General features: G+C 34.8%; 2 pseudogenes across 1 annotated transcript; both read right to left on the reverse strand.

Annotated features, from left to right (window-relative positions):
- Positions 1-508: 508 nt before the first annotated feature.
- Positions 509-3352, reverse strand: LOC107648149 (uncharacterized; annotated as a pseudogene). Its single transcript, XR_015885677.1, has 3 exons — positions 2508-3352; positions 2300-2466; positions 509-1572 (listed from the first exon to the last, which is right to left on the reverse strand). The product of XR_015885677.1 is annotated as an uncharacterized LOC107648149 (transcript).
- Positions 3353-18641: 15289 nt separating this feature from the next.
- LOC107646786 (hydroxycinnamoyl-CoA:piscidic acid hydroxycinnamoyltransferase-like) lies at positions 18642-20037 on the reverse strand (annotated as a pseudogene).
- Positions 20038-55434: the final 35397 nt, after the last annotated feature.

The following is a 55434-nucleotide window of genomic DNA, read 5'->3' on the forward strand; positions in this document are numbered from 1 at the left end:
TACCCCTAAAAAATGTACAGAGAATACTTAGCTTTAACTTATTGATAACATTACCTCTCAATACAGTCATGCTGAACGAGATGTTGCTCTTCATATTGCCTCGGTTCATCCAAATCACTAGCACCAAATATTACCCTATAAGAAAATTAAAAAAAAAAAAAAAAAAAAAGATTGGACTGAACACATTAAGCATAGAGCCATCAGAAAGCCTGACGTTACTTCATTAAGATCATGTAACGTAAGATCAATGAATCTAATAAGATTGATTTCTCATAGATTGATGGTTGTGCTAGGCTTCCCTCACTTCAAGCTAAAGTCACTTCTATTAAAATTAGACCAAGCATCACTTTTCTAGTCATGGTATATTAACGATGGTTCTATTTGTTAGCTGTTTTTTTTTTTTTTTTTTTTTTGGGAAAACTATGCAGTTTCCAAACAGCAATCTAAATATACTACTATGTACTATCCAATCCTAAAATTTTGGCAGTGATCTTGAAACGTCCTGTTATAATAGGAACTCAATATTCCTGGTATGTCAACTTTATCATAATGTTTGTATTCTGGGAAATTTGTCCTTAACAATTTCCCTCCTTCAGACTGGAAATGCAAGAGTTGTTAAGGAACATTATTTGAAGCAGTGTTCAAGTACCAGTACGCCCTAGTTGTAACATCCACATTATCATCATCATTTTCATTCCCATGGGCTGTAACAATGTCAATGTTTTCGTGCTCAACATAACTATGCCGCTTGACTCTCAACTTACAATCCACTAACTTCATTCTGAGATCATTTTGATTCTTTGAAAGTTAACCGGGAAAACACAGACCCTCTTTTTCAGGTTGTCAGAATACAAACCCTTGGCTGGCTGTGGTTCACAATGATTACTTCCAGGTTTGGACTGAAAGCCAGTTGCATCTGACAAGGTAATAGCAGCCAAGGACGACTTATCTAATCCAGAGCATGGACTTCCATCTGAAGAAGTGACTGAATCCTCCATTTTCTTCTGGTTACATCCTTCATCACTCAGATTAGACACAAGTGGTAATTGAGGCACAGGGATAGTAGACAATTTGTTGTCAACAAATATACCTATCTCTGTCTGTTCTGTACATTCACCAACAGCAAACCCCTCTTCTTCAGGCTCAGCAGAATCTGGTAAACACAAGGGTATATATTCTTCAGTGTCTTCTGCAGAAAAATTGAAGTTTTGTTTCTTTGATTGCATGGCAACCAGCTCATGTGATTCGCTACAAGCAGCAGTGAAATCCTTAGGTTGCAACTGAATGATGGAAACCAGGATTTTCAGGATCATAGGCATCATCAGAATGGGTGATTTCAGATTTTCCACAAGCAATAGATGCCAAAAATGTTTCCACTTGTAGCTCTAAAATATCTGAACTGCCATGATTTTTGTCAAGCTTCCTTCTGAAGATTTCAACCTCCGCAAACTTCCCTTTCTTCCCCACATCTTTTATAGACTTGTAACCCTGTTTTTATTCTTCCTTTTTTTTACATGAAGTTCTTGGGACTTCAAGCTTTCTTGAACTGAACAACTGCAGAAGGCTCTCAATCTAACATCAAAATAATAAGAATCATAAAACTATACATCATCTGGACACAAACAATCAACAAGAAATGGATACAAAGGCACCAAATCCTTAAACGTTGTAAGAAACAAATATGGCACACGAGTGTAAATTTCAAGATCTATAATATCTTTAGATATTCATAAATGTTAAATCATCAATTTTCACTACTTTGGACATTCTTTATATGTCATATGTCAATGCTTATCATTCTAAGCTCCATCATAAAAAAATTGCAGGCCCCCTACCAATACATAACATAATTAGTGACATCCTTTCATTTTATTGATGTGTAGTTAGAGGGACCATTTGAATATTAACTTCATTCCCTTCTCCACCATAGTTGTTATCCCATTTATAATAAAAAAAGAAGACTAGAAATAGATCAAGTAGGTTATTGGAGAGGATTTTCCAATTAGTTTGCCCATCAGAATAGAAAAATTTGTCCAAGTTGAGTAACCCACTTGCTCTTGTGTAGTTGTGTGAGCCATGTCCAAAGTGTGTCCAAGCATAATAAATAAATAGTTGAACATATACATATGCATGCCCTATGTGTGTCAAACACATGGACGCCACTATGGCACTACCATTCTTGTCACAATGCTTTGTAGCAGGCTATCCTACACAGATGGATAAACACAATAACTTCTCACTCTAGTATATCAAGGAACATGAAGCATAAATGTCAACCAAAACCTGTAAACAAGCACACCTGCTCCTTAGTGAGACCGAAGTTGAATTTGTGGGAACCAAAGTAGTTATCTTGAATGGCACCATAAAACTCATCTTCAGATAAAGGATCACAGTGCCATATTATTTTGAATTTAACTGCTTAATATAAAGAATAGAATCTCGAATTAAACAGATCAGCATAAGAATTTTCTTAAAGTGATCACTGATCTTTAAATCAACAGAAACAACAAAAGAACATCTGAACTGGAAAAAAAACAAATGAAATAGGAATATATAAATTGGCACCTGCACAGGGAATGACCTTCCTGTTGAAACATATGCCTGTGGAAAAATGTTCATGCCACCATCTGATGTTGCTTCAAAAATCTCATAAAGTTTTCTTTCTTCAAATTCAAAAAGAAACAAAGGCATTCCTTCCTTTACGTTTCAAACAAAATCAGAGTAACCAACAGGTAGCCCAAACAATCTCTTCTCAAAACATTCTTGCAAAGTACTTCTATTAGACATGAAGATTGCACCAAACTCAGGAAAACCTCCCAGCACCTTGTTTCTTTTGTTCAATTTCCTCGACCTCATGTCTGCCCATACATAAAAAACCGCTAAAGGTGATTCAAACCACAACAAAAATCCACAAGCCTTACTACCTAGCATTCCATACTAACAGAAAACAAATTCCAAAATACGCATATTACATGCTTCTTTTGATATTTCTAAACTAGACTCAAATAAATTAATCTTGAACCTAGTAATTAGTAAATCACATTCATAATCACATTACAGCTAAATTTATAAACACACGAGTCATGAACCATTAAGTAAACAAGTGGCTCTTGTAATTCTAAACTAATAACACACACTTCATTCCCTAAAAGAAAAGAAAAATGCTGCACAATGCTATGTCTATCAAAAACGAAATCAGTGCCCAATTCTCAGCAACGAATCAACATTTCTCGCAGAGACTTGCCTCTTTAGAATCACTTTCTAACAAAAAGAAAATAAAAAACCTAGATCAATCTCCTTTCATACATTTCATCCGATTCTGAAGTCGCAAATGATAAATGGAACCTTTCGCTGCGAAGAGTATATACCTTTAACTTTTAACTTTTAAGTCGCTAATTGGAAGATCCTATGGCATCTTTTGATTTTAAAATTAATTAAAATGGATATAAATGGTTTATTTAGGCGATTTTTTATTTTAATAAATAAAATAAATATAATAATTACTGAAATAAATAATTATAAAATTTATTATCGAAATTTGTCACCCTCTCTTATAAGATATATGGACGTGACACGTGTATATCTCATTTACATTATAAACGAGATATGTGGAAGCTTATCTTATTTACACTGTAAACAAGATAAGAGAGGACGACGGTTATATATACAACTCGTTCACACGTTTGACTAGGTACCAGTTTAAACTTTACAACCACTTTCTCCTCTCTTTTACCCCTTTCTCACCATATAATCGATAAATACGACGATGGTGTGCGCAGCTGGAAACGACAGAGATATCAACAGGCTGAACGAGACTTCGCATTACACCGGGGCAGCCAACTTTGCAGTTAGTTGTGTTTTGTTGAATTTTATGCAATCCCATATAGATATATGTGTGTATGTAGTCATGGTTAGGGTAATCGTCAAGAACTAGAATATTGTTTGTATATAGGAATAGATCACAGGTAAAAATTCAGAACTCTCTTTTATTTCACTTGTATTAAGTTGTTACAACATAATTATTAGTTTGGAACTCTATTTTATTTCTTTTAGTTTCGTCAAATTCATAATTAGATTTTTTACATTTTTTTAATTTAATTATTATACTCTTTTTAATTTTATAATTTGATTTTTTTTATGTCAAATATATTAAAACTAACAAAATGATACTTTTCTGAAAATATATAACTAAATTATGTTCTTAATTATAAAATCTATAATTTATAAAAAGGTATTTATTTAATATTAATATTTTTTATATTGAAAAGATCTAATTACAAAACTTAAAATAGTGTAGGAATCTAATAAAAATAATATAGAAAACTATTTAAAAATTTAGTGATATCATAAGGACCGTTAAACTTAAAAGAACCAATAAAAGTTTTAAAATTACTTATTGATAATTGTGAATATATATTTTTTTTTCAAAGGCCTCGGCGCCTCGCTTTCTACTGCCCCAGCGAGTGAGTCATACCCTTCCTCCATCCGACGCCATCGTCCCGAATTTGAAGGAGGCTGGATTCGGCGACATAATGCCTCTCAAGAATTTTACATTCGACAATGTCCTAATTACGGCATTCGTAGAGCAATGGCGTCAGGAAACCCACACGTTTCATCTCCCGTGGGGTGAGGTCACTATCACCCTGTAGGATGTGGTGTACCACCTAGGTCTACGCGCCCACAGGGACCTGTTAGGGGTGCTTTCGTGACTTCGGTAGATGGTACCAGACGGAGACGTGGTAGTTGGTGGAGCAGCTGCTGGGTGCCAGGCCTCCGGTGGCTCCACAGCAGGCGGCGTAAAGGAAGGAGTCGTTTACGCTGAAACTCGTATGGCTGCAGAATCGTGTCCAGTAGATGTCCCCTATGGATGACCCAGAGACCCTCTGATAGTACACTAGATGCTACATCATGTTAATGATCGAAGGACATCTAATGACGGACAAGTCCAACAACTTGGTCCACCTGCGTTAACTCCCACTTCTTGAGGATTTTGGGCGGTGTCGGACGTTGTCTTGGAGCTCGGCCGTACTGGCCTTGACGTACCAGTCACTGTGCTCGACAGCAGACCGAGACGTCATGGACATTGCTGGCTGCACTCTGCTGTTGATGTCCTAGATATACCTGAGATTTTCTTAGTGGTGTCCACCGGAGTGAGCCATCTACATGTATCCTATGGCTACGAGGTAACAACTGTTTATTAATTTATTTAGTAATCAATTTGTAACTTCTTACGACCTTCTGCATAATGAACTACTTTTATTCTTTTGATTGGTATCAGGTTGGTTGGACTGCATCAGTAGAGCAGAGATCAGCATGAGGCCAGGATCCTCCGATGGAGAGTATCGATCGACAGGTTGCGATTCGATGAGGTTAGTACCATGTTTGACACCACCACATTTTCATTTTAGTCCTTTATGTTGCATTCGTTTATAAGTGCTAACTATTATTTATATCACGGTTCTCTACAGGTAGGGATGGAATTAGCCAGGTCAGGCCAGGCTTTGCTCTTAACAAGCATGACCTGTCATGTAGTTGATTGGCCTGAGCCTGACCTGCAGCCTGCTATAGGCTTTTTTCAAAGTACTAAGTCTGACCTGTTATTCAGCATGGCCTGGTCTAAAGCCTGTTAAAAGGTCTGCTAATTTTTTTTATAAAAATAAAAATATTATTTTTTAATAAACATATTTATATGTAAAATGTCATATTTAATATTTATAAGAATTTTTAAACTTTAAAGTATTTAAAATATACAAAACTATTTATAATTAAATATAATAAATTTAAAATATCTCATAATTTTGCTAATAATAAAAAAACTATTTATATATGTAATTATGTATTAAAAGGCCCAGGCAGGCCTAACAGGCCAATAAGGCTAATTAGTGAGCCTGGGCTTGACCTATTAATATAATAAGGCTTTTATAAGAGCCTGAGCCTGTGCCTATTTTATAACAGGCCAGGCCAGGCTGTAGGCCCCTGGTAGGCCGTTTGGCCTTTTTCCACCCCTATCTACAGGCTTTGTGCCTTCCTTGGTTCGTTGAGGAGGAAAAGTGGGGGACATGGATGGCAGTCGTCCTACTACAATAAAAGGATAAAACCATCATAAAAGGACTATCTACACTAAGCATCGTCTGTGGGTTGATTAGGACAACCCCTTCTAGTAATAGGCAGGATATTACTGTTGCCGTCTTGTGCCACTGTTATAAGCAACATCCCACCGTATCTGCCATATAGATGCGTGTCATCGACAGAAACAAACGGCTTACAATGCTTGAAAGTCTCAATACAGGATGGAAAAGTCCAAAATACTTTATCGAACATGCTACAGTCACGTACCAGAAGGTGCCCATCGTAGTACGGTGCTGCCCATAGCTCAAAATAGTTCCCGGAAAACAACTCTGCAGCGCCTGAAGTAGTGTTCGACACTTTATTGTATGACTCCTCTCAACCCCCGTAGATCTAAGCAATTGCCTTCTACTTTGCCATCCAGACCTTTCTGTAGGAGAGTTTGAAGTAATAGCTCTGTTGGACCGCACCTTGCAATACAGGGATGCTGTCGGAGGGGTTGGACTGTATCAACGGCAAGATGACCTTACAGACGAGACTGCTACCTAACTGTCGATGGTCCTAGGACATGGTGGGTGCTAAATAAGTGTGCGCTCCACCAACCCTTCGGACCTCCCTGACGAAATAAAACAGCCATGTTTAGGCATCATGGTTCAAAAGTACTTAATATATGACAACCATAAATGAGTAAGTACGCCTCAATTAAACTTGAACTTACCAGTATCCGAGGTTCTGTCGAAGGGCAACATAGAGACTCCATGGACAGCCAGTTGCAGATTAACGACATTGCACATGATACTTTAATCGGTCCAATTTGATCACCTGGTACTTTGCACTCCAGCGAATACTGTAGTTCTTCACACCCTGCATCACTGCATCTCGGCATTTGAATCTGTCACCGACCCGAAACTCTACCCCACTGTCTAGGTTATAATCCTCCTCTCCCATGTTGGAAAACGAAGTTTTCTCATGCATGGCGTCCATATCCAACGTATGATAGTGACTTGGTACATCTGATAGCGCTAGAATTGGGTGGGGGGAGGCAAAACATAGCACACAGCTGTCTCGGCAGGCGTCTCCAGTACAACTCCTCGTCATCACTCCCATCAGAAGAATCACTGTCACCACTATCGACAACGTACTCTTCATTAGAGTCTTCCTCACCTATTTCCATGTCCGCCATTGGAATGGCGACATGAATGGTGGTGGTACAAGAGGCCGGTCGTCCTATACATAGGTCGAGTGTACAGAACCACCACCACCAACATCTCCAACCTCGATAGAAAGCTCCATCACTTGCTCCACCATGATTCTCCCATGGATGTCGAACATGAGTCACACATACTCGTCCCTTAGAAGCCGAAATATTCGAAACCCGAAAACTCTGTTACCCAACAGTGCTAGCAACCTATACCCTACCCTTCCGACCTCCCTCGTTTCTGTGCCACCAAGGTTGCTCAAAATCAAACTCTTCAACTCGGACAACAAATTCACGCATTGAATGCACAACAGAATCGAGTTCTCACACTCAAATATCACCCAATTGTCTCAATTTCTCATACGATAATTGGGATAAACAAACACAACTATGTATATGCTATTACTAGCCATTGTTGCCTTCTTTTTGTGAGAAAAACGGGACAGAAGAATATATGAAAAGAATGTGGAAAATGTCAAGAGTTAGACATCATTTTATAGCTGTTAGAAATTTGTCTCATTGTATCTCGTTAACATTGTGAACGAGATAATTTTACACGTATCTCGTTTACAATATGCGAAAAATTATCTCATTTACAGTGTAAACAAGATAAGAGAGGGCGACGGATTTCGGTAATAAATTTTAAAATTATTTATTTCAGTAATTATTACATTTATTTTATTTATTAAAATAAAAAATTCTTTATTTAGATGAGTTTCTAAAAAAAGATATATTATTTAAATTTTATAAAAAATATAAATAATTTGATATTTAATGTTTTTATATAATTTTTTATTTATTTATTATATTTAAATATAATAATATAAAAAAGATTTTATTATATAAAAAATATTTGTTTTTTGAAAAAAAGATCTTATAAAAAAATATCAATTATATCTTTTTTAAAAAATATTTTTTTATTTTTAATACTTTGTTTTTATTTTAAAAATTTATTAAATATTCTAAAAAATAAAAAAATTATTAAAAAATTTTTTTATTACAGTCTAACTACACATTCAAACATTTTCGTATCTAAGTCCAACTAAACAAGTCCAAACTCAACAAAAACCACTTTTATTATACCTGCGTGTACACACACACGTTTCAATAACGCTTCTGCTTCTTAGTCTTTGTCTTCGTGCTCTTCGCCTTCCTCCTTCTTCTTTTTCGCGTTCCTTCTTTTTTTGTGTGTATTTTTTCTCAATCGTCATTTTTTATTGTTGCTGCATTTTTTCTTTTCCTCCTTTTAATTGAGGTTCATTTAGATCCAGAAATGAATCGAAGTTAGTTCAGATTTGGTGAATACTTAACAGTAGTATCAAGTGAACCTAACTCAATTCACAAATGAACCGAATTCGATTTAGATTTGAACAAAAAGTGATAAACATAAAACATTCAATCAGCAAGAAAAGCACATTTCAATTCATTTCTCCATGCAAATGAACTCGATTAAACTAAGAGATAATCCGAATTTCTTAAGGAATAACAGATTTGGTGAATACTTAGAAGTAGTATCAAGTGAACCTAACTCAATTCACAAATGAACCGAATTCAATTCAAATTTGAACAAACAGTTAAAAAATTACTTAAAGAATAAAAAATTTGGTCAATACTTATCAGGAGTATCAAGTGAACCTCAATTAACACACAAATGAACTGAAATAAACTAAGAAATGAATCGAAATTATTTAATGATGGCATCAGAAAAAATCAGAACTAATAAAGATATTAGCAAAATGTTGGTATTGTTGGTGATGACGATAACAAAAAAGAAAAAAAAAAAAGAAGAACACGTAACATTGGAAAGGAGGAGGAAGAGGGAAGAAGAACCTGCGTGAATTTAGAAGGAGGAGGAGGAGAAGGAGGAGGAGGAGGAAGCGCGTGATTTAAAAAATTGTTATAACAACTTGATTAGATTTGGTTAAGTATATTTTGCTTGAATATAAGGCTTTTTTTTTTTCTTAACTTAATAACACTAAAAGAACACAAAATATTTAATACCGAAATTTATCAATAATTCTTCCATAACGTAGCTCGAGAAAACCTAAAAAAAATTTCCAAAAAAAAAATAATGAAGGGAGAGTAGAGAAGATAAGAACAAATAATAAAAAATGAATCTTTTCGATATTTTTTAATAATTAAAATTTAAAAGAATAAAGTGTGATGTCTAATTTTTATTTTTTTTATTTTTTTTATTATACTTATAAAATTAAAAATAAAAAATTATATTTTATCTTTTTAATTATTAAAAAAATTAAGAAAATTTATTTTCCAAACAATCAGATATTTTGAAGGCAGAATTGGAGAGGCTAAATTTTCTTTTATTATTATTATTTTTTTTCTTGTGGATTTCGGCGGGAACCATACCACGATTAGCAAGATTGTAAACAATCATAGAAAGTGGCAATGTGCAATCCGCCAATCCCACATTTGCTCCCAACCCCGGTGCCTTACTCCAGCTGTCCAGCATTTCCTTAGGTGGCTACGTACTGCTGCTCGTTTTTTTTTAAGGTGGTATTGTAACCAAAATATTCAGAAAAAAAGTAGAGTGTATTTTTGTTGTTTTAAGTTTATTAAAAATTTTAAAAATATTTTTAAATTTTATTTTATTTTAAAATTTTTTAATTTATATTAAATATATGTTTGATAACTGAATTTTTTAAAATTTTAAGATTAATTCAATAATAATGTACAATGACAATTATCTTTAATTTATTAGTATTAGTAGTTATTCTTATAAAATTGTTATTTAATTGGTTCTAATTTTTTTGAAAAATTAATTTTTATGAGTATATTTAATGTAAATCGAAAATTTTTATAATAAAATTAAAATAAAATAAAATTTAAAAATATTTTTAAAATTTTTAATAAAATTTAAAAACAAAAAATATACTTTATCTTTAAAAAATTATTATTTAATAGATAGATTTAAGAACCGAACAAAAGGTTGAAAATAAAAATAATTGCAATAAAACTGTTAAAATAATTTATTAAATAAGATTTGTATTCTTGCTCTGAATAAATATTATCCAATTAAAAACCGTATTATAAAATTTTTAGTTTGATAAAATTTTTATTTTTAAAAGTAGTTTATAAAAATTAATTTTTAAAAATTAATTTTTTAAAAATTGTAATATTTATATTTAGTAAATTAAATTAAAAATAATTTTTAATAAATACAAATAACAATAAATATATTTGATAAAATAACTTTTAAAATTTAAAAATATTATAATAAATATTAATGTAAGAATTTAATTTAAAGATTAATTGATATATAAAGTTATATTAGATTTTTTAATTTTGATAAAAAAATTTATTTTTTAAAAATACACCCATATTTTAAAAATTATATGTACAAATATATGATTTTTTTATTTATCAAATATAAAACAAAAAATGTATACTTTTAAAAGCACAAATACAAACACATCTTTAAAAAATTTTACTAATTAAACCAAATTTTAATGAACGTCTGAGTTAGAGTTTATTATTAATTACTAATGTGGTTATAACAAACAAAAATAATTTTGACATTCAAAAATGTTATCTGTAATAAAAATTAATATAAAAATATATGTATTATTTAATTTATTTTTAATATATATTTAGTATTCAATATATATATGATGTTATATGACATCCAATGATAAATATTTTTTAAACAAATAAACAAGAGCCACCACTCACATAAACATCACAAAAACAACTTTTTCTAAAGATGCCTACGTGACAAAATCTAAATCATACATTCTAAAACCACACTTTTCACTATAAAACACTTAAAACTGTAGCTTTTTATAAGAAAAAGCGTTACCTAATGGAAAAAAATAAATTAAAAGATTTAAGAGAATAAATTATTAAATTATCAAATTTAATAGATCAAAAACTAATGATTTTAACTAATGTTAATTGTAATGACACCGAATTCCTAAAATCAATACAAAATGATTTTTCTCAAAATCTTTATTTTACTATAAGTTTTATTGAAGGACTTCAAAAACCTGAAAAAACTTATATTTCACACGGAATTTCTAAAAAATGCTACCATGGAAATGATTCCCCACATCTTTATCATACTTTTAACCCACAATTAAATTCTATAGTAGATATGCTCGAAGAAGTTTTAGTATCCATAAAATTTCAAAGAAATAAGGAAAAAGAGGAACCTAATAAAAACGAAATCAAACAGATATTAAATAAATACTTTCAGAAAGAGAATCCCAAAGAAGAAAATTTTCAAAATATAATCAACATAACAGAATTAAAAGTAAAACCACCATTGAAATTATGAATATCGAAGAAAAATTAGAAGAAGTTACAATGCTTTTTAAACAATTAAAAATGGCTCAAGAAAATAATATTATGGAACAGGGATTTCAAATAGAAGAAGAATTAGTAAATTCTGAAAATATAGAAAATGAAGAACACATCCTAGATTATTCAAGTGACGAAGAACTAGCAATTCCAATACAAGTAAAAAACGAAGCTGGAACATCTAAAGATAGTCAATCTCAATTTAAATGGGAAACAGGTTTTGAAAATTTTGCTTTTAAAAAGGGATTTATAAATAAAGATTCAAAATATACAAAAATACCATCAAAATACGTTCCTAAAATCCAGGAAATGGAAGAAGAAAGAATGCTCGATTTAGATTGTAAAAAGAATGAAAAATAAATTTTCGAGAACTGGTTGAATTCCTTCTTATTAGAAGCCTTTACTAATCCAAAACTTAGTGAATTGTCTGGAAGAGATATTTGGAATTACATAGGGTTTCATACTAAAAGAACTGTAAGAGATTATATGACATCAATAGAAAACCAAATAATATAAGAATTAGCAACAAAAACAACAGCTTATGATAAGATATTACATATAATGATGATTCTATATAAAGAATTTTTTGGAAAAAATATTATAGATCATAGACAAGAAGTCTATAATAAAGAATATCAAGAAGCAAAAAACCATTTAGCTAATATTCAGATATATGATTTATGTAATCTTATATATGTGAATATAGAATACATTATTATAAATTAAAAGAAGAAGATAAAGACCATTATCTTAGTATGTATATAACAAAACTTCCATATCCTGCTAATGAATTTATAATGGGAAGATTTATAAGAGAAATAAATAGAGGGACAATTGAAAATAATTTTGGTGGGGCAACCTCTGCAATAAGAGAGGAAATAAAAGAACGTTGTATGCAAGAAGCGACTCAAAAAAGATTTGCAAATATAATTAGAATTTGCTGTCAGGATAATGAAGAGATACCTCAAAAATATGGTCTTAATAAAAATTTTCAAAGAAAAAGAAAATATCAATTTAGAAAAAGAAAATACTATCCAAACTGGAGAAAAAAGAGATATTTTAGAAAAAGAATTAACAATAAAAACAAAAGACAAAAAAAATGACTATTGCCCAAATAAAAAAGAAAATTGTAAATGTTGGTATTGCTAAGAAGAAGGACACTATGCAAATGAATGTCCAAAAAAGAAGGATAAAAAGGACCTTACCAAACAATTAGAAATTGCTAAGTCTTGTTTTATGGAACCATTAGAGGAATCAGATGATAACTTAGACTATATTTTTGAATATGTCTCGGAAATAGACTCAGAGACTGAGTAATAATGCTACATTTATTACTATAAAAATAACAGAAAAGTTTTTAAATGCTTTCATAGATACGGGAGCGACACAATGCTTTGCTAGTACAAATATAAAACTTGATTGGAAAAAATTAAAGAAACCATTAAGAGTTAGAATAGCTGACAAATCAATACATAAAATTGACCAAAAAGCTGAAATGGCTGAAATATTTATTCAAAATTATAGATTCATTGTTCCATCCATATATATACTAGATTCTGGAATGGATTTTATCATAGGAAATAACTTCTTAAAATTATATCACCCATTCATTCAAGAATTAACATATATAGTTTTAAAAGCTCCACACGATTCTTCAATAAATCAAAAATCAAAATGTATAAAAATACCAACTACTACTATAGATAAGATCTTAAAATTCAAAATATTTTCTATATTAGAAACATGTTATTTAAATTTATATTTTCAGATAAATATTCAAAAAACAATCTTGAAATAAAGATAGAAGAACTTTTGGATGAAATTTGTGCTGAAAATCCTTTAAATATTAAAAATACAAATAAAGAATTAGTAAGCATTAAATTAAAAGATCCTACAAAAGAAATAAATGTTCCAAATAAAATTCCTTATTCCGCAAGAGATAGAGAAGAGTTCTCATTAGAATGTAAAGATCTTTTGGAAAAAGGAATTATAAGATTAAGTAAAAGTCCTCATGCGGCTCCGGCCTTTTATGTCGAAAACAATAATGAAATTAAAAGGGGAAAACGAAGAATGGTAATTAATTATAAGAAGATGAATGAAGCAACTATTGGTGATGCTCATAAACTTCCAAGAAAAGATTCTATTTTAGAAAAAATCAAAGGAGCAACTTGGTTTTCATCTCTTGATGCAAAATCAGGATATTGGCAACTTCGTTTAGACGAAGAAACAAAGAAATTAACTGCTTTTACTTGCCCAACAAAAGAATCAACAAGTGTGTTGCTCTATGAATGGAATGTATTACCATTCGGATTAAAACAAGCCCCAAGTATTTATCAAAGATTTATGGAAGAAAATCTAAAAGAATTAAATGAATTTGTTTTAGTATACATTGATGATATACTAATTTTTACAAAACAAGATAAAGAAGATCATCTTCAAAAATTACTAATAGTTTTAGAAAGATGTAAAGAAAAAGGATTAGTTCTTAGCAAAAAGAAAGCAAGAATAGCAAAACAAGAAATAGAGTTTCTTGGATTAATTTTATCCACCCAAGGAAAACTAAAACTTCAACCAAATGTTTTAGAAAAGGTAAATTTATTCCTAATAAAATAGAAGATAAAAAACAGTTACAAAGATTTTTAGGGTGTATAAATTATATTTCTGATCAAGGATTTTTAAAGAATATAACAGAATACACTAAAAGCTTATTTCCAAAAATAAGTACTAAAAAAGAATGGAAATGGGAAGAAAAAGATAGTATGCAAATTCAAAGAGTTAAAGAGTTATGTGAAAAACTTCCAGAACTTTATATTCCAGAAGAAAACGACTATTTAATAGTGGAAACAGATGCTTCAGACATAACCTGGTCAGGATGTCTGAAGGCTAAGAAAGCTATACAAGGTTTGGAACAAGAAAAAGAATCACTAGATTCTAAATATTTCCCAAAAGAATTACTTTGCAAGTATATTTTAGGGACTTTTACTCCAACAGAACAGAGATATACCACTCATGAAAAGGAAACTCTAGCAGCAATTAAATCTCTTAAGAAATGGAAAATTGATTTACTACCCAGAGAATTTACATTAAGGACAGATTCAAGTTACCTAACAGGTTTCATACGATATAATTTAAAAGTTGATTATAATCATGGACGATTGGTAAGATGGCAATTATTTTTGTTACAATATCCAATAAAAATTGAATATATTAAGGATAATAAAAATGTTATTGCAGATACATTAACAAGAGAATGGAGTTCGTTTACAACGCATTAGATCAAAAAATTCAAAAATATGAGCAAGAGCTCGAAAAATGCAAGCATTGTCAGCAAATAAGGACACAAATCCAATCTCTCAAGAAGGCCATTGAAGCAATGAAATCAACACAACAAGCGAAATCATCAGAGTTCAGCCAGCTAAGCGTGGTGGACAAATTAGGTGAAGAAAAAATTTCAGAAAATAAAACAATTGCTGAAATTATTAAAAAAATCCACCCAAGATAAAAAATATTATGTAATTTATAATGGCCCCATGAAAGGAATATATGATGCCTAGGAAAAAGCAGCACCATTCACACATCAATCAATGATAATTCATAAAGGAGGATTTTTAACACTAGAAGAGGCAAAGGAATCCTTCAGGGAATATGAAACTCTTCATCCAGAGCAAACCCTAAAAAGAGCAGATAAAGCTCCAATTCAAGCCCAGAGAACAGGAATAATAAGAAACATTCCTACAAGGGCAGAAATCAAAGAAAAAAAAGGGTCTGTAGATCAAATCTCAGAGAAACTCTTAATATAGTTCTGAATTGGACTGAAGAAAAAAGGGCAATTTTGGGATATTATCCTGTTGCCAAAGAATAGCTAACAAAGTTGGTTATCTTTCCAAATGCTTCTCCATCTGACACTTATCAGTTTTTCCAGTATGGATTAATTGATACAATTTTAATTTTTAATGATCTAAAAATTATTAGTGAGTTTCCTGCAGGATTCGTTGATGCAGTAAAGAGATTTAAAAATATGATTGACAATGTAAATCCAAGGGATGTATCCCTAAAATTTACAAACAGTCAACCTATTTTTAATGAAGAAGAAGAATGCTTAGTTCCAGCACACCAAGTAATATTCATGTCCGTCTTCCCAGGAAATTTTTAACCAATTGATCAAATTCAAGATTTAACAATTTACAGTCATGAAGGAAGACTAGCCAGCACATTAGCAAGGGTCTTTGAAAGAACTCAAAAAATAACGAAGGAATCTCACACAAGGATTAATTATAAAAGTAGAAATACTCTGCTTGTGTCCAGTAAGAGAAATGAATTTGAAGAAAGAAAGATGAGACTCTTGGTGGAATTTGAATCAGCATTCTACAACTTATCTGGACTTTTAGAAAATCTCCCTGAAGGGATAAAGAAGAATCTCTGCTATTTGATAAAAGACAGAGAAGACCACAAATGCCAGCTATGTGCCTCAGAAATATCTGAAGAAAGTAATAATGAAACGGAATCAACCCACATGATAAAGGAAGAAGACAATGCATCTGAAGGACACATGATAAAAGAGGAAGACAGTGCATCTAAAGCATCTCTCAACATTATTGCATAATGACGTAAGCGCTTAGGTCATAAAGCACCAATAATGTAGCTGGTGCAAGATAACAAACAATGACGTAAGCAATGACATCATAAGAAGGGTAAGGATGGGAATTGTCCATCAGACCCAACTATTATAAATAGGTTGCTTAGGCAATTGAAGAAGGCATCAGAAAACAGAAAGTAGAAGGCTAAGAGTACTCATATGCTAGGAGAGTAAGGAGGAAGCTGCCGAGGCGATTTTGTAGTCTAACAAAGAATCTCTTTAGGGAAAAATAGTTCTAAACTCCCCTCTGTAGTTAGTATCTACAATCTCCCCTCTGGAGATAAAAACACCTTATGTAAAATATACTAAATAAAGGAAGTTTTTCTCCAGAAAAGGAACATCTTCATCCTAGTCTTTTAGTTATGAATTATTTAGAAAGTTTAGAATTAACGGAAGAATCTGATTATTATAGATTAACTGCTTTATTAGATAATGAAAAACAGGCTGTTCTAAAAACAGAATTAAATCTCAAATCAAATGAAAATTTTAATAAACAAAATCTTTTAAAAGAAGTCTTTAATAGAAGAAATATAATATACTATGAAAAAATTCAACTTGAAGCCCCTATAAACATAAAATCTGCTAATGAAGAACTTGAAATAGCTTTAATAAATGATGAAGAATTGAGTAAACAGATTGAGAAAATTAAGGATCAACAAAAAAGATCTAAAATTGGATGGATTCATATTAGTACTATCCAAGTTTTAATCAAATCTACATACATGAAAGGAATTAATTCACCAATAAGTTTAGCAATCTGTGACAAAAGAATTACTGATGACCCAATAGATCAAATAATTGGAATTGTTCATGGAAATTTGGCAAACGTAAATATTAAATTCAATGCCCATCTTGGATATGCTATACCTTTATCAACTGAAAATCTTGGAAGATCTATAAGTTTGGCTTATAAATTTCACAGAAAGAATCTAATGGAACAAGATGATGAACCATTTTCAATTACATATGCAATAAATTATGCTTTAACAAATAGTCATCATAGTATAATATTTAAAAACAGAGAAAGAATTTATGTCGATGAGTTATTTCAGGAAATTGTAAAAACAGAAATACCAAAATACAAAGCTATTGAAAACCCAGTTCTATTATTAAAAGAACCATCAGGAAAATTGGTTTCATCAAATTTTCAAATAAGAGAATCTAAAATTAATAGCCCTTTAAGCTTATCTAAGTTAAAAATTAAAGAAGAAAATTCTGAAATAAAAGAATTAACAAAAAAGGTCGAAAAATTAAATGAAACCCTAAATACTAAATTATGACAATAAATAAAGAAGAAATATATGTAACTTATCAAGACAAGAAACAAGAGCTCTTTGAAAGAGAAAATCGTTTGAATTATTTACAGTTTTCTGGAATAAATCAAAGAGCATTTGAAGCTCTAAAAATAATCTATGACAAGTTGAAAAGAGAAATTGAAGAGCTAGAAAAATTAATAGAATCTCTAGAAAATAGTGATGAATCCATGATAGAGTTTGCAGAAATTCTAAAATAAATAATGAAGCATAAAAAGATTGAAAAACCAGAAAATAAAATAAAAAGGAAAAGGGCGAAAAAATTAAAAAGTAAAATAGAGGAGTATAAAAGGGAATTAAACAATCTTCAGATCGAAATTGATAATCTTATAATAAAAAGGATAGAAATAAGAATAAATATAAACAAATTGGAATTAAACTTAAAAAATTTATAAATGCCTGGAAAACCATATTATGACTTAAAAGAATTAAAGCTGTTGAAGGAAAAAATGGAGAATGAAGTTGAAAAATTAGAAAGATATTTAGAAATAAGAGAAAGTGTAGAAATAAAAGAAGTTTTTGAGGATTTGAGAAATTATATTAAAGAAAAAGACAAACAGATAAAAATTTTATATACAATAATCCATGCAAAAAAAAATATTATAATTATGATAGAAATTAAGCCAGAGTTAAAAAACTATAAATATGAAATCAGAATTATAAATATACATCAAGGATTAGTAATAAATGATCATATAACAAATACAAGAGAAATAGTGGAAATGGTCAATACTTTAGATTATGAAGTTACAAATTATTTTTATCAAAATCCCTTAAATAAAGCACCACCAATTGAATCTATACAAATTATAAACTTATTCGAAGCAAAATATGAAGAGTTAGTAGAAATTTCGAAAAAGAAATTAAAAGAAAAGTCGAAATTGAAAAATTGGTATCAGAGCCCAGTTAACGATTAAGGGTAACACTTTCTCTTTAAAGCAACACTTTTAGTGACACGCTTTTAAATCAATAATAACCGCACAATAAAAAAACATCTTTAATAAAAGTTGAAATTGGCAACTTTATAGTGGCCACCATAAACAAGTGCTTAAGTTACACTTACACGGCCTGCAATGATAAATAAAAAGGAAGACCGTCTTTAATGATTTCTTTAAATATTGGCTTCTATTGTCCTGCAACTAGCATTTCCTATATCTTCCCAGAACATGATGATGAAATCTTGAATATGTGCCACCTGAAAATGCATGAACACATCAACATCGTCATCGCCATGCCTTGGAGAAATAACCCCCCTGTCATAAGGACACACACCACCCGGACCAAAATGAAAGGGCTTTCCCCACCCAAAATCAGCTTCATACACTGACAATCCCATCCAGCTTCCAAGTATAACGTTAGGGTTCTCAAAGAAAGGCACGTCTGCCATACACTCTCCTCTCTCCAAATAAGGTGTCCTAATCAAATCCCACCTCTCTTGCTTTGCTATGAAATCTATCTGTGATCTTATGTATTCGTTAGTGTTCACTCTTTCCACTGCTTCCCTTCTCTTCTGCGTCGTGTAACTCAACGGCTGAGATATGATTAATGATTTCTCCCACGTAGCATGTTGGGATCACTGTTGGAGCCAATGCATTCCCAAAATAATTCTGAGGAAGAGGCGGGTTCAACCTGTTTTGAATATTGACATCAAACTTAGCAACAGTTGGTTGATTTTCTTTAAGTTCACGACGAGTTTTAGAAGCATGCATGTCTTCATACATGGACATCAATAACTTCAAATCTACTGTATTTTCTCTGAGATTGATGAGAATCACCATTATCAGCACTGCCATTGACATTCTTCGTCAATTTCTGGATCTGCATTGATGTGAGATTCAACTATGCAAAGGTCGTTTTATTCTTTTGCTCTTCAATGTTGTCGATTCTTCTGAGGATAAGTGGAAAAGGCTTCAACTTTGGGTGATCAAAGTGTCGCGATGACGGCAGATGTGAGGATGGTTTGAGGACCATGCGGTTAAAAAACGGCAATTCACTTACATCCATTGTGCATCCTTTGGTGAGCTTTGCCCATGAGTTGACGAAATGAAAGGCTGCAGACCCATCACCCAATGGATGAGACCAAGCGATTCCTATGGCGATGGCCTCACCACCATGTATCTTTGTCACTTGTGCTAGTAACAGAGGCAGCTCCTCTATGAGACGAGTGTAATCAACAGTTGGGATGAGTTCTTTGACGGACTGATCATTAAGTGAGAAGTCTCCAAGTTCAACCACTGATTTGGTTGATTCAGCTTCAATTACACAGCTCCCTTTGCATTATAATTTAGTTCCAACCGGCTACCTTTAGTCCATGTCAACCTGCCAGCTAACGGATAGTAATGAACCGAAATCTCTCTAAGGGGCTCTCTCATTCTCTCAACAATGGGCATTGACATCTTTTCCAGACCCGGGCTCTGGGTCTCCCAAGCGGTCAAATAGCGACCCAATCTCCTGGGTTCAGGCCTTTTCGCATCCAAATTGGCCAATCCGAAATCTCTAACTAACATTCAAACTCAACTACTTTTCTTATCTTAGCCAACAAGAAAAGATAACATAACAATATAAATTATTGAGAAAGTTTAGGATGCCATTATCTATTCTATTATATAAAAATCAGATTATTGTACTTAATGATCGAGTTGACGTGGCATACTTCTAAGAGTATTTCTGAATTTATTTCTTTTAACTCATTAAATATAAGTTATTACGATAAACTAACTATATCAATTAATTGATTTGATTAGATATTTAAATATCATTTAATTTATTATAATTTATATCAATTTGATTTGGTAATATTTTTTAATTTATTTATTTTAATATTCTTTTAATATTTTTAATTTATTTCTTTTAATTTATTAAACCAAATTTATTGTGTGTACTAATTAATTAATTTGATTAATTTATTAGTTATTAAAATAATAAATCTATGAATAAAATAAGCAATTGAAATATTTTCAACTAATAATTGAATCAAATCAAATCATATCATATATGTTGAGCTAAATTCAAATCATGTGAATTAAGGACTAAATTAAAATGAGATAATTTCTTACTTATTCAAGTTGAGTGCAATAAATACAAATTAACTTTGTTAGATAATGATAATTGTCTGGTCTACTATATATAGATGGTGACACAAAATTATAAGAATAGTGATTTTTGTCGCTTTTACTATTTCAACTCTTCTTTTCTTCTTCTTTTTTTTCTTTATGTATAATTTCTTTTATGTATAAATATACCTAAAATGAGAAAGTATGGATGAGTGTTTTATTGATTGTTTGTTTGATAAATATATCTCAATTTAGGCATTCTACTATTGTGGATGGAAGTTGACCTGTAGCAATTCAAAATGGCCAATGTATTTTTTTTATAGTATTAGATTGAAGAATATTTGTTAAAATGAATATACCTATTGTAATGAATTTTTTTCAATTGTTATATTTTTATGTCAGTCGTGTAAATTCTTTGAAGGTACAAGATAATAAAATAGGTTAACTTTAATATCCTTTGAAGCTAAATTTAATAGTTCAAATAAGTACCACTAATTATGTTAAAAAGATAATTTTATAATAATAATGTGACTTACATATTAATTTTTTTGAGTAAATTCATTTCAAAATTAAATGTAGAAGTTAGACTCAATTACGTTAAAATTTTAAAGATAATATAGAATTTGATAACAAAATTAACATTCATTAGGAAAATAAATTTATTTATGGCTATTTCCTAATTATAAATAATAACAAGACTTATGAAAAAATATTAATGTCATTATTTTTATTAATTAAATCATAATATTAGGTAGTTGATAGTTTCATAGGCGAAAATTATTAAGTAATTACGTAAAAATTAGCAACAAACAAGCAATAAGGATTTAGAAAAAATCGATTATATAATACCAATTTCATAATTAAAATATGTCACGTATCATATTCTCATATATTCTATTTATTATCTATTCTATTATATAAAAATTAGGTTTCTGCACTTAATGATGGAGTTAACGGTGACATGCTTATGAGAATGTTTAGTGATTTGTTTCTTTTAACTCATTAAATACAATTTATTATGATAAATTAACTATATCAACTAACTGATTTGATTAGATATTTAAATATCACATAATTTATTATAATTTATATCAATTTGATTTGGTAGTATTTTTTAATTTATTAAACTAAATTAATTATACTAATTATCTGTATTAATTAACTAATTAGATTAATTAATTATTAAAATAATAAACCTAAGAATAAAATAAGTTCTCGAGATATTTTTTTACTAATAATTAAATCAAATCAAATTATATTTATTGAGCTAAATTTAAATCATGTGAATTAAGGACTAAACTAAAATAAGATTATTTTTTACTCATTCAAATTGAATGCAATAAATAAAATTTTGTTAGATAATCATGGTCTTTTGGTCTTCTATATATAGATAGCCACACAAAATTATAAAAATTGTCATATTTTTTAAGTTACTACACAAATATTATATTTTAGGTAATTGTATATTTTTATGTTATTTTGAACATTATTATATAATTTTAAGATCATTTAATTATGTTTATTTTTTTAAAAGCATTGTTATTATTGGAGAGTAACTAATATTTGTGATAGTCTAAAATTAAAAAATAAAAATACAAAATATTAATATATTGAGTTTTTAAAGTATAAATCTTGAAGTAAATATATGTGATTATAATTAATGATCATAATTAAAAGTCTTTATTTTATTTCAATTTGTTTAGGATATGTTTATCTTAAATTTTATTTCTTTATTAATTAGTATTTTTTTTATACATTTAATTGTATTTAATTTATATAAATTAAAATGTATAATTTTAAAAAATAGATATGTGTCTAAAAAATGAAGAAAAAAATATTTTTTTTTATTAGTAAAAAATTTATGTCGCTTTAACTTTTTTTTTTTGGCACCATATCTTACACTTTTACTATAATTAAAAATTAGAGGTAAATTATTAAATATAAATTAGTAAAAAAAATATAATACTTAATGAATTATCATAATCATATTTAAAGGTATTTAAGTTATTCTCATATAATAAAAGTGATATGCTTCAAAAAATATTTGTATATAATTTATTAACAAATATATGAGATATTTATCATAATTTTTATTTTTAATAAAAATATCATTGTATTAAAGTGATGCATTTTAAAGATGTATAAATGAGATTTTTATTAAAAAAATTTACAAGATAGTAAGTGTAATTTTATTTTAATTTTATCCTTAACATTTAGTTTTAATTTTTATCTTTAGAATTTTAATATGTTTCAATTATACCATTAGAGTGAACAATATTAATTATAACTAATCAATTATATCATTTTATTTGACCAAAATTAAATAAATATTAAATTATTTAATAAATAATAAATAAAATAAATAAATTTAATTTGAATTATTTTCTTATTATTTTCTATATCTAGGAATCTTAATGTGCTTTTATGTATTTTGAATAATAGTTCTTAAAGGAGTTACTATTTTATTTACTAATATTTTAAATTTTTTATAATATTTCCATAAAACTAGATTAATAGGTTCTTCTTTACAATATTTTTCTTGAATTTTTTAACAAAAATATATCTTAATTTTTGTTTTTTATCTTTTATATTTATTTATTATACTAATTTTTTTACAATATATTTTTATCAACTACATACATTATTTTTAGTCTTTTTTTACTTTTTTTAATTATTTTATTATCTTATTTTTAATTATTTATTTTATTTTCATTCCTCATATGTTTATTATATTTCACTTTATTTTAATTTTAATTTCATAATTAACTTTCAATTATATAAAAGTCAATAGTTTCTTTCAAAACATGGTTAAATATATTATCTATTATATACAATCATTAGAATAAACAAACAAATATAAATTGAATATATAATTTAATTTTAATTTAAACTAAAAACTAAATGAATTGTCAGAAAAATAGCAACTAATTTTGTTTTTAATTTCTCTATAATTTATTTAAAGATAAAAATCTCTCTATAACCATTAACATTTGCCAATAACAAAATTATAAGCTTTTATAAAATAAATACCATATATATAATTTTAAAGTTATTAATCATAGACTATGGACAAATTTTTTAAAAAAAAAATATTATGAATCAACATGTAATTTTTTTATATTTTTATTTTTTTCTAAAATTTTTTAGACTTATCAATCTTTAAGTTGTCTATACATCACTTCTCAAAATATTATGATTTTACAAGATATAATATGTGGGGTAAATCACCTTTATAAACCATTTGCATACTAATTTTACGTATATCCCCAAATTAAAAAAGGCTACGTACATGTCTCAATTTACATATCTATGTAAATCAAATTTATGAAGTTCAAATTATGTGTTTTGTAGTAAATCGAATCTATAAGATTTGAATTACTTTGATGCTATCTATGCTACTAAATCGAACGAAGGAGATTCAATTTAAAATGAGCTGGATTGCTACTAAGTGAGTATAAATCGAACTTTATTGCTTCGATTTAGTATGAACCACATAAATCGAAATTTATATATTCAATTTAGCAGGGGATGACATAATTTGAATTCTTTGAATTCAATTTACTTTCGAATCACAATGTCAAGTAATTCGAATCCTATAGATTTGATTTTTTATTTATTACCCTAATTCGAATTCATTAAATTCGATTTATATAGAAATGTAAAAGGAGACAACTAGGTAACATTTTTGAATTTGGAGGATTCAGGTAATTTTAGAGTGGCTTTAGTTTATCAACGTAAATTAACTTAATATGTGATATTAGTTATTGTTATGTATATGAAAAACGTGACTTATTTATGTATTATTTGGATTAGAAGAATTTGTAGGAAAATAAAACGCTGGAGAAGAAAATGGATGAAAAAATCAATTTTTCATTGTTTATATCAACAAAGAAATTGAATGAAAAACATAAAAGTGTATGTGGAGGTCATGTAAATTTAATTTTTCTCTTCAAAATTGCGAAGAAAACTGATGCAGAAGTGCAAATATGGGTAAAAATACAGAGTTATCATTTGAATTATAATTTATATATAATATATAAAAATATTAATATAATTTTATTCTATTATAATTTTTTCTCTTCTTACTTTTCCTTCCATCCAAGCAAAATTTTTTTTTTCTATTTTCTTTCCATTTATTTTTACTTTATCTAAACAACACAAAAAAAAATATACTTTCCTCTCATTTTCTTTCTTTCAATTTTCTTTCCTCTTATTTTCCATCTTATATCCAAACAATAGCTTAGTGTTTATCCATTTATCTTCTATTAATATTGTTATAACAAGAATACATGTGACTTTATAAAAATGATATAACGTAACCTCTGATTATCACAAAAACAGTCAAAATGGATATTTGCAGGGATTACTCACGTTTTGGGGCTAGATGGGACTCGTGATATCCTCACGACCTGCCACGCGAAAAAGGATAGGGACTAGGAGTGGTAAACGGGCCAAAACCTGGCGGGCTGGCCCGCATAACCTGTCAAAAAAAGCGGGTTGGGCTGGAATTTTGAGACCACTAAACTTAAAAAGCCTGCCTATCCCGCACCGCTTAATCCATGAGTTTCAGCAGGGTGGGGCGGGGTGGGACAGGCTTTCCCGCTGGGCCAAGTTTTTATTTTATTAGGGCCTTTTTTTTACAAATTTCTATGATGTTATTGATCTATGAGAGGATGAAGATGATAATTGAAGATGTTCTAAGTTATATTTTGGATTATGTTTTATGTTTGATTAATTATAAACTTGAATATATTTAATTATATATTTTGGATAATATTTGTTTTGGTTTGAACAATGTTAGTTTTATTATTTTGTTTCAAAAATTTGGTTTATAATTATGTTTATTACATATTTATAATTATTAAAATTTTAATGTGTGTGAATTTAAAATATTTATTAGTAGTGAAAAAATATGTAAATAGTATAAATTGATATTTTTTAGTATAAAAGCAATAATAAAAGTTAATTACATAATTAAAAAATTATGAAGAATTTTTTAAATAATAATAAAAAGGTTTAATTACTTTGTTGGTCCCTATAGTTTTGTGAAATTTTTAATTAGGTCCCTATATTTTTTTTCTTTTTAATTGGGTTCCTGCACTAATTTTTTTGTTTCAATTAAGTCCCTCTTAGTAGTAATTGGCTTAATTTTATAGGGACCCAACTAAAAAAAAAGAATTGGTATAGGGACCTAAATAAAAGGAAAAAAAAGTGTAGGGACCCAATTAAAAAAAAATTTGGTGCAAGGACTCAATTAAAAGGAAAAAAAGTATAGGGATCTAATTGAAAATTTTGCAAAACTATAGGGACCAACAGAGTAATTAAACCTAATAAAAAATAAGATCACTATTTTCATATATTACAAAGTTTATGAAAAAATTTTGGATAATAAATCAATCCTCAATAAATTATACATTAATTCTGTTAAAAAAAAAATAATCAATACATTGGATATTATTATTTACATACTAATATAATATATTATCAATTATTAAGTTTTTAATTAATTTTTAACCCAATTTTGGTAATTAAAATTTAAATGATTGAAATTATTAAATGTTAAATATTTTGCATCTAACCAATTTATTTTTTTATTAAAATTAAAAAAGGATGAGTTGTTAATCAATTCTAAATTTAAATTTAAATTTGAGTAAGAAAATAAAAAAATAGTTTAAATTTTATCTCGCAAACCAGAATTAATTTCAAGATAAGAAATTACTTTGTACATCGTATATATTGTAGGATAGTATGGTCATTTATTATTTTTTAATGGTAAATAATGGTGTAAAAAATTAGAAGAAAATGTATTTACAAGTTTAGGAAATATTAATTTATTTTTCAATAGAATAAATTATATATTGAATAACAAAAGTTATTATTGGTTTCTCTTCACACTAACTAATACTCAATGATGGTGTTTCGGTACACCATGTTACCAAAAAATATTAATCGATCTAATAACTTTTGTAATGATATAAGTTTATGAATTTGAAAATTTGAAAATCATTTCATAAAATGTGAAGTTTTAACGAGTAACAATGTTGATCATATTGTTTTGACTTCAAAAATGAATATGATACTAACAAATAAAATTGTCTCAAGTAAATTTTAACAAAGACAAAAGTCCACAAGTATTGTTATTAATGAAAAATTAATTATTTTAAAGACAAATACAATTTTTGTCTACGAATTCCTAACTCAGTAAGTCGAGGACGACTAATCCACCACATATTGATGCTCTATTTATTAAGGGTCTATTGTTAATTAATGGATTATTTATACACACCAGACGAGATTCAAACTCTAAATACTTGCTTAACCGGACAAATAAGATGATCATTCAACCAATTCAAATTGATTAAAATAAATATTAATTATTTTAATATTTTTAAGTTGTAAAATATTTATAATAATAATTACTATATATATTTTTTATTTAAATTTTAATAAAAAAATTATATAATTTTATGTATTATCCCGTACAGGATACGGGAACATACACTAGTTTTTATTAAAATCTGGTCAGCACTTAACCAACAAAAGAAAAGTGAATAATTCTATACTATTAGATGTAATCTCACACCATTAAAAATACTATTGATGGCTAATTGATGGCTAAAATTCACAAAATCTGCTGGTCCCCTAGCACTCCTCTAAACTATTTATAATGAGCTAGAGGCTCCCATAGGTACATTACACATTCCTAACCCTCACCTATGTCTCTAAGATCCATTCTGACTTGCACGTCAGAATGTCTTTGCAGGTACCACCCCCTGCCACTCCAGAGATCTGATCCCATCACCACTCGACCGGCGAGTCATTGATCCATCTCACAATTTGTTCCAGCAAAGTCCTGTACATTGGCACCGTCTGTGGAAACTTGTTGAGTCTTGACGGCAAGACGGAAGAATTCGAAGAGCAATCCTCCAGCCACCATCGTAACCTACCAAACCCAACCCACGAACCACGGAACAACGCTGGCCCGCCAACCCGCAAGAGGATAACAAGTGTTGTGTAAGTCCAGCCAACTGATAGACAGCAGCCATCGAAAAACGGTCGCCGATCCGACGAGTCTTGAGCAGCCGACGGCCTAGGAGAAAAGGCAATTCAAATAATCTAAGAACTCTACTAGAGGGTATAAACCCTGGAAGTCTAGGTCGCTTCCAAAGAGCGCTACCAGCTAAAACATGCAAGCCAAGCCACCTCTAGAAGCTTTTTCCGACGAGAAGCCAGGAACGAGAGATCGCCCACCGGTCATTACGGCAGACGTTGGGCTCGCAGTATTTTTCGGGAGCTCGAATGCCACTACGGCGATGATGAAAGGAGACACCAAGATTACAAGCACAAAAGGAGTGAACATGTGATAATGGGAGCCACCCCATTCACCAAAAAATTCCCCCGAGGGCCAAGCTACCAAAATGTTTTGACAAAGCTAACTGACATGAAGTACGATGGGATGAAGGACTCGCAGGAACACCTAACGGCCTTCAAAGTCAGAATGAACTTAGAAGGGGCTTCTGATGCTGTGTGGTGTAGGGCCTTCCTGGTAACCCTAACTGGTCCCACCATCAAATGGTTCAACGCCCTCCCGAATGGCTCGAAAGCCAATTTCAACGATGTCTCTAGAAAATTCATGGGACAATTTACTACCAGGATCACAAAGGTAAAATACCCAATAAGCTTACTTGGAATCACACAATGGCAAGACGAGTGCCTAACGGTCAACGGACTCACAGATTCCGTTGCCAACCTTTGTCTGACTAATGGACTCATGAATGAAAACTTTCGCAAGCACCTCACGACCAAACCGGTCTGGACCATGCATGAAATCCAGAACGTCGCAAGGGAATACATAGATGACGAAGAGGTAAGCTAAGTTGTGGAAGCCAATAAACGATAGCACAACAGCACGGTACCTCGAAGTAACCTGCCTCCCAAAGACACCCCAAAAGAGATCCACCGTTTCAAGTCGGCCACCCAGGATGGGGAAGTTCACGAACTACACCTCCTACCGGCCCCAATCACGAAAATCTATCACCAGATAAGAGAGCGAGACATTCTCCCAAAAGCACGACAACTAAAAGAATGGACAGGCAGTAACAAAAGCTTATACTGCAACTACCATGGAGGATATGGACACAAGACTGTTTCTGATGCATGAGCATCTCATGTACTTTTTTTGGGTGTTTCTTAGGTGAAATTGATGACTTTTTTACCTGATAACTATGTAATTTTATATGATATTCTATTAGTACTTTGAATGCTTGGATCTCTTGTCAATTATAGGTAAATGATAGCAAAAGAAGAGCAAAGCATAAGAAAAGGAACAACACCAGGAAAGCACTCACAAGGAAGCAGCGGAGAGGGCATGCAACACGCCAAAATGGAGGGTTCCACACGCTCCAAGGAGCCAAAACAGAGCTGATAAACCATTATTTTATGGTTTATATTGTGTTTAATTGTGTGGTTTTATCAAATCTTTACCCACTTATTCATTAAATTAGCATGTATTTACAATTCCTTCCCAAAATTACTCCATGGTTGAAAACTTGCTTCCTAGAGACTTTTAATTATGTATTTTAATTCTCCTTTATTCCATTCGATGCCGTGATCCGCGTGTTAAGTGTTTCAGGCTTTATAGGGCATGAATGACTTGGAGATTGGAAAGGAGGCTTGCAAAAATGGAAGGAACACAAGAAATTAAGGAGATGACCAACGAGAAGTGACGCAGGCGCATGGCTCACGCGACTGCGCGAAATAGAGGAAATTGCAGTGACGCGCTCGCGTGCCTGACGCGAACGCATGGATTGGAAACTGCACAAGTGACGCGAATGCGTGGACGACGCACACGCGTGGCAAGGCAAAACGCTGAATGACACGAACGCATGGATGACGCGATTGCGTGACGTGCGCGATCTGCAGAATCTGCATAATTCACTGGGGGCGATTTTGGGCCCTGTTTTGACCCAGTTTTCGGCCCAGAAAAGCATATTAGAGCTAGGGAACATGCAGAGACCAGAACGACATTCATTCCGCATAATTTTAGTTTTAGATCTAATTTTACTCCTCCTCTAGGTTTTCTCTCTACACATTCATAGATCTTAGGATTTTGATTTTTATTGTTTTTGGATTGGGATATTGAGAAGAGTTATTACTTCCGCCAAGACTTCATCATTCTAGTTTGTTTTCTTACTTGTCACTTACTTTTTCATATCCTTAATTTGTTCAGAATTACTATTGGATTATTTTTAGAATTTATTAATATAAGAACTATTTTATTTTTAATTGGTCTCTTTGATTATTATTATTTATCATGTCTTTCTTTATTTTCCTTTCTTATTTTGTGAAGTTTACAATCATAATGAGCGAGTAGTTCCATAACTTGATTGGGAGTTGATTGAAAGGAGGACCTTGAGTTGGAATGCTCAGAGTAAAATTATAATTGAGTTTATCGTTGGGTCACCCTCTAGTCACTGACACTAGTCCTTCCCAAGGGAGATGATTAGAACTTGTGAATAGAAACTGACTTCTAACTTGCTTAACTTTCCTTTATCTGGTAAGGGATAATTGAGAAGAACAACCTTCAATTATCAATTGATCTTGGGAGAACTCCAACAAGGATAGGACTTCCGACTAATCTACTCCCGGTCAAGGTTTTTTTTTATTTAAATTACATAAATTCTCTAATTTAATTTCCTGTTTATCAACTCAAACTATTTTAGAAAATATCTGATTAATAAAATAGCACATCTTTCTGCAACTCGTTGGGAGATGACCTGGGATTCATACTCCCAGTATTTTAATTCTAATTTTGTGACAACCCTTCTAAATTGATAAGCGGATTTTTGTTGGTTAAGGACTGTACTTGCAACGTTCCTCTTACATCAATTTCTTAACCCGCCAATTTTCGCCGCGTCAATTTTTGGCGCCGTTGCCGGGGAGTTGCAATAGAGTGTTGAGTTATTGATTGGAATTTATTTATTTGCATTTTATTTTATTTTGCTACTATGAGCTGCATGTTTCTTTCATTAAATGACGCGTTCACTTACTGATCCAAGCTTGCCAGTATTTGATCCTGAGATTGAAAGAACTATTTCACGTATAAGGCAAGCTCGGCTTCGGTTAGTCCTCCCCGAGGGTGAATCTGAAACGTCACGTAAGGAAGAAACAAGCTCTTTTTCTACTGATTCGGTTGATTTACGTGCAGGTGACATGGCAACACCTAGGAGAGTTACTATCCAGGAGGCTGGAGCCCCTGATTTTACAATGCAACCGTTTCAAGCGCATCACCCAGCGGTGGCTACAGATTTTGAAATAAAGACTGCACTACTCAACTTGATGCCTAAGTTTCATGGCTTACCTGCTCAAGAGCCTATCAAGCACCTTAGGAATTTCCAAGCAGCCTGTTCTACTGTCAGGTGTGATGGTGCAGATGAAACTTCTATTCTGTTAAAAGCCTTCCCATTCTCTCTTGAGGAAAAGGCGAGAGAGTGGTACTACACTCAACCCGCAGCAACTGTCTCTAACTGGGATACGCTTAGAAGAGAATTTTTGGAAAAATTCTTTCCAGCTGAAGTTACTGATAAACTAAGGAAAGACATTTCCATGATTGTTCAGGACGAATCCGAGACTCTTTACAAATACTGGGAGCGCTTCAACAATCTTATGGAAGCATGCCCCCACCATATGATTGATAAGATAGTGTTGAACGGCTACGTCACACAGGGCATGAGGCCTCAAGATAAGACCACATTGGAAAGTGCTATCAATGGGTCTATGAAAAAGTACAAGACCACTGATGAAGCATGATAATTGATCAGCAACTTAGCTGAATCTACTCGGAATCACAGGCAGAAACAAAGCTGGTCGAAAGCTGTTGCGGAGTTATCCTCTAGCAGAGAGACTACTGCTCTAACTCAGAGTATATGTGAAATGACCAACTTACTGAAGCAGATGCAGTTGAGTCAACAACAAGCGCAGCAAAGCCAACAGTTAGTCCCACAAAGAGTGTGCGGAATCTGTGCTGATTATAGCCATTATACTGATGAATGTCCGCAGCTCCAGCAGGAAGACAATACTGTGGCAGCCACTCATAACTTCTATGACCGCCCCAATCAAGGATACAATCAAGGTGGCAGCTAGAACCATGGATGGCAGGACAATTCCAACCAAGGTTGGAGAGATAATTCTAACCAGAGTTGGAGGGACAACAATAACAGAGGAGGCAGAGACAATCAAAGAAATCAGAGGTGGAATAATAACAACAACGGGCAGCAGAACCAGAACCAGCCTTACAGAGCACCTCACCTGAGGCAATCCCAAGTAGCACAGCACAACCAACAACAAGTTCTGCAGATCACTCAATCTAATTCCTCTCCGAGTGACGAGGTGATTTAATCCATTGCGCAAGGACAAAGGAACATGGAAAGTTCACTTGACGGTCTAACATCCACTATACAAGCTCTCATCTCTCAGCTGGGATCATCCAATACTTCAAATACTCAACATGCAAGCTCCAGTAGAATTTCTTCTCAACCCTTACCCAATCCAAAGGGTGGAATCAATGCCATCACCCTAAGGTCCGGAACCACACTGCAAGAGAGGAATCAGGAGGAGCCAATCCCATCAAAACACGCCTCAGCTGAAGAGGTGGTGGAGGTAGAGGATGCTGAAGAGGAAGAGGACATACAAGACATGGTTGGAGAAGAAGAAGCTCAACCACAGATGGAAGCACCAAAGGATGCAGACGCTGCAGAAAACGTCCTTTCTATTCCATTTCCACAAATTGCAAGGAAACCCAGGAAGCAGATGGAACGTGATCCCAAAATGGTAGAAATATTCAAAAAGGTTGAGGTAACTGTTCCCCTTTTTTATGTTATTCAGTAGGTACCTAAATACGTAAAGTTTCTAAAAGATTTATGTATACATAAAGACAAAATTAATGAATTAGAAACTATTCCTTTAGGTAGTTCTATATTTGCTTTAATGGGAGGTATACCTAAGAAGTGTAGTGATCCAGGTCCATGTATGGTTAATTGTACTATTGGTGGTGTGATATTTTCTGACAGCATGTGTGATTTAGGAGCATGTGTTAGTATAATGCCTTTGTCTATATATGATACTTTGAGGCTCCCTCCCTTAAAAAGGTCGGCAGCTCGTTTTGTGTTAGCAGATAAAAGCATTATTACAGTGGTTGGAATTGCTGAAGATGTATTAGTGAGCATTAAGGGGCTCACATTTCCCATTGACTTCTATATCCTGGAAATGCCCCCTAATGACTCAGGAAGGCCATCATCAATCCTGCTTGGAAGACCATTCCTGAAGACTTCAAAGTTCAAGCTGGACGCATTTTCCGGAACTTATTCTTTTGAAATAGATGGCAGAATAGTGAAGTTCAGTTTAAATGGAGCTGTGAAGCACCCTCCAGATGATCTTTCTATCTCCCAATGTGACATCATAGATGAAACCGTGGCTGAAGTTCACCAGGAGGAATTAGAAGAGAAGTACACAAGACAAGGTCCAAGTGTGGGGACACTTTCAGAGGACAATGAGGGCACTTTGCCATTATCACCAGCTCCGGATGATCCAGAGCCTGGCCATGAGCAGAAATTAGAATTAAAGCCCCTCCCTCCACACCTCAAGTATGCTTACCTTGAGGACAAGCAGAAGTTTCCAGTTATTATTGCAAGGGAACTCACTTTCCAACAAGAAGAACAGCTACTCAGTGTGCTGAGAAAACACAAGAAAGTAATTGGATGGAGCCTGGCGGATATAGTAGGCATCAACCCTCAAGTTTGTGAGCACAGAATATTCCTAGAAGAGGGAGAAAAGCCTGTCCGTCAACCTCAGAGAAGACTGAATCCCACCATCTTAGAAGTTGTCAAGAAAGAAGTGACCAGGCTACTTGAAACAGATATCATTTATCCCATCTCAGATAGCGAATGGGTCAGTCCAGTACAAGTGGTGCCCAAGAAGTCTGGAATCACAACAGTAAGAAATGAGCATGGAGAGCTTCTGACAACTAAAGTGCAGAATTCATGGAGAGTTTGCATTGACTATATGCATCTCAACCAAGCCACTCGCAAGGATCATTACCCCTTGCCATTCATTGATCAGATGCTTGATCGCCTGTCAGGTAAATCCCATTATTGCTTTTTAGATGGTTATACAGGCTATTTTCAAATCCATATAGCTCCTGAAGACCAGGAAAAGACTACTTTTACATGTCCTTTTGGCACTTATGCTTATAAGAGAATGCTCTTTGGCTTGTGTAATGCACCATCTACTTTCCAAAGGTGCATGATGAGTCTTTTCTCTAACCTTATTGAGAACTGTATGGAGGTTTTTATGGATGATTTTAGCGTTTATGGTGATTCATTTAGCCTTTGCTTGGATAGTTTATCTAGAGTATTAGATAGATATGTCAGTACAAACCTTGTATTGATTTTTGAAAAATGTCACTTTATGGTAAAACAAGGGATTGTACTAGGACATGTTGTGTCTAATACTGGCATTTCTGTAGATCCAGCAAATGTGGATGTTATTTCTAGTTTACCTTACCCCTCCTCTGTGAGGGAAGTCCGTTCGTTCCTTGGCCATGCAGGTTTTTACCGGAGATTCATTAAGGACTTTAGTAAGGTAGCACTACCCTTATCTAGGCTAATGCAGAAAGATATTAAGTTTGAGTTCAGTGAGGATTGCAAACAAGCGTTTGATAAGCTGAAGACCGCCCTGACTCAAGCTCCAATTGTGAGAGGACCAGACTAGAGCCAGCCATTTGAAATCATGTGCGATGCTTCCAACCATGCAGTAGGAGCAGTGCTGGCTCAGCGTGAAGGTAAGGATCCTTTTGTAATTGCTTATGCGTCTAAGACTTTAGACACTGCTCAGTCTAATTACACTACTACTGAGAAAGAGCTTCTTACTATTGTTTTTGCTCTGGATAAATTCTGAGCCTATTTACTTGGTGCTAAAGTAGTAGTGTACTCAGACCACACAACTCTAAAGCATTTATTAGCTAAAAAGGAGTCCAAACCAAGGCTTATACGTTGGATATTGCTACTACAAGAATTTGATTTAGAAATTAAGGACAGGAGTGGTAACCAGAATCTAGTGGCAGATCACTTGAGTCGCCTTGAGCATATTAGGGATGACTCCACTCCTATAGATGATAATTTCCCATTTGACAACCTGCAAGCAGTATCTGAAGTAGTTCCTTGGTATGCGCCTGTAGCTAATTATCTAGTTAGCCGCACTTTTCCTCCAAACTTTACTAAGCATCAAAGAGACAAGCTGAAAAGTGAGTCCAAATATTATATATGGGATGACCCATATTTATGGAGATGTGGCACTGACCAGGTAATTAGACAGTGTGTGCCTCAATCAGAATTTTAGTCCATTTTAGAGGCCTACCACTCATCTGAGAGTGGAGGGCATTTTGGCCCTCAAAGAACAGCTAGAAAAATTTTAGACTGTGGATTTTGGTGGCCTACTCTTTTTAAAGACGCTGCTGAATTTTGTAAATCTTGTTCCCCATGCCAAAGGTTTGGTAATATATCCAAGAGGGATGAGATGCCTCAACAGACTATGCTTTTAGGTGAAATTTTTTATGTTTGGGGCATTGACTTCATGGGTCCATTTCCACATTCTAATGGTTATTTTTATATATTGTTAGCTGTGGATTACGTTTCTAAATGGGTGGAAGCAATTCCTACCCACACTGATGATGCTAACACTGTTGTTTCCTTTGTTAGAACCCATATTATTTGTTGCTTTGGATCACCATGAGCAATCGTGAGCAATCAAGGCACCCATTTCTGTAACAGGAGACTAACATGATTACTAAAGAAGCATGGGATAGTTCATAAAGTGGCAACAGCCTACCATCCCCAGACTAATGGGCAAGCTGAGGTGTCTAACAGAGAGATAAAGAGTATATTGCAGAAGATAGTCAAACCTCATAGAAGAGACTGGAGCACCAGGCTACAAGATGCACTCTGGGCATACAGAACAACATACAAGACACCCATTGGGATGAGTCCTTTCCGCTTAGTTTATGGAAAAGCCTGTCACCTCCCAGTTGAGGTAGAGCACAAAGCCTTTTGGGCAGTAAAGGAGTGCAATATGGAATTTGAGAAAGCCGGAGCTGAAAGGAAGTTGCAACTGCAAGAATTAAAAAGCCTTCGCCTAGAAGCTTATGAGAACTCAAGGCTGTACAAGGAAAAGATGAAGGCTGTGCATGATAAGCACATCAAGAGGAGAGAGTTCCAACCTGAGGACTTTGTCCTCCTTTACAACTCTAGACTGAGGCTCATGCCAGGCAAGTTGAGATCAAGATGGGAAGGTCCATATAGAGTAGAGAAGGCTAAGCCATACGGAGTTTTCCACCTGAGTCATCCTTCAAGCTCTGAATTCATCAAAGTTAATGGACATCGCTTAAAGCTATATCATGGTGAGAAAGCGACGAAAACCAAGGAGCTAGAGATCTTCCTCTTGGAGGATCCACCTACAGCAGAAGACTGAGCTAGTGGAGCGTCCAACTTAAGGACGATAAAGCAAAGTGCTGGGTGGGAGACAACCCACCATGGTATGATCGTTCCTTTCTTTCTTCTTAGTTTTCTTTTTCAATAACTCTTCTCATTATTAGCACATTTAGTTTGCATCTTCATTTGCATAATTGCACATAAAAAAAAGCGAAAGGAGGAAAGCGGCATGCGACGCGACAGCGTCACTGACGTGTCCGCGTCATATTGGCCCTGGGAAGCAAACGCAAACTTAACAGAAAGTCACGCGAGAGCGTGGCTGACGCCTCCGCGTCATGTGGGAAAAAGGCTTCCCACGCGTCCGTGTCACCCACGCGGACGCGTGACCTGAAAATCGACGTAAGAAAGGGTGCATGGCCGAAAGTTATGCTGGAGTTGGGCTGGACTGGCGCTAGATGCACAAGCCTTACCACGCGAACGCGTGCCCCATGCGTCCGCGTCGTCTTCCAATATTGGCCACCCACGCGATTGCGTCCACCACGCGAACGCGCCACCCTGAAATTTGGCAACAATGAGTTTCAAACAGAGAGTTGTGCGAGCGTGAGGCTGCCCTCGCACCAGTAGCACCGCACGAGTCACGCGTCCACGTGAGCGACGTGACCGCATCGATTCATATAAGCGCCATCCGCGCGAATGCGTACCCCACGCGTCCGCGTCGCTTGCGCCGCACAGCTTATCCTAATCTGCCAAAATATCTTATCTTTCTCTTCCCCAAATCCTACTTTTTCTTTTCCCTTCTTATTTCTTTCTTCCCCTTTCTTCCTTCTTCCTTCTTTCTCACTTTCTACTTTCTCTCTCTCTCACCACCATTATCAAGGTTTTTCTTTTCTTCTTCCCTCCTTACTTTTCTACTCTTCTTCTTATTTTTATGTTTTCTTCTTCTTTTCTTTTTCTTTTCACTTTCATTATCCATGTTTTCTTTTTCTTTCTTTTTCTTTTAATTGATGTTGGAAATTTATTAGGGTCATTATTATTCCTTCTGATTTGCTTGTGGATTATTAAGGAATTGTTTGGCAATTATATATTACTTTTTAAGGGTTGCTTGCATGTTCAATTCAATACTTTCAATAGCTTATTCACCATGCATGCTATATGTTTGTGAAAATGCCCATATGGCATTGTGCACCATTTTGAGATTTCTTTTAATCTACTACTCTAATTGCTTGCTTTTCACAAAAAACCTTCTTTTATTTTATTATTTAAATATAACTGTTATTAAAAACAGGTTATTAGTTTGAAAGGCTCGGTAATCTAACTTGGACATTAAATGCTTGATCTATGCTACTCATGCCTTTGCCTGCATGCCAATAAACACCTTGCATTTAATTGTCATCATATGCACTTGCTATATTTCCGTTGATGATTTTTCACATGTAGTCATGACCATGTGTTAACATCATTCATCTTTTAATGTGCATTGATTACCACCTTTCCCGTTCTCTTCCTTGCTCTAACCCTTGACATTTTAACATACTTTCTCTTTTCTTTCTTTTAGGATGGCCACCAAGAAAGGCAAAGAGAAAGCTACTCCCAAACCACCAGCAAGAAAAGGAACAAAAAGAGCATTAGTGGTAGAGCCATTTTCAACTGCAGTTAAGCCCTCAACAAAAAGAATTAAGAGGATTATAAAGGTTCATGAAAAAGAGAAAGCCTTCCCAGCAAAGGACACTGTGCGATTTACCAACCGCTACTGTGAGCAGATGTTCCCCATCCTGGCAGAAAGGAGTTACAACAACGAATACCTTCTTATCCTCCCGACCCGTATTGCTGAATTTGTTGAGCCGCAAATTGAACGAAGACAATGGGGTTTCCTACAGAGACAGCCACGACAGGTTAATCTTTCCTGGGTAGTTGAGTTCTACTCTAACTTCCACCTGCCAACCCTGCAGTCTATCTATGTCCGTCAGAAGCAAGTCCCTATTACAGAAGAGGCTATTCAACGAGCTTTCGATCTTCACCCTACTCCAGAAGGACTGGACGCATTTCAAGAGGCCGCATTCAAGCGCTAGATGTACCAATTTGACTGGGACGCTGTTCTCAGAGTTATCGCACTACCTGGCAGCAGATGGATTTATGGATACCATCGTTCTTGTCCTAAGGGAATATCGGCTTCCGCACTTACCTTGGAGGCTCGCGTATGGGCACAGATTATGTCCCATTACGTATTTTCGAGCACTCATGAGTCCTCCTTCACTGCAGACATGGCCGTTCTACTATGGTGCATCCTCACAGACCAGCCTCTAAACCTACCGAGACACATTCGGAATGCAATGGGACACGTACAAATTGCGGGTAACTTACCCTTTCCCGCCTTGGTTTCAGATCTCGTCTCAGCAGCCGGAGTCTCCTACAGAGCTGGGGACACCAAAGCCATGCTCCCACGGGATGATCAGTACGTCCCTAACGGAAATATATCAGACCTCCAGCAGCCACTACACGCCAGCCTACTGAACCGGCTGAAGACATTCCACCTTCAACACCACAAGCACCTACGACAAACCAACTGCTCCATCAGATACTTGAGAGGTTGGATCGGCAGGAACACAAAGCAAAGCTAAGAGAACGTCGTAACAAGCGCCAATTCACATACCTCAAGGAGCTACTTATGGGAAAATACAAAGACCCAGACACCCCGGACTCCACTTCATTTACCAGCACAGGGAGCCATGACGGTCCCGACTGTGGAGATACTGCTACCAGCCCACCTTTGTTCCTGACAGATGGCACCGAAGACGGTGCAAAGCCTTAAGTGTGGGGAGGTCGGTCAGTACCTGATTTCCGGAGGTAATTTCTCTTCCTAAACACCAATAAAATAGGATATTTAGTTAGTTTTTCTTTTGTAGAATAGGATAGATTGCATAGTAATAGGTTAGTTGTATGCATGTTCTACTTGATTGAAAAGATAATAAGTTTCTTCTAAGACCCTATTTTTAGAACAAAATTTTACTAATTTTAATCAAAACTTTTATGTTAAATTTTCTTGAAGTTATATTTGGAACATAGTTTAAAAGGCTAAGAACACACAACCTGTGTGACTTTGAGCCTAAATACATGGTTACATTATTTAACCATAATTATTTTATTCTTGTGTGTTTACTTCTCTATGATTGTAATCTATATTTTGTTTCATCCTATATGTCCAATGTTTAATATATTTATATGCTTGCATATGATTGAGGATTGTTTAGCTCACTTATCCAAATTAAGCCTACCCCTTAAGTTACCTTTGTTAGCCACTTTGAGCCTCTAAATCCCATTTGTTCTATATTTTACCACATCACTAGCCTTAAGCGGAAAAATAATTATATATCCCAATTGAATCTTTGGTTAGCTTAAGATAGAATTGTGTGTTAATTAAGTATGGGAAAATTGTGGGAACAAAAGATAATAAGGAAATGTGTCATGATAATATAATGAGAATTTGGGTACCTACTCATGTGAAACTATAAAAGAAAATTAAAAATCTATGTGCACTGATAAGCTATGTTTATTTTTATTCTTAAAAAAAATCCAAAAATATTCAATAAATAAATAAGGGGACAAAATTACCCCAATGCTAAGTTAAAATTCAAGGATCAATGCATATATGATAAAATTAAAATGAAAGTTGATACATGAGTATGGAATGTGAAAGGAAAATTTTGGGTAGCTAGGTGTGAAATTTAAGTTATATAGAATATATATGTGTGTTAGGTGAAAGCTTGGGTTAATTAAAGATTCAATTTATAAGCTTACTTAGCCATATATGCACCCTTACCCTTACCTTGGCCCCATTACAACCTTGAAAAGACCTCATGATGTTTGCATTGGTACATTAAATGTTGTTGATTGGTTAGGTGAAGAACAAAAAAATTAGAAAGCATGATTAGAGAAGGATAGAGTGATTACCCTATACACTAGAGAGACTAGAGTGTACATATATCATCAATGAGGGTTCAATGCCTAATTTCTATGTTCCCTGCTTTCATGAGCTACCTTCTTGCATTTTTATCTGTTCTTACTGTATAAGAATTGAATTAGTGGAATTTGATTTGTGATTGTCTTGAAGAGCTTATTTACTTTTGACCAAGTGGACAAGAATCATATAGTTGCATTCACATATATAGGTTGCATTGCATTGCATGAGTTTTACATGTTCCTACTCATTTATTTTATCTCCTTCAACTAAGAATGAGGACATGCTAATGTCTAAGTGTGGGGAGGTTGATAAACCATTATTTTATGGTTTATATTGTGTTTAATTGTGTGGTTTTATCAAATCTTTACCCACTTATTCATTAAATTAGCATGTATTTACAATTCCTTCCCAAAATTACTCCATGGTTGAAAACTTGCTTCCTAGAGACTTTTAATTATGTATTTCAATTCTCCTTTATTCCATTCGATGCCGTGATCCATGTGTTAATTGTTTCAGGCTTTATAGGGCATGAATGACTTGGAGATTGGAAAGGAGGCTTGCAAAAATGGAAGGAACACAAGAAATTAAGAAGATAACCAGCGAGAAGTGACACGGGCGCATGGCTAACGCGACCACGCGAAATAGAGGAAATTACAGTGACGCGCTCGCATGCCTGACGCGAATGCATGGATTGGAAACTGCACAAGTGACGCGAATGCGTGGACAACGCGCACGCGTGGCAAGGCAAAACGCTGAATGACGCGAATGCATGGATGACGCGATCGCGTGACGTGCGCGATCTGTAGAATCTGCAGAATTCACTAGGGGCAATTTTGGGCCCTGTTTTGACCCAGTTTTCGGACCAGAAAAGTAGATTAGAGCCAGGGAACATGCAGAGACCGGAATGACATTCATTTCGAATAATTTTAGTTTTAGATCTGATTTTACTCCTCCTCTAGGTTTTCTCTCTACACATTCATAGTTCTTAGGATTTTGATTTTTATTGTTTTTGGATTGGGATATTGAGAAGAGTTATTACCTCCGCCAAGACTTCATCATTCTAGTTTGTTTCCTTACTTGTCACTTACTCTTTCATATCCTTAATTTGTTCAGAATTACTATTGGATTATTTTTAGAATTTATTAATATAAGAACTATTTTATTTTCAATTGGTCTCTTTGATTATTATTATTTATCATGTCTTTCTTTATTTCCCTTTCTTATTTTGTGAAGTTTACAATCATAATGAGCGAGTAGTTCCATAACTTGATTGGGAGTTGATTGAAAGGAGGACTTTGAGTTGGAATGCTCAAGAGTAAAATTATAATTGGGTTTATCATTGGGTCACCCTCTAGTCACTGACACTAGTCCTTCCCAAGGGAGAGGATTAGAACTTGTGAATAGAAACTGACTTCCAACTTGCTTAACTTTCCTTTATCTGGTAAGGGATAACTGAGTAAAACAACCTTCAATTATCAATTGATCTTGGGAGAACTCCAACAAGGATAATACTTCCGACTAATCTACTCCCAGTCAAGGTTTTTTTTATTTAAATTACATAAATTCTCTGATTTAATTTCCTGTTTATCAACTCAAACCATTTTAGAAAACATCTGATTAATAAAATAGCACATCTTTCTGCAACTCGTTGGGAGACGACCTGGGATTCATACTCCCAGTATTTTAATTCTAATTTTGTGACAACCCTTCTAAATTGATAAGCGGATTTTTGTTGGTTAAGAACTGTACTTGCAACGTTCCTCTTACATCAATTTCTTAACCCGCCAATTTTCGCCGCGTCAAGAGCCTTATTGGTATGCCACACGCCAACATGTGGGCGTGGCACACTGGGCCAAGAGTGCAGGGGATAATTGTGTGTATAATTGACGTGCAACCCTGAACTCTTCTCACTCTAACAAAGATAACTTGAGTTGTAGAATTTCAAATAAAATGCTTCTAGTGACGTTAGAAAGCTAACATCGAGAGCTTTCCAAATATATAATAGTCCTTGGTGTTTGTGAAAAATAATGGGCATGTAACACGCCAAAGGTAGAGCGTGTCACACGCCCAAAAAGCGTGCTCTAAGAGGTCAAGAAATGTGGCGTTTTACACGCTAAGGTGAATGGGAGTGTGAAAATGGCATGCCTTCGAAGTGACACTCATGCGTACACACAAAAACTGAAAAATTGAAGATTCATGAGTACGCATGCTCTATGCGTATGCACAAATGAGGATTTTTGCATTGTCATGTATACGCATCTCCCATGCGTACGCATGACCCCCATGAATAGTTGGCATTTTGCACGCCAAAGATTATGGGCATGCATAGTTTACACGCCTTCGAGGCTTCATTTTAGTGCATTTCAGTGGCATTTTACATGCCAAAGTGCATCTCTCAGAACGTGAATTTTGTGGTGGCATTTCACACGCTGAAACAATGAAGACGTAGAGTGGGAGGACACAATGAAAACGCAGAATGGGATTTTGTAGACGAAGTCAGGAGCATAACTCACCTACAGGAGCTAACCTTGAAACGAAGGGCAAGCCTAAGATACAACCATGGCATAATAAAGTGAAATTTCAAAGAGAGAGACCTAGTCCTGCAATGCAAAGACATCACTCCCGCTCCCCCCCCAGAGAAGGAAAACTTACCCCCAACTAGGAGGGGCCCTACCGAATCAAGTCTATAATTGGGAAAGGAGCCTACAAGCTGGAACAACATAACAGTACCGACTTACGAAGGTCATGGAATGCCGCAAACCTACGACATTACTACTCCTGGGAAAGCACTACCGACTTGGTAACTTTGTAAAATTTCTTCAGTTAGTTTTTCTTTAGCGTTGCTTTTACTTCTTTTCCGGCATTATGTTCTCATTTTCTTTTTCGGGCACTCTTTCCTACCTAGCCGACAATGGGAGGTTTTAATGAGGCTTGACGTTAAATAAAAGTTATTTTTTCTTTTAAAGTTCAAATAGTCCTACCTAAGCAAAACGGTATGAGCTAACGGCTACCTCGGGGTCCGATCACCCCCAGGCCAAAACAAACGGATATCTAAAAACAAAACGGACTACCTAGAGGCCCGGTATTCAACCATAACAAAATGGCCAACCAAGAGGCCACCAAGAGTAATTTTAAATTGTCAAGAAAATGGACTACAAACTTAAAAGGAAAATTGTCTAAAAAGAGTAACATGCCCTACAAACAGCTTACAAACTTAAAAATAGTCATGCCAAATAACATGGCTTACAAACTTCATAAAAATTTACTCCAAAATACATAATTTGGCCGTCCCTCACTGTCCGAAAAGCTCCCATCACGGACACATCCACTCCCAGAGCCAGCATCTGCACCTGCGCCTTCAATGCTTCCTCAGTTACCAAGATCGCAGCCTTGGCATCAGCCAGAAGAGCGGCATTCTATCCCTTCAGGCCTTTCGCCTTGGCCTTCGCAGTGTCCGCCTCGGAACAGGCCACAGCGGCAACGCTTTTGGCATTAGCAGCCAACTTCTGTGCCCTAGCCACTTAGGTTATCAGCTCGGACTCTGGCTCTGATAAACGCAGGATCTCGGCACCCTCATCCTCGGTGTCCTTGGTTGCCTTCACCTTTGCAGCATCAGCCGTCTCCAACTGCCCTTTAAGAATGCCCAAATTTGCCTGAGCTTGCCGGAGCTTTCCATCCAGGTAGAAATTTTATGAGAGCACAGGCTCAACTTTCCTAAAAATAGTGGTAGACCAAAAAAGAGCACAATACACTAACATGGCTTGACCCAAGAGATTGCAATCCTTGAAAAAATTGTCAGTGCCGGGCAGTTGGTGACAATCAATAAAACTGGGAGCATCGAAGGACCTGTCCATCACACAAGGGGTAACCACACTTGCATTATCTCCCTCATAGTTACCCCCTTCTGACCTCTTGTATTTCCGTTCAGGCTCAGGGATTGGGCTCTCCTAAATATCATCATCCCCGGCAGCCCCCTTCTAGATAATCTCCTGTAAGACCGTCTGAGAATTAGGAATGGAAGCCACCAGAGGCGTTGATTGGGAAGATCTCTCACCCCCTTCTGAAGGCTGAACAAAAGCAGCCTTCAGTCACTGCAGCGTTGTCAGACTGTCAGCCATTCCAACTGCAAAAAAGCAAAACAAGTTAAAAAAATTACAAGTCACATAATTAGAAATAAAGCAACAAACATTTACTCAAAAATAGGAAAGAGCAACCTATCAGCATAAGCTCTACCCGCCTCAAGATTCCCCATCACATCGTGGGGGTTCAACAGTCTAACCCCAATACATCAGTGATATCTTTGTTCTTAGGAAAAAGACCCTCGTAAGTTATCTAGGTAAGGTAGGAAGTGCTGGCCCTAGAGTTCCAATACGGGCGAATCCGACGCTCCCCCTCCAGAGAAAACCAAAAGGGATGATGACCTTCAAAGGGACGAACCTTAAAATACTCAGCCTTAAATTCATAGAAAGAATCTTTAAACATGTCAAAGATTTGGCGGTTCGGCTGAGAACGGAAAGAGATATACCCCTTATGATGGTTCGGCTGAGAACGGAAGGAGATATACCCCTTACAATGGTTCTCCTCCTTATGGGGAATAATAATGCACAAAAAGAAAAACAAAAATATTTAAAGTCGAGCCGATAACTCCAAAAAATCGCAAACCAGCTCAAAGGTTCGGATGGCTACCCAGTTATTGGGATGCAGCTAGGACGGCCTGCGGAAACTCGGTCCAATAAAGCCGTTTGAAAATCAGAAAATGGTAGCCGAACTCCCAACCTAGTGAACAAAGGCTCATGTACCTATATCCAATCGGGATTTATGGGGAATCCATATTCATCTAAGTAACCCTCTTATTCACATTGACAAGCAGCAGTTTGTACCACTGTCCGGCCTTGCCCTCTCTCAATACAGCCTCCTCATCATGGAGCTTCTGGAGATCCCCCTCGTCTAAATGGGAAGGCGTGCCTAAAACATTAGATGTCACCCAATGGTAACAATCCAGCATGCCTTCAGCCAAAAATATTAGGCCCACGTTTCGCTTACCTCCCCTCCATCGCACCATACCTATATTCAAATAGGGGACTCCACTGTCAGCCCTCTACCCAGAAAACACACAAACAGGAAAACTTCTACCTATACCAAAACTGCAAACAAGCAAACTACCATATTCCAAACCACTAGGGGTGGCAAATAGGAAAGCCTGCCCCGCCCCGCCAAAAGTGCACCATTTGGCGGGCTAGTTTGCCCAGCCTAGTAAAGTGGTCCTGAATTCCTCCCCTGCCCCGCCTAATGGCAGGCTGGCGGGTTGGCGGGCTTGAACCATTAAACATTAAATAATATATATAATTTCACAACTATTTCAATAAATTTATATTTTCTAAAGACATAAAAAATATAATTTCTAAATTCACAAATATTAAAGTCTTTATAATTATAAATATGTAATAAACATAATGATAAACCAAGTTTTTTTAAACAAAATAATTAAACCAACATTGTCCAAATCAAAACAAATATTATTCAAAACATATAATTAAACATTTTTAAGTTTATAATTAATCAAATATAAAACATAATCCGAGATATAACATCTTCATCCTCTTGTAGATCAATAACATCTTAGAAATTTGTAAAACAATGGCCTTGACCAGAAAAATGCTTGGCCCGCTAGAGAAGCCCGCCCCGCCTTGCCGAAGCCCACCAAAGACCATGGATTAGGCGGTGTGGATTAGGCAGACATTTTAAGTTTGGTGATCTCAAATTTCTTGCCTAGCCTGCCTTTTTTGTCGGGTTACGCGGGCCGGCCTAGTAGATTTTGACCTATTTGCCACCCCTACAAACTGCTCACCTAGCCTCTCTACAACACTTCTATCACTATGCAAAAAACAAAAACAACTAAAAAGGGAAAAGCAAAAAATAACACAACAAACGAAATAGATAAATAGAACGAAAGCACCAACCTGAAATGCAGACGTCGGAATAAAGTTGCAGATAAGCGTGAAGGAATGTAGCACCAGTAGCGCAGCGGCAAAAGAATGGGGAAAATCATTTGAACAGGAAAAGGCCAAAAGAAGAAAAAGTGAAAAAGGAAGGGAGAAGAAGAAACAGTTGCGAAGGAAAAATAAAACCCCTTGTGCATTCAAAACTGAAATACGAAAGGATGAGGGGTAAAAAAAGAAAAAAACTAAACTTCTTTTATCAAGTGTCATTATGACCTCTTGAAAATCGTAACTGATAGGCACACCATCGAGAAGCACAACAGAAAGAAGATGGGATGGTAAGGCGTTTTAGACACATCAGACTCCTGACCTTGTTCCAAAAGCACGGAAGGACGCGACCTTCCCAGTTACAACATGCAGTTTCTAACACCACTAATGAATCCATATTTGATGATAAATTTTGGCTTGAATTAGATGGATTTCATCACATATACCCACGCTTATTCAATAAAAACAAATGAAGAGATAAGCAATAAACATTAAATACCTCAAATTGCATTAAAAAGGAAATTGAATCTAACATGAAGAGTTTATAAACTAAATTGGGAAAAATAGAAAAATCAATAAGAGAAGATAAACTAAGATGCTAGAATAATAGAATGTAAAATATAAACTAAATTAAAGTAAGATAGAGTTTTGAAATTAAAAAGAACTAAAACTAAAATCCTAAACCTAGAGAGAGGAGAGAGCCCCTCTCTCTAGAAAACTACATCTAAACCTAAAAGTTTGTGAATGAAGTGTGAATGATTTATTCCCCCACTCTGCAGCCTCTAATCTGTGTTTTTGGGCTTGGAAATGGGCCAAAAACAGCCCAGAAATCGCCTCCAGTATTTTCTAATATCTGCAGCACGTGACGCTTTGTCACGCGTACGCGTACTCGTCGCTTGACAAAATCCTGGTCACGCGTACGTGTCATCGATGCGTACGCATCGCTTGCCTGCTGCACTGGTCACGCGTACGCGTAGTCCATACGTGCGCGTCGATTCCAGCTTCTCAAAACATTATTTTCTTGCGTTCCTTCCAGTTTTGCATGCTTTCTTTCCGTCCTTTAAGCCATTCTTGCCCTATAAAACCTGAAAATACTGAACACACATATCACGGTATTGAATGGTAATAAGAGAAGATTAAAATTAGCAAATTTAAGGCCAAAGAAGCATGTTTTTAATCATAACACAAAATTAGGAAGGAAAATGTAAAACGTGCGAATTATATGAATAAGTGTGAGAATAATGGATAAAATTCGCTCAATTCAATACAAAATAAACCGTAAAATAGCGGTTTATCAATCTCCCCACACTTAAACATTAGCATGTCCTCATGCTAAGCTCAAGAGAAACTATAAAAGAGTGAAGAGGAATGGTTGAATGTATGAAATGCAACCTATCTATATGAATGCAACTAAATGTGAAATGCTTCTACCTACTTGGTTAAAAGTAAATGAATCTTTTAAGAACAAACATAACTGGATTCCACTAATTTAAATCTCAAAATAAAGTACAAGTAGACTTGCAAGAAGAAAGCCCGTGAAAGCCGGGAACAAAGAATCGAGCATCGAACCCTCACCGGAAGTATATACACTCTTATCACTCTAGTGTTTAAGGTTCGATTTTCTCATTTCTCTACTAATCTTGCTTTCTAAGGCTTACTCTTCTTCTACTAATCAACAAAAATTTAATGCACAAATACACATATTAAGAGGTCTTTTCAAGGGTTGTAATGGGGTTAGGGTCAAGGTAGGATTGTATTTGGTTAAATGGACTAAAATCTGAATCCTTGATTAACCTAAACTTTCCACCTAACTTAAGACAATCCATGAAATTAGAATATAAAATCTAACTGCCCATTAACTATGTTTTCTACATATTCATGCATCTGATTTTGAGTACGGTACATATGCATTGCTATCACCATTTACTTTGGGGCATTTTGTCTCCTTTTATTATTTGGTCTTTTTTTTTTCTTTTTTTTTCGTTTGTTTTTCTCAATGCATATGATTAAGCTATTGAATGCAAGAATATGTGCTCAACCATTTTTTCACATTTTTACAAAAAGTATACAACACCCAATTCTCAAACCGAATGTTCCCAATCCAATTTTTCCACACTTAATTCATGAGCACTCTTACTAGTCTAAGCTAACCAAGGATTCAAATTAAGGACATTATTATTTTCCGCTTAGAGTTAGTGATGAGCTAAAGTAAAAAACAATTGGGGTTAAAAAGGCTCAACATGGGTTTGCAAGGGATAATGAAAAGGTTAGGGCCATATGGGTATGTGAGCTATAGTGAAACAAGGGCCTCAATCACATAAGTGCATGCATACATCAAACAATGAAAATATAGATTCAAGCAAGACAAAGATCACAATTTTAGAGAGAACAACACACACCAAAATAGAATATTAGTTGATAAAATGCAACCAATCAAATAGGCTCAAAATCTCACTGGTTTTGTGTGTTCGAGCTCTAAAACCATGTTCCAAAAATAAATTTCTTCAAGCAAGTTTAACACAAAAATTTTAATTCAAGTTAGTGAAATACTCTAAAGTAGTTTCTTGAAAAAGAAATTATTACTTCAACCAAGTAGTGGTAAAATATGCACAAACTCTAACTATAATGCCATCTATCATGCAATACAATAACTAATCTAACAAAGAAAAATAAGAATTGGTGTTGAAAAGAAAGTAACTAACCCACAGAAGTCGGTATCAACCTCCCCACACTTAAAGATTACACCGTCCTCGGTGCATGCAAAGATGTGCAAGTGGACGGGGGTTGTGAGCTATAACTGCTGCGCTTTCTCCAAAGAATGTGCGGAGGGACTTGTTTGTCGCCCTATTAGAAAGCTTTTCCGTTTCCCTCCTCGGTGGTCATCCTAAAAGAAGATAAAAAGGAAGAAGAATTACCCACAAACAAAAATATGCAAACAAATAAAATCTAGGTGGGCTAATGCCAAAGAATAATGAGGTTCTCAATGACATGATAGCTACAACATGCAAGTGAGAAAATAATATAGGTGAATGGCATATCAATTAGCACTTGATGCAAGAGGAAAGTCGAAGCATAAGTAAATGAAAAGAATACTCGGAAGTATTAAGTTCAAACAAGAATTGACATAAACAAGATTAATGATAAGCATGAGAGCAGTGGGTCCCATCGTAACTCAATGAAAATGAAGCACAAAAACAATGAATAAAGAGTCAGAAACGACTAAAGTACTAATCTTGTGTGTGTGGCACAAAGTGCAAATAGTAAGTAAGAAAGAATGGGTTGTGAAAAACAATATAAGTTCATGTCAATGCACAAGGAATACAAGAGTCATCAAAGAAGAAGTATTGACCTATAAATAATATTACCCAATCAATATCAAACAAGTTAAGATGCACCAAAACAATGCAAGAAATATTCAGCAGATGAGTAAGAAAATTTAACACCAATGGAAAAAATGGCAACCTAGAAAAGAAAATAAAAACATTCACAAAGTTTAAATGCAATGAATGATAGTATGTAAATGCAATGGAGAAAAGAAAATAAAAGAGAATAAGGAGGAGAAGAAAGTAAGAAAGGAGGAGGAGAGAATAGGAAAGGAAAGAAGAAAGAAGAAGAAAGGAATCTGCGATGCGACGCGTAAGCATCGCCCACACGTACGCGTGGGTTAGCAGAAGAAGAGTCTATGCGTACGCGTAGCCCATGCTTACACGTGGGTGAGTAGAAATAGAAGTGACGCGTACACGTCAGTCACCCATATGCGTGGGTTGGGTTGTGCGCCTAGCACCCTTCCCGCACAGTTCCAGCGCAACTCTCTGTTCATTCCACTAGAGAGCGAAATTCATATCGACGTGTACGCATAAGTCACGCGTACGCGTCACATCCCCCTCCCCTTTTTTTAAAGGCAGATTGAGAATCTAAAAATCTACCATAATAGATCTAAACATGATTAAACAAGCTGGATCACAACTTAAACTAAATAAACTTGATTAAAAATGAAAATTCAACTTAATACTAATAGAAATAAAAGGAAAAAAAGAAAGAATTTACCATAGTGGAGTGTCTCCTACCTAGCACTTTTAGTTAAAGTCCTTAAGTTGGACATTTTGTGAGCTCCTTGTCATGGTGGCTTATGCTTGAACTCTTCCTTGAATCCCCATGATGAGCGGATATTTTATACGCTTTTTAGGGTTAATTTCATATAGTTTCTTGTATGTTTTAGTTAGTTTTTAGTTTATTTTCATTAGTTTCTAGGCAAAATTCATATTTCTAGACTTTACTATGAGTTTGTGTATTTTTCTATGATTTCAGGTATTTTCTGGCTGAAATTGAGGGAGCTGAGCAAAAATCTGATTCAGGCTGAAAAAAGACTGCTGATGTTGTTGGATTCTGACCTCCCTGCACTCAAAGTGGATTTTCTGGAGCTACAGAACTCCAAATGGTGCGCTTCCAATTGCGTTAGAAAGTAGACATCCAGGGCTTTCCAGCAATATATAATAGTCTATACTTTGCTCACGGATAGACGACATAAACTGGCGTTCAACGCCAGCTCTCTGCCCAATTCTGGCGTCCAGCGCCAGAAACAAGTTGCAAATTGGAGTTCAACGCCAAAAAAGGATCCAAAGCTGGCGTTGAATGCCCAAAACAGCCCCAGGCACGTGAAAGCTTTAGTCTCAGCCCCAGCACACACCAAGTGGGCCCCAGAAATGGATTTCTGCACTATCTGTTATAGTTTACTCATTTTCTGTAAACCTAGGTTACTAGTTTAGTATTTAAACAACTTTTAAGGATTTATTTTGTATCTCATGATATTTTAGATCTGAACTTTGTACTTTTTTTTGACGGCATGAGTCTCTAAACTCCATTATTGGGGGTGAGGAGCTCTGCTGTGCCTCGATGAGTTAATGCCAGTATTTCTATTTTCTATTCAATCATGTTTGTTCCTATCTAAGATATTCATTTGCGCCTCATTATGATGAATGTGATGATCCGTGACACTCATTACCATTCTCAACCTATGAACGTGTGCCTGACAACCACCTCCGTTCTACATTAGATTGAATGAGTATCTCTTAGATTCCTTAATCGGAATCTCCGTGGTGTAAGCTAGAATCCATTGGCAGCATCCTTGAGAATCCGGAAAGTCTAAACCTTGTCTGTGGTATTCCTAGTAGGATTCTGGGATTGGATGACTGTGACGAGCCTCAAACTCGCGAGTGCTGGGCGTAGTGACAGACGCAAAAGGATGGCAAATCCTATTCCGGTATGATCGAGAACCTACAGATGATTAGCCGTGCGGTGACAGCGCACCTGGACCATTTTCACTGGAAGGATGGATGGTAGCCATTGACAACGGTGATCCACCAACACACAGCTTGCCATAGGAGGACATGCGTGCGTGAATCAGAAGACAGAGGAAAGCAGAGATTCAGAAGACAAAGCATCTCCAAAACTCCAACATATTCTCCATCACTGCATAACAAGTAACCTTTAACCCATGCTCTCTTGTTTATTCGCAATTCAACTGATAAATATAATTGAATTTCTGACTAAGAATTACAAGATAACCATAGATTGCTTCAAACCAACAATCTCTGTGGGATTCGACCCTTACTCACGTAAGGTATTACTTGGACGACCCAGTGCACTTGCTGGTTAGTGGTACGAGTTGTGAAAAGTGTGATTCGCAATTCGTGCACCAAGTTTTTGGCGCCGTTGCCGGGGATTATTCGCGTTTGGACAACTAACGGTTTATTTTGTTGCTTAGATTAGGAAAAATTTCCCTTTTTTAGTTTAGAGTCCCTTGTTATTGTCGTGTTAAAATTTTAGAATCCTTATCTTCCTTTTTTAAAATCTTTTTCAAAAATAATTTTTCTATTAAATCCTGTGCTAAACTTTAAGTTTGGTGTTCTCTTGTTGATTTTTCTGTGTTTTTCGAAAATTTTAAGTTTGGTGTTCTTCCTTCATGTTCTTGTGTTCTTGTGAGTCTTCAAAGTGTTCTTGAGTTTTCCTTGTATCTTGATCTTAAAATTTTTAAGTTTGGTGTTCCTTGGTGTTTTTCCTCTAAAATTTTCAAAAATAAGGAGCATTAGATCTAAAAAAATTTTAAATCTTGTGCTATCTTACTGTTTTTCTCTTTCCTCTTAAAATTCAAAAATATCTTTTCTCTCTTTTTAAAAGCAAATTTTCGAAATCTATTTCTAAAATTCAGATTTTTATTTCAAAATTTAAAACCTTTTTCAAAAATCATCATATCCTTTTCAAAATTTTCTAACCACTTTCTCTCTCCTTATTTTTTTCGAAAATCTTCACCCATTTTTATTTATTTTATTTAAATTTATTTTGTTTTCGAAATATGTAAATTATTAAATAAATAAAAAATTATTTTTTTCTCTATTTTATATCATCTTCCTTTCTCCATCATGGACCTAAGAGGAAATGAACAGTCCAAGAGGACTCTGAGGTCATATGCTAACCCCTCTACTGCTTCATATGGGAGTAGTATCTGCATACCCTCCATTGGAGTCAGTAGCTTTGAGTTGAATCCTCAGCTCATTATCATGGTGCAGCAAAGTTGCCAGTATTCCGGTCTTCCACAGGAAGAACCTACAGAGTTTCTGGCACAATTTTTACAAATTGCTGACACAGTACATGATAAGGAAATAGATCAGGATGTCTACAGACTATTACTATTTCCATTTGCTGTAAAAGATCAAGCTAAGAAGTGGTTAAATAACCAACCTAAGGCCAGCATAAGGACATGGAAACAGCTGACAGAAAAATTTCTGAATCAATACTTTCCCCCAAAACAGATGACATAGCTAAGGCTGGACATCCAAGGCTTTAAACAAGGAGATAATAAATCTCTTTATGATGCCTGGGAGAGATACAGAGAGATGCTACAAAAATGCCCCTCTAAAATATTTTCAGAGTGGGTTCAGTTAGACATCTTCTATTATGGGCTTGCAGAAGGAGCTCAGATGTCTCTAGATTACTCAGCTGGTGGATCTATCCACATGAGAAAGACAATTGAAGAGGCTCAAGAGCTCATTGATATAGTTGCCAAGAATCAGCATCTGTACCTAAGCAGTGACCCTTCCATAAAAGAACAGGTTAAAACAGTAACTGCTGAACCCAGCCCTGTAAAACAAGCTGCTGAATTCAATCAGCAATTGGACTTTCTAACAAAGCAGTTAGCCGAATTCAAGGATAAACTACAAGAGACAAGGATGGCTAATATAAATATGGAAGAACAATTGAAGCAAACAAAGCAGCAGCTGTCAAGACAAATAATAGAAGAATGCCAAGCAGTTCAATTAAGAAGTGGGAAAACATTAAATACCCCACCTCAAGGCAGCAAAGAGCTAAGGAATGAGAAAACCACCCAAAATTCACCTGAGGACAGTAAGAGCCCAGGGAAAAGTAATTCTGGCGCTAAAACGCCAGAAATCTGGTGGAAGGCTGGCGCTGAACGCCCAGACCATGCCCAAGACTGGCGTTCAACGCCAGTAACAAACAAGGACTGGCGTTCAACGCCAGAAACAAGCAAGGATCTGGCGTTGAACACCCAAAATGGGCAGGATATGGCGTTGAACGCCCAAAATGGGCACAGTTCTGGCGTTCAGACGCCAGGAACAGACAAGGAGTTGGCGTCTAACGTCACTCCAGCTTCTAACTCTGGCACTCAATTGCCAGTGAGGGATCAGACACACACAAATACTGATGACAACCCCTCTAAAAAGGCTTCTTCAACCACTTCTGTAGGCAATAAACCTACAGCAACTAAGGTTGAGGAATATAAAGCCAAGATACCTTATCCTCAAAAACTCCAGAAAGAGGAGCAGGATAAGCAATTTGCTCGCTTTACATATTATCTCAGGACTCTTGAAATAAAGATTCCATTTGCAGAGGCACTTGAGCAAATACCTTCTTATGCCAAGTTCATGAAAGAGATCTTGAGTCATAAAAAGGATTGGAGAGAAACAGAAAGAGTTCTCCTCACTGAAGAATGCAGTGCAGTCATTCTAAAAAGCTTTCCCGAAAAGCTTAAAGACCCTGGGAGTTTTCTGATACCATGCATATTAGAAGGTAATTGCACCAAGACAGCTTTATGCGATCTTGGGGCAAGCATCAACCTAATACCTGCATCAACCCGGATATGTCTCCAACTTGCTGATGGCTCCACTAAATACCCATCAGGCGTGATTGAAGACATGATTATCAGAGTTGGGCCATTCGCCTTTCCCACTGACTTTGTAGTGCTGGAAATGGAGGAGCACAAGAGTGCTACTCTCATTCTAGGAAGACCCTCATTGATGTCCAACAAGGGGAAATAACCCTGAAAGTCAATGATGATGAGTTTAAGTTGAATGCTGTCAAAGCCATGCAGCATCCAGACACATCAAAAGACTACATGAAAGTTAATCTTATTGACTCTTTGGTAGAAGAGATCAACATGGCTGAGAGTCTCAAATCAGAGTTGGAAGACATCTTTAAAGATGTTCAGCCTGATTTGGAGGATTCAGAGGAGATGAAAGAGCCTCTGAAATTTCCTCTGGAAGAGGAAAAACCTCCTAAACCCGAGCTCAAACCATTACCACCATCCCTGAAATATGTATTTCTGGGAGAAGGTGACACTTTTCCAGTGATCATAAGCTCTGCTTTAAATCCACAGGAAGAGGAAGCACTTATTCAAGTGCTAAGGACACACAAGACAGCTCTTGGGTGGTCCATAGGTGACCTTAAGGGCATAAGCCCAGCTAGATGCATGCACAAAATCCTATTGGAGGATAATGCTAAACCAGTGGTTCAACCACAGAGGCGGCTAAATCCAGCCATGAAGGAAGTGGTGCAGAAAAAGGTCACCAAATTACTAGAGGCTGGGATTATTTATCCTATTTCTGATAGCCCCTGTGTGAGCCCTGTCCAAGTCGTCCCAAAAAAGGGAGGCATGATAGTGATTCATAATGAAAAAAATGAACTGGTTCCTACAAGAACAGTTATAGGGTGGCGCATGTGTATTGACTACAGAAGGCTCAATACAGCCACCAGAAAGGATCATTTTCCTTTACCATTCATAGACCAGATGCTAGAAAGACTGGCAGGTCATGATTATTACAGCTTTTTGGATGGCTACTCAGGCTATAACCAGATTGCAGTAGATCCTCAGGATCAAGAGAAAACAGCATTCACATGTCCATCTGGAGTGTTTGCTTATAGAAGGATGCCATTTGGGCTGTGTAATGCGCCTGTAACCTTCCAGAGATGCATGCTCTCTATTTTCTCTGATATGGTGGAAAAATTTCTGGAAGTCTTCATGGATGACTTCTCAGTATATGGAGACTCATTCAGCTCCTGTCTTGATCACCTGAAACTTGTTCTGAAGAGATGCCAAGAGACCAACCTAGTTTTAAACTGGGAAAAATGT

The sequence above is a fragment of the Arachis ipaensis genome, chromosome B6, assembly GCF_059453495.1.
Source record: "Arachis ipaensis isolate K30076 ecotype BB chromosome B6, ASM5945349v1, whole genome shotgun sequence".
Lineage (NCBI taxonomy): Eukaryota > Viridiplantae > Streptophyta > Magnoliopsida > Fabales > Fabaceae > Arachis > Arachis ipaensis.